General features: G+C 36.3%; 1 protein-coding gene and 3 pseudogenes across 1 annotated transcript; 2 read left to right on the forward strand and 2 right to left on the reverse strand.

The window, feature by feature from the left end:
* Positions 1-3,032: 3,032 nt before the first annotated feature.
* On the reverse strand, positions 3,033-4,337 carry LOC120181859 (annotated as a pseudogene).
* An 8,268-nt stretch (positions 4,338-12,605) lies between these two features.
* Positions 12,606-13,348, reverse strand: LOC120181860 (annotated as a pseudogene).
* A 2,461-nt stretch (positions 13,349-15,809) lies between these two features.
* Positions 15,810-36,209, forward strand: LOC120181861 (annotated as a pseudogene).
* A 2,205-nt stretch (positions 36,210-38,414) lies between these two features.
* Positions 38,415-40,602, forward strand: LOC120181862 (glutaredoxin-C3-like). Its single transcript, XM_039186906.1, has 5 exons — positions 38,415-38,423; positions 39,839-39,933; positions 40,153-40,226; positions 40,340-40,438; positions 40,547-40,602. The coding sequence occupies exons 1-5, from the start codon at positions 38,415-38,417 to the stop codon at positions 40,600-40,602; spliced, it is 333 nt and encodes a 110-aa protein (XP_039042837.1).
* Positions 40,603-72,089: the final 31,487 nt, after the last annotated feature.

The raw sequence follows: 72,089 nt of genomic DNA on the forward strand, positions 1-72,089 counted from the left end.
TGTATCCCAAGAATGTATATAGCTGGATCTGAACTCTAACTTGTGTTGCATGAACAGTCTTAAGTGTGGAAGCACCTGCACCCAAACACCCCATACACTGTATTTTGGTGTCTTCCCATATAGAATCTCAAACGGGGACTAATCTAAGAGCACCTTTGAAGGAAGTCTGTTTTATGAGATGACAGTGGTTTGAATGGCATAAGACCAGTACTTAATAGGCATAGAAGCTTGTGCAAGTAACACCAAGGCCATCTCGACGAGGTGTTTATGCTTTCGTTCCACTACTTCATTCTGCTCGGACGTGTGGGGACAGGTGAAGCGATGAATAACTCCAGCTTTGCTTAGCTCATTGGTCAAAGGGCAAAATTCTCCTCCCCAGTCAGTTTTGGAGAGCTTTGACTGATCACTGAATTGTGTTGCAATTAACTTTTGAAATAGGTGAAACGCGGTTAAGGTTTTCAGCCTTTGTCTTAGTAGATACAACCAAGTGAACCGTGTGGCATCATCAACAAAAGAAATATAGAATCTAAAGCCATTAAACGATACGTGTGGAGGTCCCCACAAATCAGAATACACGAGTTCAAACGGTTTGTTGTATACACTGTCCGAGTAAGGAATGGTAACTTGTGGCTTTTACCAAGGTGACAAGCAATGCAGTTCTATTAATATCATCTAATGCTTTTATATTGAATTGTTTACAAACTTTAGCAAGTGTGTCATGAGCTGGATGACCCAGTCTTCTGTGCCAGATTTCTAAGGCTGTGAGGAAGCTATGACAGTCTGTACTTCAACCACACTGTTTTGGCATCGAGCCCCACTTGCTTTGAAAGTATACAACCCATTGCACTCTTCTCCTCGCAACAAAATTGTCTTGGAGGCCTCATCTCATACATAACACGTTTTGGCATAAAACTCGAGGAACACATTGTTTTCCTTAGCAAGCTTAGAAACAAAGCAAGTTTTTCACTATTGAGGGTACATGTAGAATGTTGCTTAAGGCCAAAGTTCTAGAATGAGTATTCAACTCAGCCTTACAAACCAAGTGAACTGGTAGGTAGTCTCCACTTCCTACCATCACTTACCAGGATTGTTATAGCTCGAGTGAGGTGTGATCGAGGCTTCATTGGGGGTGACATGGTGTGTTACACCGGAGTCAATTATCCACTGGTCTTGGCCAGCAAATACTGCATGCGCTTGGCTTTTCGTAGTACCCCTATTGTCACCACGTGTGCTGTTGTGATTACACAAAGCACATGCACTCACATTGTTACCATTTGCAACATAGTATGCTTTAGAGGAGTCGGAGCCAAACATGTGATCGTCAATCGAAATACCAGAAAAATCCTCATCGAATCTGTGCCAACATTGGCTGACAAGATGGACAATTTTGCCACATAGTTGGCATTGAACTCTCGGCCGTGTCCTGCCTCTTCCACAAGATCTTCCACGTGAGTAGGACGAGTGTGTTGATCGAGACTGCTGCTTTTCTTGGTTCTTATAAGATTCAACCTCAGCTTTTCCTTGTGCAAGATTGGCACTAACAGGTAAGGAATCAGGTTGACAATCAAAGCCTTCAAGCTGAGTTTCAGCGTCAATAAGCATCGTGCATATTTGTCAAGTGACGGTGTGTCACGCATGGCAGATATAACTGCAATGAAGGGTTGATATTCCCTTGAGGCCCTTGAGAATACTCGCAACGTGCTCAAATGCTGACACTGGGCTTCCACACGAGTTCAAGGCATCAATGACCTCTTTACTTTTGTGAGATAGGATCTCATGCTATCTCCTCCTTTCTTGAGAGATTGGAGCTTGTAATGTAAGCTCATGACAGCAGTTGTAGAGCGATTGACAAAGAATTGTAGTACTTTGTTCCATACCTGGGCAACGTTTCGGCACCAACGAACTGTGGGAGTAAATGAGGACTAATCGTCGAAAGCAACCAAGAATCTAAAACACTGTCTTGAGCCAAGAACTCTTCATGTTCTTCATTGGCGACTACAACTCCATCTTCACCAACCACTGTTTATAAAGGTATGAGCGTTGTACCATTAAGCATTCTTTCAAGGCGATGACTCCTTGCAGTGAGCAGAACCTGTTGTTTCCGCAGCAGAAAATTAGTTTCATCAAGCACTAGTTCACTCTTTTGTTGGTAAAGACTTTGGTGTCCTTGATGAGAACTCCATTGACGTGGTTGTAGACGAGGTACTGTGATCCATAGGAAAACGAACAGCGAAAGCACACCCTAGGATGTATCAGCGAATGATACCATGTTGAGAGAGCTTAATAACCATGAGTTACAAAACATCTAGAAACAGATAAAGCTCTTCTCATTCCTTTCCATCATTCTTTACATGCTTTATATAGCTAACAAACTACAATATTCAACAAGAATGCAAGAGACTAACTGCACTACAACTACTCTAACAAGATTCTAACTACCTAACAACAATAATTGTTGTAGCTCCACGAGCAGTGATCTGTTTGCACATGAGACTAGAACGTTCCACGAGCGTTAGCAGTAGCTGCCTGCACGAGCGTACCAGCTTGCTCGTCACCATACTTCAACATCATTGAACAAATCGATTCAACTACCAATCCATTCTTTTGATATCTCAATCTGTTATCCATTTTGTCTTAAAGTTATTAAATTTATATATTAAAATGACAATTTAAGTATTAAAAAACAGCATTCAAGTAACGGAATAGCAAACAAATTTCGAATGGGGATTGATGACAATAATAGTACAGGGCGGGGCCACAATCATTCACATTAGAACCTTACCCGTACACTATTTAACGGTCATATGCCTCTTTTACCAAACACGCTTTTGACATGCATTTTCATTTCCCCGTAACCAGACCAAGTTGAGACGGACGAAGAACGGTTTCTCATTTTATTAACTATTTTTAGACCTTCAATCTCAAACTCGAGGTTGAAGAACTGAATCAAAGATGATGATGATCGACGACGAAGCTTTGTTGTGGAGTTGGGTAGAGGGTTAGTGGAAGACATATATCTACTTGAATGTCCCTCAGCGTCTTCTTCTCGGCCTAACCGATCTAACTTGGCGAACTTTTGTCTCGTTTAACCCGCTGGAAGACAGTTGCAAAGGAAACCTATACATCCACCACAACCAAAATCATCATGGGAACCTACAAGTAGTTTAACAAATAACTTCAGAAGGTATAGCAGGATCCAACCCATCCGAATCCTATATCTCTTTCTCATAGGCATAGGCATCCAAGTTACCCTAGTGACTTCTCACCAACGTAAAATGTCTGGGCACGGATATGGCATATAACACCTCGGCTAATATAAGTGTTTTCATTTTTGCATTCAACAAATGATGGTCATGCAGCAGGCCGAGAGCAAACGTTCAATAATGCTGCACTATAATAGTTGCTTTCCGATGAACAGTTTTCGTAGTTGCCCCGACCAGATGCAAATAACATAATTAGGATAAATGCCGAAGAAGGAAAGCCTCACTTTTACTTCTATGTATCTCAAGAACTGATCAATCAGAGGAAGTATATAATGAGGCAGGAGATAGTTGATATCTTACCCAATCTGGCAAGACGATTAACCCAACGCGGAATCGGCTTCGATGCTAACTGACACACACATCATTGCAAAAATGGTTGCAGTTCTTGGTGCTGAGATGGTACGAATTCCCCGCGTACTCTTTAGCGAGTTTCTCCATAAACGCTCGGACGTCTTTCGGACCTAAATCCGTCCTCCCGACCAAGATGGATTTCCTAAATGTGAAACCGGGACATTGCCTCGGTTCCACTTCAAAAATCCCGGTCGTTGTATGCTCATGCGCCCAAACCGTACTCAACTCCATGAACTACGTAGCAAAGAGTCAACCAGAGTCAAAATGCTACACCAAGGAACTTAAAATTTTAGAGAAAGCTAACTTGTAAATTCTCGTGGAGAAAACTATAAATAAAATCACTAAATTCACGACCGTCATGTAAATGCTAATATTCATCAAAAATCCATTCTTTCAAATAGATTAAATTCTGCTCGGTACCCAACAGTTAGCGAAAATCTTCTCATCAACCAAACAGTCAGAACCACGAATTAAAAGGAAAATCTAACGATAACCCTTGTTTAACTTATTTTCCATTACTTTCTACGAACACGTAAAAAAGAGGAAACTTTACCAAATTTGAAGGACAAAAATTGAAAATTTACCTTGAACCCCAGAATGATATATGCCAAGGCCAAACCAATAAGCGTATCCATTAATTGGAGTCAAGTCATATACATTCAAGTAAACCGGAAAACACCCGACTTTCTTCCCCGGCATCAACACCACCATTTTACAAAGCATTTTTACAACTTTTTTTTTGAAATACCCAGATAGCTACCAGAGCATGGCGTAAGCGATAATTAAGAGAAACTGTAGGCTAAACTGGGAAATCTGATCGTAATATTCTTCTTCTTCTATTTCCCACTTGGAAAAAAGGTTTGTATTTTAATACAAGGAAGAATCTATAGCTTGGGTTGTACCGAGAAAGAGCCGAAAGCTACCGCAGCGTCGGCTTAATTTGCTTTTAAGAATACAGATCGCGATTTCTATTTTAATTTATGGGTGGATTAGGTATTTATTTAAGTTATCATTTTAGTTTGTTTTAGTATTTAAATATTTTTTTTTAAATTATATTTAATGTTTAATTTTATTATATTTAAAAATTTAATATGTTTAGTATCTAAATTATCAATTTTATTCTATTTTAATATTTAAATTTTTAATTTTTGTCAAAATTTAAATTTAATATTTAAACGGTGTACTAAAATAAAATTAAAATTTTTAATTACGAGATATTAAAATAAAACAAAAACTAAACTTTAGCTATAATTTAAAATAAATGAAAGTTTAGAAATTAAAACATACCAAAGTTAATAGTTAGGTACTAAGTACATAATTTACCTTAATTTTTTTATTACATTAATTATTGATGAAATCAAATGGTTATTATAATTGTGATTAGCTTAAAACTGAAGGAAAGTGGTCCCTTAATTACTCCAACTGCCGTTCGACTTTATAAAAGCCGTGCCGTGTCCGTTTGTTTTAAAAATGCAAACGGAAGTCAGGGGTTAAATTTATTTTGGTCCTTTTATTGTGTTTACATATATTCTAGTTTTTTTTCTCAATTTAATCTAATTTTATTAGTTCAAAAAGCTAATTTTGTACACTATTTTAATTTAAATGATTTGGTTTTCTTAAAATATTGTTTTTAACTGATTATCACTACATGTGTATTCTATATGATTATTGTTCTTAAAATATTGATTTGGTTTTCTTAAAATGATGTTTTTAAAGAAAATTTTAAGTGACAAGTAGTTAATTAACTATTTTCGTAAATTATTTTATATGATTATTATTTTATCAAATATTATTCTTATTTTTATTTAATTATTAATATTTAATTTATTAATTAACTAATTTAAATTAATCTTGTAAATATTGTTTATGAATGTAATTTTCTTAATTTAAATTTTCTCTATTCATAATATCGGAATTTAAATTTTTGATCTTGATTAAAAGATTTAAAATCTCGTTTTGTTAGATTAATTAATAATTAAATAAAAATTTAGTGTTTAAGATTTTTAATAAAAATTTTAGAAAGCCGGATTGAAATTAGGAGTGTGAAAAGGAAAATAATATAAAAATGTGAAACTTATGATGGATAGGGATGGCACATGTTGGGATTTTGGTTAACTTGAATGAATTTGAAAATTATATATCTTTCATTCGATTTGAACTTGACCCGAAATTATATACCATCCATCCTACTTGAATTTTACCTTTTTTTTTATATAAAACTTGAACTCAACCCGATCAATTTGATTCGATCGAATCAAATATGTTTCATTCTAAACCAAAACATGATCCGACATAAACTCTAAAAAAAATCTGATCTAATTTTTTTCTATTAAAAAAATTGACCTAATAAAATCAAGATATATCAAAATCCGTCAAATTCATATTCATGCCCATTCTAGGAATGGATCATTTGAATTTTACGTGGTTAGCTTTCAACGGTCCATTTGTCTCGTGCATCTGCTACTTGCAACATGCTTGGAACTTGCTTTTCATAAAATGAAATCTGACCTCACTTTTTGAATATTTTGTACATAAATGTTGAAGTGGGATTTTTGCAGATTTCGAAGATATATCATTATTTGAATTGATTAAATTTTCAATAATTGTAATTAAATATAATTTCGTCTAACACGGCGATATAAAGGTAGGAAGTGATATCGATTCCGCAAAATGAAAAATATTTTAAAATTATAAATTAATAAATAAGAATATATATATTTTTTGTTAAATTAAGATTAAATTTCTGATCCTTCAAAATATTTGCAATCTCACTTATTAGAGTATAAATATGTCATTAAAGATAAATTCGATTGTAGTTCATTGAATGATTTTAATAGTATAAAAATATTATTTTATATTTTTAAATTAAAGTTCAAAATTAAAAAAAATTGTTAGAATAAAGGTGTATCAATGCTGATTAAATTGACACTAACGAAGGTGGTAAAAGTGAGAATGGTCCAGTGGAGTGAGAAATGATGCTAAAGTGATAACTAACAATAATCATAGAGCTGCAGCTGCGATGGAGACACAAAGAAACAAATAATTGTCGACATGAATCAATTATTTATCGCATTTTTATTATTTAATTTATTACTTATTACATGAATCAAATAACTTTACTATTAAAAAATTATTATTATTTCTCGAGATCTTAAATTTATGCACCAAAATGTTATTTGATAATGAGAAAGCACGATATAAGGAACGCGAGCCTACTGTCGAATTGGTTGCCACGCTGGAAGGCGTTTCGCAGGGGGCGCCTTCGTCAAGTTTCACGCCACTTGGAAGGCATGTTGCAGGGGTGCACCTTTCTCTTTTGGCCATTTCCCCTCCCCTATATAAACTCTATCTCACCTCATAACAAATCACACATAAATAAATCATATTTCTCCTATTTCTTATCCTTAAGGTATATAGTTTTTTATATTTTATTTTAGTCAATAAATTCTTATTATTTTATTACTTAATTATAAAAACTATTTTTTGTGCTATTATCAACAGTTAAAAAATGGAAGACGGGATGTTGTGATTGGATGGTGATAATATTTCGAGTCATTTTGCCAATATGGTAAGAATATGAAATTATGTTATTTTAAATTTTTTTTGAATAATTTATTTATTTAAATATTTTAAATTTTACTTCAAAGTTTAACTCTTAGAGTTTATTATTAGGAAACTGATCGTATATTAGAAGATTTTATTCGTAACAACAAGATGAACACACAGGGTCGTATCTAGCGATATTTGTTTGAGGCTGGATTTGGTTATGTAGTTAAAATTGTTGGACATTGTAAATTCGAACCCGCCTAATTTATGCACCATTAGATGGAACAACTATTTGTGGTGTGGCGGATGGTAATTGGAGTTCTCTGTGCAGGAGTATTTTGGAGCTACCTCGATGGATTTCAATGATGATTAAATAATGTTAACATGGCTGCAATCTGATTTTAAATAGTTGAATAAAATTATTCCGAAGATGAGACAAAAGCATTTTCCAAGACATACATATTACGAATCATTTTAGAGATATTGGTGCCCGATAAATCTCGCAACCATATATATTGTATGTGGTTCTTATCAATTTTGAAGTAGCTGACACGTTGAGTTGGGGCTCCGCAGTTTTGAGCATTTTTTTAGAGAAATGTGTCAAGCAACGAAGTATAGTAAACTGCCATTAGTTGGCACGCTGAGTTGGGTTCCACAGTTTTAGGTATTATTCTATATTAATGAAAAAAATTACAAAACTTGACTCCTTCTAGATAGGGGTGAGTGTTCCATCGAGTCGAGTCGGATTTAAAATTTTGAGTTATTCGAGTTGACGAGTCCTATTTTACAACTCAAAGTTTTTTAGTCGAATTTTGACTTTTTATTTAAATTTAATTATAAATATTTATAATATTATAATATTATTTGATTCCAATTTAAATTGTTTTCTATAACTATATATAATGTATATATATTTCTTCATATTTTTTCATATGTGATATACTATATCATACAGAATTGAGTTACTCGACGCAAACTTGAAAATCAATCTACTGATTATTAAAAATTTTGAGTTACTATTGGAGTTGTATTTTATAACTCGATTTGAACTTAAATTTTTTTCAAGTTTAGTTGAGTTTATGAAATTACAGATCAAATTTAATTCAAGTTAAATTTTCTTAAATAAAAAATTTAAATTATCAAGTCGAGTTAAATTTGTTCATATTTAATTGTAGATGAATCGTCCCTTATGAAGTTAGGCGCGAGTCGAAAGTAGTAAATTTTGTTAGGAGCGTGAAGCCCAGTTTCTTAGATGGTTTCTGCCCAAGATTTAAATAAACCAGAAAAAAGTTGGAACTTCAGCCCAATACAATAATGGTCATTCATTATTTTTTATAAAAAAATAAAATAAGAAAAACATGAAAAGGAAACGAAAGAAAAACGTGGTGAGAGATTGAGAGAGTCCTTAATCTTTATCTACCATCGCCTACAATCTATTATTAGAGGTGGAAAACATGTCATTCAGATCGGGTTTAGATTGGGTTATTTCGAGTTATATTATTTCGGGTCTAAATTATATTCGGTTTAATTTAATTCGAGTTTGATCGAATTCGAATATGGTTCAGGTGTATTATATCAGATTGCGTCGGATACCGGTTCAGGTCAATTTTCGGGTCGGTGATTATCGGATCGGTTGTTTTTTTGTTTCAAATCAATATCGGATCGGTTGATTTTTGGGTATGGTCAATATTAGATTGGTTAGATTTTGGGTCGGGTTAATATCGGGTCGATTCAATATCAGATCGATTGATTTTTGATTTACGTTAACCTTTAGATCAGGTCAATTCGGGTTGAACTGATTATGAGTCTGATCAAGTATATATATAATTATTGATATATTATTGTAAAAAAATGTATTCTTGTTTGTTAATCTTATCATGTAGACATAGTTTCAATTCTCAATCGTTCAATATTTTGAATTAAACAAACATTTAGAGATAATAAATCGATAATTTGACACAAATACTGTAACACCCCAAATATCGGGTCAATGACCAAAATGTAAGAATTTAAAAATTTAGTGGTTTAATTGAATAAATTGAAAAGTTCAAGGATTTATTTTGGAAATTTGTTTAGGATTTGACATTAAAGTTGGAATATTGGAAGGGCATTAAGGTCTTTTCAAATAAGGATTTTTATCTTCCCTTTTAAGGGATAAAACCGTGGTAGAGAAAGAAAAGTCTGGAAACCATTGTTATCTTCTTCCTCATTGCAGTGAGCTCCATTTTAAAGGTGAGTTGATTTCAAGTTGTTTGTTCATTGAATTTTTAAGTTGGTTCTGTTCTTTGGGTGATATCAAGCTTAAGGAAAGCTTATGGTTGAGTAAAACTAAGAGACGGATGAATTATAGATAAATTTGTAAAATGGGTTTTTAAAGGATATGTTGATATGGTTTAGTTTTTGGATTTCTATTGATAAAATTGACTTGTCAAAGGTTTAATTAAGAAGTTAAAAGTATTAGAAATGATTTTGAACATGATTGAAATTATGGTATGATTTTTAATCTCAAGTGTTTTAGTGGGATTTTGGATGGTTAGGAGTGTTGAAGTGATATAAGTTGGTTTTGATAAGAATAGTTGAGTTAAAGGCATGAAATGGATAAAAGTGGGAGATTTGGGTGAGTTATGGTTAATTTTCAAACTAAAATAGGTAAATTTTGGGTATGTGTATCGGTACTAGAAGAACTGTACCAATATTTCAAGGCAAAAATATTTGAATTCGTGGAACAATATCGATACTGATTGAAGAAGGTATCGATACCAAGATTAGGGTATCGATGCTATTATAAAGTATGAAATTCCAAAATGCCAAAATGATATCGGTACCGAAGTGGGTATCGATATCATAGAAGGGAAGTATCAGTACTGTAGGGGTACATTAGATGGGGTACTGATACTAGTGTGCTTGAAATGGTGAATTTGGTGTTTCTTTCAGCTTAAGTTATTAATGATTGGTTAATAGCAATATGAACTTCGATATTCATCTCGATTATATTATTGTGTAGACATTAAACGAAAGCAAATTCCGGACGATTCGACGTTATAAGTTATCGATCAAGATTGATAAGGATTTTGCTAGAATTTACGTGAGACAAAGGTGAGTGCAACTTACTTATTTAATATTCGATATGAGTGCGGCTTGCGATAAGCCAACCTCATGGTTTTCGTTCGAAAACCCTTCTATTACTTTTATGTTATATTTTTACAATGTTTTATTAAGTTATATTACTTAAGATATGTTTTGATGTTTATATGTACATGATTATGAAAATGTGATATGTGAATATGCGTATACTAAAATGTTCTATGTGAAAGTGCTAATGTGAACATGATACACTCTGAATAATGAAATGATAAATAATTATGTGGTTAAAATCCCAAGGTATATGTATGAGAATTAGAGGTATAGTTTGCATGCCAAGAGTCGAGGGTTCTATGTGGTCATTCGGGGCAATCCTATGTTGTCCTTCGGGACAAAACTATGTGGTCATTCGGGACAAAACTGTGGTACTTTGTTGCAGATTATGTGAGCTATGGTGACAACATTAGTGCACAACCTCAATGTACTCAAATACCTTGAGTTCTCAGTAATATGCATTGTGCCATTAAAAACAAAGTTATATGAACCAAACAATGTATAAAAGAATTTTTTCTTGTTATGAAAAGCAATTTGAATCCCTTATGAAATGCTTTTATGACATGAATAAGAATTTTTGTTTATAAAGTTTTATGTGACTCGTATTTGCCTCACTAAGTCAACGACTTAGCGTGTGATTGTTTCACGTGTAGGTTTAAAGAAAGCATAGAGCTAAAGCTAGGTAATGACATCATACTCCCTCTAAAGATCATATCGGACCAATTTAAATCGTATGTTCTTGTTATTTTGTAAATTATTGGCATGTATCATAAGTTTAAATTGTAATGCTCTGATCAGTTTTGAAATCAAACAATTTTTGTAATTATGTAAATTATTAAGTATTTTAATTAAATGTAAATGTGAGTGATCATTATTTACTTTAACTCAAGGGTTCCACCCTGTTAATACAAATAAAAGTTTAAATTTCCCACTACTTTTTAAGAGCAAATGCTTTGAAAAGCTAATGTGGCACCTTAGATTCGTATCCGGGTCGGGTACGGGTTGGGGTGTTACAAATACGATCCTATAATACGTGCTAAAATTTGTTATCAAATTTTTATATTGATCTTGTCTGAAAAGTTTTTAATGAGAACTATTCGATAAAGAAAAAAGTTTTTAAAATTTTTTATTTCCAATTATAAATTAGAAATTTTTAATTAAAATTTTAAAAATAATACATAACTTTATTTGTTAAGTTTTAGTCGTAACATAAGTAAACTTTATTTATTATTGTTTTTAATCTTACAATTAGATTCTTACTTTCATATTCCTCTTATGCAATAACATAAGTAAATTTTCTATTATATTGATTATAAATATAATATTTATAATAAATTATAACTTTTTATTTAAATTAATTTATTATTCAGTTTGGATTAATTCTGTTCGGGTTGCTTTTGGGTTGGGTTAAAATTCGGTTCGGGTTAATTTCGGTTTCGGTTCGGGTTAATTTTGAGTCGAGTTACTTTCGGTTTCGCTAAATTTTGGGTTAGGTATGGTTTGGATCGAGTATGGGTCGAGTATCATATCAAATTTAATTATCATATTCAAATTAATATCAGGTATTGGGTCGAATAAATCAATTCGGATAATTGGGGGCGGGTCAAGTTTACCATGTCTACTATTATCATTACTTTTGACCAATAACAAAATTAAATAACTTTTTTAGGAGATAATAAAATGTTAAATAAAGGCATATGATGCAATCAAAGAACGTGAATTAATTTATGGGATTTGAATTTAATTTAATAATATAAAATTGGATGTTGTTTAGATTAGTGAAAGTGACTCGGTGTAGGTTACTTGGATACGTTACATGTCATGTTTACGTATAGACATCCGTAATTATACTGCATAAAAATATAAATAAATAGTTTATATATTTTATAGTATAAATTATAATAAATCTAGATAAATTGAACAAAAATTAATAATTACAATATATCTGAATCTTAATTATAATAATTTTACATTAAATTTATACGATGAAATTTAAATAAAAATAAAATCCGAATAAAAAATCTACCTAATTAACCATTCGATTAAATACAACAAAATTGAACTAAATCATACTTTCTTAATAATAAAAGTGAAAGAAAAAAGGATCTTGATGTGTAAATGATGTAATATGGGAATCTTGGAGGACTTGATGGAGTAAAAGTTATCTGTAAATTTAAACAAGGCCAGAATTTAGAAAATCCCCTTCTCTATAATAATCACAAATATACATAACAATTTGTTCCCAGACAAATTAAGATGAAAACAAAAATTTTAATCAGAAAAATATGTATAATATTTAAATGTTCTTAATTAAAATACACAACACTGGTTTAGAGCTTGAGGGAAAGGGTCAACTTTGTGTATCTGATCTTCCTGCATGCTTAGAATGCAGAGCAGCGTGGCCCGACCACCAACAATTCCCCATCATTTCATCACCAGGAGAATCGCCCATCATCGTCCTCATTACATTGTTGAACCGACAGACACTCGCCCGAGACGTCAAATTCTCCGTCGACAACTTCCCTATGGCCGGTTGTTGGTCTATAGGGGGCCTTGACCAACTATGGCGTCAATAAGAGATATGAGGATTATTAGGTTTATGGATCATGGAATGGACCTGAATTCCCAGAGATCTATTGTATGCACCGTTTAGTGGAAGAGAAGCCAAGCTTGAATAGTGGTTTTGATGATGAAAACAAAGGTGCCCGAAAGCAGCAGCCGAGGCTGCCATGTGAGCTCCGATCCTTTTCTCTCTTTTCGCCAAAATCCGCTATCTTGTGTGCATTTTGGTGCCCCCCGAGAGCCTGTGAACTCTAGAATTTCCTCTGACAATAGTTGCACGAGAAAACCCGTTGCTCGCCGCCGTCGGTATTCAACGAATCGATAAGGTTGAGCTCCTCTTGATTCAAACCACGATCACAATCACTAGTGGCAACATTTATATCTATATGGAACCTGGGTTTCGCCTCTCCTTCTCGGTCATTGACACCCGGTGTCGAAACTAGGCATGAATAAGTCTCAGAGGGACTAGGTTCTTTCCTCGGATACTCCATAGTTAGACGATGAAAGGTTTGTTGAAGGGAACCAAACCAAATGCTCGTGTGGTAACAATAAGATTCCTATGTATGATAATATTAAATATGGCCCCAATGCACTAATATCCTATACTGTGACTAATAAACAAAAGGTTTGGTTTAGGTTTCTTTGTCACTCAGCTGAAAGCTAGCTTTATCAGAACTCCACCATAACAGATATAACTAAGTTACCAAAATCTACCTGCAAAAAAAATACCCCATTTCATGCAGGAGATTTTCCCTTGTTTTTTGGGCATAATATCATGGTGAGTGCCCCAATAATGGGGGGACAAGTATGACCTCTTAGTGTTACAAGACGACACAATTCCTCTTCTATCCTATGTACTGAAAACTCCATGTCCCCATTCCAGTTACTTTGAGAGTGCACCTCTCACCCTTTTTTATGGGACAAATATGCCAGTTTTTTTTGGGACTGGGCATTGTTATACACACAAACACAGATGCTTACCTATAGAAATAAAAAATCATAGTTTAGATACTAAACATGCAATTCACCCTTTTATTTTTTACCATTTGTAAATAGGAGTCTGAATGTATATAGTTAGTGTAGTCTTTTCCATGCTCTATGAAAGATAACTTATCTTTGTAATTATGTGAGAAATGATTATATATAATTATATTTTTAGGTTACAAGAGATATTTATAAGTGACAATTTTACCGAGATGGCAATTAATGAGATGAGTTTATAATTATCAGAATTAAATAAAGGGCAAACTATAATGATTGTCACTTTTATTTCAATTTTACAAACGCATGGTTACTCGATTCAAAAAAACATAATATATGGTCATTTTCATTTCGTTTTAATTAAGATGTGGTCATAGAGATGTTAGCTACCGTGAGTTGGATGACGTAGTACATCAGTAAAAGGTTTAACTTTTTATTTAAACTTTTAAACTTTAGATAAATTGTTAATCATGAGTCTTTTTGTAAACTCAAAATAATTCAGTGATAAAATATTTTTACTCTAAAGTTTAACGGTTCAAATAATAATTAAACCTTTTTACTAATGTACTACATCATCCAACTCATGGCAACTAACGTTTCAATGACCACATCTTAATTAAAACGAAACGAAAGGGATCATATGTTATGTTATTTGAATCAAATGACCATATGTTAGTAAATTTAAAACAAAAGTGACAAACTTTGTAGTTTACCCTTAAATAAAAATAAAGATTTAAGGGTTACTGTTGTCAACGTAGTAGGCTTAATATATCATTTTTTCCCAAAATAATTTTTTCGCATCAATATAGCCTACGAAATTGTTTAGGGGCATCATCCTAGCCCTCAAAATCTATTGACCATTTTAACTAATAGAAACGTGAGTCTTTCGCGTCTGTGAATTAAGGGATTATGTTAAAATATTTACTAAACACAACGATTGGAAAAAAATCTCAAAATTTATTATTTATTTAAATGAGATTAGGGGATTAAGTCAACATTTTGACCATTTTTTTCTAACTAATGTATTTAGTAAATAATTTAAATATTTATTTTTTTAAAATATCACATCATCATCATCATTAAACCGCGTCAATAAAATATTGGTTGACATGAAAATTGTTGGCTTCAACAAACGCAAAAGACTAACGATTTTATTACTCGAAACGAACTTTGAAAGCTAGTATGAAAACCCTAAAAATTCGGTGGTTAAATTGATGGAAAAAATCATAAAAACAAGAATGATAAATTAAATCTACAACGACAACCCTAAAACCAAAATTAATCATTGCGTTCCATATTTTAATTGCTTCCTTTAAGATGCCTCTAGGACACCTCCATTTTTGAATTGGTGCTAAAATGGTCATATAAATGTCTCAGAAGGAGATACCACTGCACACTCAATGAAACTATCCCTAAATAAGATTATCATTATGAGATTAAAGTATAAATACAAATTCAAGAAAGAAAGGAAAGTATAAATACAAATTCAAGAAAGAAAAGGAAAGTATAAATACAAATAATAATCAAAATAAGCATTCACGGGACACGTTAGTTTAATCATTTCCTTCCAAACCATCTAAACTGTAAATCACCAACTCAATAATCATAGTACGTTCACAGAATAAACCTCGTGTAAATCAACCAAGCCATTGTCACTAATCTATTCAACGAGTGGTTCACTTTTCGTATGTGCTGTGCTGCAGTTGGAAACTTGTGTCGGAACTAGTGGCCGCTAATGAGCTCACCAAGGTGGGCTTTCGAGGAAACCAATGCTGCTAAAAACATAACAGAACTATAACATCGGGCCAGCAAACAGTCCAATTATGTTCTGTTTTGCGTGTTATCTTCTAAACTGCGTGATTGGCCCATAAATCTTTAAGAAAACTCTGATGCCGGTTAGAATGACGATATTTCCAGAGTTAATGCTTCCATTAAATCCATTCCATTTGCACTTAGCTCATATCATATATCATGGCTAGCCTTAAGCCACTAAGATTTTTGTTTCTGGTCATGTTCTGCACATTTTCAAAAAGTTCTGAACCAGCGATTTTTTCAGTTCCCCAAGGAATCAAAGCTGCTTATTGGCCATCCTTTGAATCCTTTCCAGTTTCCTCCATTAACACCTCGTTTTTCACTCATATTTACTACGCCTTTCTCTTGCCCCAACCCTCCACTTTCAAGCTCAACATCACCACTGGACCAACAAAAATTACCCGAATTCAGGTCCGGGTTAAGCGCCAAATACCCACCCGTCAAAACCATTCTGTCTATCGGAGGAGGCGGGAACAACCCCGATGTATTAGCTCGAATGGCGAGAACCGAAGAAACACGTGGAGTCTTCATTAATTCAACCATCGAAGAGGCCCGAGGTTACCAATTCGATGGCGTTGACTTGGACTGGGAGTTCCCTGCAACAGGCGACGACATGGCGAACCTCGCTTTGTTGTTCAAGGAATGGAGAGAAGCGCTCCAAAAAGAAGCCGAAACTGGCGGGAAACCACGCTTGCTTTTAACTTCTGCGGTGTATTACTCTTCCGAGTTCACTAACTACGGTTTGCCTCGAACTTATCCGGCTCATGCATGGCCGAATAATTAGACTGGGCAAGCACGATGTGTTTCGATTACCATGGAAAATGGGATGACTTCACCGGGATGCACTCGGCTCTTTTCGATCTCAATAGCACTGATAGCAGTAGCCATGGAATCGGGTCTCGGATTATTAGAAAGGGAATAAGCAAACCATTTAGCACTGGAATCACACATTCTTCATTCATCATAGCTTGCTTATATACAATGCTGTAACAAGCTTTTAACAGCCTCTTAACAGCCTAACAACCTGCATAACTGTCTAACAGCTTAACTAACTACATCACCTTAGCTGGCCAAATACTAACACATGTAGCACGTGTAAATCAGTTATATTAGTCTAACATTCCTCCTACTTGTTCCTGTTTTCTTTTGTTTTTGAATTAAAACTAGGTGTTACACATATCTTGTTGCGAAACTCCTCGAATGCAATTCTTGCTAGGGGTTTAGTGAAGCCATCAACCACCTGATGAGCTGCTGGAACGTAATTAACTCGAATTTGTCCGGCAGCTACCTTCTCACGCACAAAGTGCACATCCAAGTCTATGTGCTTCGACTGCGCATGGTAAACATCATTGGCACTCATTGCCACTGCTCCAGTATTGTCACACCACACCACTGGTTCTTGAGTCTGTTACAAACCAAGATCAGCAAGAAGCGCATTGACCCAGGTTACCTCAGCAGCCGCATCAGCAAGAGATTTATATTCGGCTTCCATCGTTGACCTGGAGACAGACTTCTGCTTCTTGAAACTCCATGCAACCAGACTTCGACATTTGAACACTCAATAGCTAGAGATGGACCGCCTATCATCCACACTAGCTTCCCAATCCACATCAACAAAAGCTTTAACATTTAACCCTGCATCAGCCGACTGGAACAAGAGACCATAGTCCACAGTCCCAACTAAATACCTTAGTATTCTTTTAACAGCAGTCATGTGTTTCTCGTGGTGCATGCATGTATTGTGCCACTTTTCCAACACTGTAGGCCACATCTGGTTGCGTGTGACACAAATAGAGAAGAGAACCGACTATGCTTCGGTATTCACTAGGATTAACCAATAATTCACCATCATCTGCTGAAAGTTTAGGGGATGCCACCATAGGTGTCGCACATGCAGCAACACTTCTCATTCCACCCTTCTCAAGCAATTCTAACACAAACTTCCTTTGATTCAACAGAACTGAATCACTCGACCTTTGTACCTCAATTCCCAAGAAAAACTTGAGTTGGCCAAGGTCCTTTAACGAAAATCTATCACCAAGAAGACAAACAACTTCTTGAATCGCATTGGAAGACTGCCTAGTGATGACTATGTCATCAACATATACCAACACATATAGATCACCATCATCCGTTTTACTAATGAACAACGAGGGGTCAGCTCTTGATGCTGTAAATCCAAGCTGAAGCAAGTTATTTCGAAGCTTAGTATGCCAATTTCGTGGGGCTTGTCTGAGACCATAGAGGACATTCTTAAGTTTGCAAACCAGTTGAGCACCATCTTCATCTGTTTGCTCGAACCCCGGTGGTTGCTGCATGAACACCACTTCATCTAGGTCCCCGTTGAGGAATGCGTTGTTCACATCTATATGTCTCATTTCCAAATTATTTGAACACCATCCCTTGTAAGGCACTTAAATCCTTTTTGCTGAGGGCTAAAGCCAAGATAAGTGCAAGGTTATGATCTAAACGCCAGTTTATGATTCTGAAACAGTCTCAAGTGTGGGAAACATTGGCAGCCAAAGATTCTCAATGCGTTGTAGTCTGAGTTTCTTTTGAGTAATTTTTCGAATGGGGTCATGCCTCCAAGCACCGTAGTAGGTAGCCTATTAATCAAGTGCACAATAGTCATCACAACATATGACCAGAAACGTATGGGCAACGATGACTGAGCCAGCAACACGAGGCCGAGTTCCACTATGTGACGGTGTCTACGCTCGACAACACCATTCTGTTCTGATGTATGTAGGTAGCATAGTCGATGCACTATACCTGATTGTGACTTATTTTTTAGTAGATAGATCCAAGTATACCGTGTGCATGCATCAACGAATGAGATTTAATAGCGAAATCCGTTTGATGCAACATGTGGAGGTCCCCATAAATCAGAGAAAACAAGTTCAAAGGGAGTATTGTACTGCGTATTCGAAGTTGCAAACGGTAGCTTATAACTTTTTCCCATAAAGCAAGTTGCACATGTTTTATTAACATTTGGATCAATCTTTACATCAATGTCTTTGGCAATTTTATTCATTGCATAGCTAGCTGGGTTTCCTAAGTGATGGTGCCAAAGTTCTGACTGTGACAAACCAGCAGATACAAGGTGAGCTGCAGCAGCATCGTGCACTCCTACACGCTTGCAGTCAAGTGTAAAGGTATACAATCCCCCTTTCTCATCACCTTGCAAGAGTATTTCCTTTGAAAGCTTATCTCGAACATAACACTAACGCCAGACAGAATAGTGATTATCATGTAGGCTAGTTCCGACAGACGATTCACAAGAGAAAATTCTCCCAAAAACCAGAGAAAAAAGTCTCTAGGGTTTAATAAAATATTATAAAATCAAACAATGCCAAAAAGCAGTCCACAAGCCGGACTGTTATAGCAAAAAAATCGTCTTTATTCGAATTTTGCCAAAAATAGCAAAATCCCGAAAATCACTCTAAATTGAAATTCGAAATAAAATAAGCAATCTCCCAAAAAACCGGCCTAAATCGGATTTAAATTGACTTTCTAATTAACAATCGAAATATTACCATAAATAGTAAAAAATAACTAAATCTAGTGATTCGGAGGGGAAAACGGCAGAATTTGAGGTTGAAAAAAAGGCCACATGGAGCGTAGCTCATATGGAGAGCGTGCGCGTCGAAAAGAGCTTTCCGGATTGGGGTCTTATGCGCGATTCTGACACCTGTAGCCAAAGTTATGGCCAAAAGACTGAAACATACTCAAAACGACCCCAATGAGGAACATGTCACAATCAATTCCCGCCTTTGCGCTGATCTGCCAACTCATGGTATCGCAGCGCCATCAACGTGCAATCTGACAGCTCAACATCATCTTTCTTGGATCCCCCTGCATCAGTCACCCCGGGTTGGAAAGAACTCGTCCTCGAGTTCAGAGTAGTGTCATCAGGATCCACAAAACAATGACTCAGGTGCTTCACATTAAAGACATCAGAAGTCTTCAAGTGACTGGGAAGTCGCAACCTGTAAGCATTATCATTGATCTTCTGCACGACCTCACAAGGTCCAATCTTCCGATCCTTAAGCTTATTATACTCACCAACAGGAAAACGATCACGAGTTAATACAGCCCAAACAAAATCACCAACATCAAAAAGTACCTGACGACGATGATTGTCGACCCGAGTCTTGTACTTGGTATTGCTCTCATGAATGGTCTGTTTCACCTGCTCATGGATACTCCGAAGATACTTTGCCATCTCATCTGCTTTACGACTGAAACGTCCTATACGTGGAATAGGGGCTAAGTCCAACACCCCGGATGGGTTCTGACCATAGACAATCTCAAATGGGCTTAAACCTGTGGTTCTGTTTTTTGATCTGTTGTAGGCAAATTCTGCCTGAGGCAATGCCAAATCCCACTGCTTCGGCTTCGTTCCTGCCAAACACCTTAAAAGGTTTCCCAAACTTCGGTTCACCACCTCAGTCTGGCCATCCGTCTGGGGGTGGTAGGCGCTACTGAAATTCAACTGCGTTCCCAGTTTCCCCCACAGGCTCTTCCAGAAATGACTGATGAACTTAGTATCACGATCTGAAGTGATGGATCGAGGAACACCATGTAAACGCACAATCTCCTTGAAATAGAGATGGGCAATCCGGTCAGCATCCATAGTCTTTCTGCAAGCTACAAAATGAGCCATCTTGGAAAACCTGTCAACCACAACAAAGATAGAATCAGAGGCCCTTTGGGTGCGGGGTAAGCCTAGTACAAAATCCATGCTGACATCGAACCAAGGAGCTTCAGGAACAGGTAAGGGAGTGTACAATCCCGCATTGGTGAGAACTCCCTTAGACCGCTGGCACACATAACAACGGTCCACATAATGGGCCACATCACTAGTCAACTTGGGCCAATAAAATTCAGAAGAGATAAGGGCCAATGTCTTATCTAGGCCAAAGTGTCCCTCATTATGGAGTTCACTTATAATTTGCTGCCTCAATGAACAATCTGGAATGCACAATTGTAATCCACGAAACAGATACCCATTATGCAAAACAAAATCATGACGGTGACCCTCAGTTACCTCCTGAAATATCCTTCCAAATGAAGGATCAGCTGCATACATATCTGTGAACGTCTCAAATCCTGCAACTTTAGTACTCATGGTGGTGAGAAGTAAGGTACGACGGCTCAGGGCATCTGCGACGCGGTTCAAACTCCCTGCTTGGTGCCTCAGCGTAAAAGTGAATTCTTGCAAGTATGCTACCCACTTGGCATGACGTCTACTCAGCTTGTGTTGGCCATTGATGTACTTCAAGGCCTCATGATCGGTAAACAGAATAAACTCCTTCTATACTAGGTAGTGACGCCAATGCTTCAGGGACTGAACTATGGCATAGAACTCCAGATCATAAGTGGAATAATTTTTCTTTGATCCCGATAGCTTTTCACTGAAAAAAGCAACCGGACGACCTGCCTGACTCAGAACACCACCAATGCCAACGCCAGATGCATCACAATTTACCTCGAACACTTTGTCAAAATCTGGAAGTGCCAAAACTGGAGCCTCGGTCATCTTCTGCTTGACCAGTTGAAAACTGGCCTCTGTCTCCTCAGACCACTGGAAATCACGCCCCTTGAGGCACTCTGTGATAGGGGCGATCAGAGTACTGAAATTTCTAATGAATCGACGGTAAAAAGACGCCAAGCCATGGAAACTTCGGATGTCATGTAAGGTTCTTGGTCTGGGCCACTCCAAGACTGCATCTATCTTTGACTGATCTGCATGAACACCATCAGTAGACACAACAAAACCAAGAAAAGTCGCAGAAGTAGTGAAGAAAGAACACTTCTTTTGATTGACAAACAAGCACTCCGTTTTCAGCATCTCAAAAACAGCACGGAGGTGATCGAAGTGTGAAGTCCATGTCGGACTATAAACGAGGATATCATCGAAGTAAACTACAACAAATTTCCCCATAAAAGGCCGCAAGACCTGATGCATAAATCTCATGAATGTACTGGGCGCATTGGATAACCCAAAAGGCATGACCATCCACTCATACAACCCTTGTGGCGTTTTAAACGCCGTCTTCCACTCATCTCCAGGCCTTATTCTGATTTGGTGGTAACCGCTCTTAAGGTCAATTTTTGAGATGATCTTAGAACCAGATAGCTGATCCAACATATCATCTAGACGGGGAATTGGAAACCGGTACTTCACTGTAATTCTGTTGATCGCTCGGCTGTCAACACACATACGCCAAGAACCATCTTTCTTTGGCACTAACAGAGCAGGGACTGCACATGGGCTCATACTCTCTCGGATATAGCCCCTCTCCAACAACTCTTCCACCTGTCGCTGCAACTCTTCGGCCTCCTTGGGACTGAGGCGATATGCTGGTCGATTTGGCAAACTTGACCCAGGAACAAGGTCAATTTGATGCTGAATATCCCTCATAGGTGGTAGTCCAGGAGGAAGATCCTCTGGCATCAAGTTAGAGAATTCTGCTAGCAGCCGCTGCACCTCTACTGGTAAATCTGTATCCACGTCTACTGCATTGTTCTCGCAAGGTAGCAAGGCATAGACCACGCCGCCATGCTCAATCTCATCTAAAAACTTGGACATAGAAAGCAGATTAGTATTATGGGTTACTGGGGTAGGAGTAAGTCCTTCCCGCCGGGGTGCCAACACAATCTTTTTTCCCTTGATGCTAAGGGAATATGTATTCTTCCGTCCATCATGAATGACACTGCGATCATACTGCCAAGGTCGACCCAACAATATATGACACGCATCCATAGACACAACATCACACCAGGCATTATCAAAATATTTTCTACCAATTGAAAAAGACACGAGGCATCGCCTATCAACTGTTACCTCACTGTCTTTATTTAGCCATGACAACTTGTATGGCTTAGGATGACGGTCCGTCTTCAACTGCAATTTCTGGACAACCTCCTCAGACACTACATTCTCACAACTGCCGCTGTCAATTATCATTTTGCAGACTTTATCTGCAACTGTGCAAGTCGTGTGGAAAATATTGGTTCTCAACCAATCGTCCCCTGAATCGCCCTTGGGGGTAAGTAGACTCTTGCGAACAACCAGAGTCTCATGACCATCTCCATACAGCACATCATCAGTCTCATCATCGTCATACACGGGTTTGCCAATCTCCTCAGTCTCGTCTTCCACGTTTTCCTCAATCAACAAATTTTTTCCCTTTTGACTAGCAGGCTTCCTGCAATCATTCGCCCTATGCCCTTGTTCACCACAATGAAAACATCTAATAGTAGGGTTAGAATTACCCTGCGGTGGCTGCTGAGCAGACGGGACTCTTGAGGGCGAACTGGTCGACTGTTGTGATCGCTCCTGATCACTGGTCTCCTGTTTTGCTATTTTTCAACAGCAAGTGCACGCTGGTATGCTTCCGAAACACTCCACAATGAATGAAGGCTGAGGACATCTTGCAAGGGCTGGCGTAAACCCCCCAAATATCGCTCCACCATCTGCTCCTCCGTCTCAGATAAATCGTTCTGGGCGACCAATTGGTAAAACTCCTCCGTGTAATCATCGACTGATCGCGCGCCCTGCCTCAACGCATGAAGTCGCTGAAATAAGGTTTGCGTGTAGCCGAAGGGAAGGAAGTGGCCCTTCATCTTCTTTTTCATCTTCTCCCAATCAGTGATCTTGGCTTTGCCCTGTCTTTCTCGTGAACGTCGTAACTGTTCCCACCACGCAGATGCTCTGCCATTGAGTTTGATGGCGATCAGTTTAACTTTCACACGATCGGAGACTTCCTTATATTCAAAAATAAGCTCCACTTCTTTAATCCAATCCACGAATCCCTCGGCATGTAATGTACCAGAAAACTCAGGGAGATCGACCCGAAAACCGAGGTCTCCATGACGCTCCTCCCGACCACGGTGCTCCCGGAATCCTGCGCCCCGGAATCCTGCGCGATTGTGATATAGGTTTTCGAAAGTGGAATTGGTATCGTGATCAGAGGCCTCACGATCCTCGAAATCCTGCGCCGCCAGGCGCTGGGTTAATTCTGCGACTTGCCTCTGCAAATCCGCAATCATCACATCCTGAACGCTGCGATCACGGCGTTGGGCTTCCTCATTCGGAACCTGCTCACGACGACCACGACCACGACCTCCAGCCATTGAAACTGGTGAAATTTCCCAAGAAGATGTTGAAGCTCTGACACCAACTGACGCCAGACAGAATAGTGATTATCATGTAGGCTAGTTCCGACAGACGATTCACAAGAGAAAATTCGCCCAAAAACCAGAGAAAAAATTCTCTAGGGTTTAATAAAATATTATAAAATCAAACAATGCCAAAAAGTAGTCCACAAGCCGGACTGTTATAGCAAAAAAATCGTCTTTATTCGAATTTTGCCAAAAATAGCAAAATCCCGAAAATCACTCTAAATTGAAATTCGAAATAAAATAAGCAATCTCCCAAAAATCCGGCCTAAATCGGATTTAAATTGACTTCCTAATTAACAATCGAAATATTACCATAAATAGTAAAAAATAACTAAATCTAGTGATTCGGAGGGGAAAACGGCAGAATTTGAGGTTGAAAAAAAGGCCACATTGAGCGTAGCTCATGTGGAGAGCGTGCGCGTCGAAAAGAGCTTTCCGGATTGGGGTCTTATGCGCGATTCTGACACCTGTAGCCAAAGTTATGGCCAAAAGACTGAAACATACTCAAAACGACCCCAATGAGGAACATGTCACAATCAATTCCCGCCTTTGCGCTGATCTGCCAACTCATGGTATCTCAGCGCCATCAACGTGCAATCTGACAGCTCAGCATCATCTTTCTCGGATCCCCCTGCATCAGTCACCCCGGGTTGGAAAGAACTCGTCCTCGAGTTCAGAGTAGTGTCATCAGGATCCACAAAACAATGACTCAGGTGCTTCACATTAAAGACATCAGAAGTCTTCAAGTGACTGGGAAGTCGCAACCTGTAAGCATTATCATTGATCTTCTGCACGACCTCATAAGGTCCAATCTTCCGATCCTTAAGCTTATTATACTCACCAATAGGAAAACGATCACGAGTTAATACAGCCCAAACAAAATCACCAACATCAAAAAGTACCTGACGACGATGATTGTCGACCCGAGTCTTGTACTTGGTATTGCTCTCATGAATGGTCTGTTTCACCTGCTCATGGATACTCCGAAGATACTTTGCCATCTCATCTGCTTTAGGACTGAAACGTCCTATATGTGGAATAGGGGCTAAGTCCAACACCCCGGATGAGTTCTGACCATAGACAATCTCAAATGGGCTTAAACCTGTGGTTCTGTTTTTTGATCTGTTGTAGGCGAATTCTGCCTGAGGCAATGCCAAATCCCACTGCTTCGGCTTCGTTCCTGCCAAACACCTTAAAAGGTTTCCGAAACTTTGGTTCACCACCTCTGTCTGGCCATCCGTCTGGGGGTGGTAGGCGCTACTGAAATTCAACTGCGTTCCCAGTTTCCCCCACAGGCTCTTCCAGAAATGACTGATGAACTTAGTATCACGATCTGAAGTGATGGATCGAGGAACACCATGTAAACGCACAATCTCCTTGAAATAGAGATGGGCGATCCGGTCAGCATCCATAGTCTTTCTGCAAGCTACAAAATGAGCCATCTTGGAAAACCTGTCAACCACAACAAAGATAGAATCAGAGGCCCTTTGGGTGCGGGGTAAGCCTAGTACAAAATCCATGCTGACATCGAACCAAGGAGCTTCAGGAACAGGTAAGGGAGTGTACAATCCCGCATTGGTGAGAACTCCCTTAGACCGCTGGCACACATAACAACGGTCCACATAATGGGCCACATCACTAGTCAACTTGGGCCAATAAAATTCAGAAGAGATAAGGGCCAATGTCTTATCTCGGCCAAAGTGTCCCTCATTATGGAGTTCACTTATAATTTGCTGCCTCAATGAACAATCTGGAATGCACAATTGTAATCCACAAAATAGATACCCATTATGCAAAATAAAATCATGACGGTGACCCTCAGTTACCTCCTGAAATATCCTTCCAAAGGAAGGATCAGCTGCATACATATGTGAACGTCTCAAATCCTGCAACTTTAGTACTCATGGTGGTGAGAAATAAGGTACGACGGCTCAGGGCATCTGCGACGCGGTTCAAACTCCCTGCTTGGTGCCTCAGCGTAAAAGTGAATTCTTGCAAGTATGCTACCCACTTGGCATGACGTCTACTCAGCTTGTGTTGGCCATTGATGTACTTCAAGGCCTCATGATCGGTAAACAGAATAAATTCCTTTTGTACTAGGTAGTGACGCCAATGCTTCAGGGACTGAACTATGGCATAGAACTCCAGATCATAAGTGGAATAATTTTTCTTTGATCCCGATAGCTTTTCACTGAAAAAGCAACCGGACGACCTGCCTGACTCAGAACACCACCAATGCCAACGCCAGATGCATCACAATTTACCTCGAACACTTTGTTAAAATCTGGAAGTGCCAAAACTGGAGCCTCGGTCATCTTCTGCTTGACCAGTTGAAAACTGGCCTCTGTCTCCTCAGACCACTGGAAATCACGCCCCTTGAGGCACTCTGTGATAGGGGCGATCAGAGTACTGAAATTTCTAATGAATAGACGGTAAAAAGACGCCAAGCCATGGAAACTTCGGATGTCATGTAAGGTTCTTGGTCTGGGCCACTCCAAGACTGCATCTATCTTTGACTGATCTGCATGAACACCATCAGTAGACACAAAAAAACCAAGAAAAGTCACAGAAGTAGTGAAGAAAGAACACTTCTTTTGATTGACAAACAAGCACTCCGTTTTCAGCATCTCAAAAACAGCACGGAGGTGACCGAAGTGTGAAGTCCATGTCGGACTATAAACGAGGATATCATCGAAGTAAACTACAACAAATTTCCCCATAAAAGGCCGCAAGACCTGATGCATAAATCTCATGAATGTAATGGGCGCATTGGATAACCCAAAAGGCATGACCATCCACTCATACAACCCTTGTGGCGATTTAAACGCCGTCTTCCACTCATCTCCAGGCCTTATTCTGATTTGGTGGTAACCGCTCTTAAGGTCAATTTTTGAGAAGATCTTAGAACCAGATAGCTGATCCAACATATCATCTAGACGGGGAATTGGAAACCGGTACTTCACTGTAATTCTGTTGATCGCTCGGCTGTCAACACACATACGCCAAGAACCATCTTTCTTTGGCACTAACAGAGCAGGGACTGCACATGGGCTCATACTCTCTCGGATATAGCCCCTCTCCAACAACTCTTCCACCTGTCGCTGCAACTCTTCGGCCTCCTTGGGACTGAGGCGATATGCTGGTCGATTTGGCAAACTTGACCCAGGAACAAGGTCAATTTGATGCTGAATATCCCTCATAGGTGGTAGTCCAGGAGGAAGATCCTTTGGCATCAAGTTAGAGAATTCTGCTAGCAGCCGCTGCACCTCTACTGGTAAATCTGTATCCACGTCTACTGCATTGTTCTCGCAAGGTAGCAAGGCATAGACCACGCCGCCATGCTCAATCTCATCTAAAAACTTGGACATAGAAAGCAGATTAGTATTATGGGTTACTGGGGTAGGAGTAAGTCCTTCCCGCCGGGGTGCCAACACAATCTTTTTTCCCTTGATGCTAAGGGAATATGTATTCTTCCGTCCATCATGAATGACACTGCGATCATACTGCCAAGGTCGACCCAACAATATATGACACGCATCCATAGACACAACATCACACCAGGCATTATCAAAATATTTTCTACCAATTGAAAAAGACACGAGGCAACACCTATCAACTGTTACCTCACTGTCTTTATTTAGCCATGACAACTTGTATGGCTTAGGATGACGGTCCGTCTTCAACTGCAATTTCTGGACAACCTCCTCAGACACTACATTCTCACAACTGCCGCTGTCAATTATCATTTTGCAGACTTTATCTGCAACTGTGCAAGTCGTGTGGAAAATATTGGTTCTTAACCAATCGTCCCCTGAATCGCCCTTGGGGGTAAGTAGACTCTTGCGAACGACCAGAGTCTCATGACCATCTCCATACAACACATCATCAGTCTCATCATCGTCATACACGGGTTCGCCAATCTCCTCAGTCTCGTCTTCCACGTTTTCCTCAATCAACAAATTTTTGCCCTTTTGACTAGCAGGCTTCCTGCAATCAGTCGCCCTATGCCCTTGTTCACCACAACGAAAACATCTAATAGTAGGGTTAGAATTACCCTGCGGTGGCTGCTGAGCAGGACGGGACTCTTGAGGGCGAACTGGTCGACTATTTTGATCGCTCCTGATCACTGGTCTCCTGTTTTGCTGTTTTTCAACAGCAAGTGCACGCTGGTATGCTTCCGAAACACTCCACAATGAATGAAGGCTGAGGACATCTTGCAAGGGCTGGCGTAAACCCCCCAAATATCGCGCCACCATCTGCTCCTCCGTCTCAGATAAATCGTTCCGGGCGACCAATTGGTAAAACTCCTCCGTGTAATCATCGACTGATCGCGCGCCCTGCCTCAACGCATGAAGTCGCTGAAATAAGGTTTGCGTGTAGCCGAAGGGAAGGAAGTGGCCCTTCATCTTCTTTTTCATCTTCTCCCAATCAGTGATCTTGGCTTTGCCCTGTCTTTCTCGTGAACGTCGTAACTGTTCCCACCACGCAGATGCTCTGCCATTGAGTTTGATGTCGATCAGTTTCACTTTCACACGATCGGGGACTTCCTTATATTCAAAAATACGCTCCACTTCATTAATCCAATCCACGAATCCCTCGGCCTGTAATGTACTAGAAAACTCAGGGAGATCGACCCAAAAACCGAGGTCTCCATGACGCTCCTCCCGACCACGGTGCTCCCGGAATCCTGCGCCCCGGAATCCTGCGCGATTATGATATGGGTTTTCGAAAGTGGAATTGGTATCGTGATCAGAGGCCTCACTATCCTCGAAATCCTGCGCCGCCAGGCGCTGGGTTAATTCTGCGACTTGCCTCTGCAAATCCGCAATCATCACATCCTGAACACTGCGATCACGGCGTTGGGCTTCCTCATTCGGAACCTGCTCACGACGACCACGACCTCCAGCCATTGAAACTGGTGAAATTTCCCAAGAAGATGTTGAAGCTCTGACACCAACTGACGCCAGACAGAATAGTGATTATCATGTAGGCTAGTTCCGACAGACGATTCACAAGAGAAAATTCGCCCAAAAACCAGAGAAAAAAGTCTCTAGGGTTTAATAAAATATTATAAAATCAAACAATGCCAAAAAGCAGTCCACAAGTCGGACTGTTATAGCAAAAAAATCATCTTTATTCGAATTTTGCCAAAAATAGCAAAATCCCGAAAATCACTCTAAATTGAAATTCGAAATAAAATAAGCAATCTCCCAAAAATCCGGCCTAAATCGGATTTAAATTGACTTCCTAATTAACAATCGAAATATTACCATAAATAGTAAAAAATAACTAAATCTAGTGATTCGGAGGGGAAAACGGTAGAATTTGAGGTTGAAAAAAAGGCCACATGGAGCATAGCTCATGTGGAGAGCGTGCGCGTCGAAAAGAGCTTTCCGGATTGGGGTCTTATGCGCGATTCTGACACCTGTAGCCAAAGTTATGGCCAAAAGACTGAAACATACTCAAAACGACCCCAATGAGGAACATGTCACAATCAATTCCCGCCTTTACGCTGATCTGCCAACTCATGGTATCTCAGCGCCATCAACGTGCAATCTGACAGCTCAACATCATCTGTCTCGGATCCCCCTGCATCAGTCACCCCGGGTTGGAAAGAACTCGTCCTCGAGTTCAGAGTAGTGTCATCAGGATCCACAAAACAATGACTCAGGTGCTTCACATTAAAGACATCAGAAGTCTTCAAGTGACTGAGAAGTCGCAACCTGTAAGCATTATCATTGATCTTCTGCACGACCTCACAAGTTCCAATCTTCCGATCCTTAAGCTTATTATACTCACCAACAGGAAAACGATCACGAGTTAATACAGCCCAAACAAAATCACCAACATCAAAAAGTACCTGACGACGATGATTGTCGACCTGAGTCTTGTACTTGGTATTGCTCTCATGAATGGTCTGTTTCACCTGCTCATGGATACTCCGAAGATACTTTGCCATCTCATCTTCTTTAGGACTGAAACGTCCTATACGTGGAATAGGGGCTAAGTCCAACACCCCGGATGGGTTCTGACCATAGACAATCTCAAATGGGCTTAAACCTGTGGTTCTGTTTTTTGATCTGTTGTAGGCAAATTCTGCCTGAGGCAATGCCAAATCCCAATGCTTCGGCTTCGTTCCTGCCAAACACCTTAAAAGGTTTCCCAAACTTCGGTTCACCACCTCAGTCTGGCCATCCGTCTGGGGGTGGTAGGCGCTACTGAAATTCAACTGCGTTCCCAGTTTCCCCCACAGGCTCTTCCAGAAATGACTGATGAACTTAGTATCACGATATGAAGTGATGGATCGAGGAACACCATGTAAACGCACAATCTCCTTGAAATAGAGATGGGCAATCCGGTCAGCATCCATAGTCTTTCTGCAAGCTACAAAATGAGCCATCTTGGAAAACCTGTCAACCACAACAAAGATAGAATCAGAGGCCCTTTGGGTGCGGGGTAAGCCTAGTACAAAATCCATGCTGACATCGAACCAAGGAGCTTCAGGAACAGGTAAGGGAGTGTACAATCCCGCATTGGTGAGAACTCCCTTAGACCGCTGGCACACATAACAACGGTCCACATAATGGGCCACATCACTAGTCAACTTGGGCCAATAAAATTCAGAAGAGATAAGGGCCAATGTCTTATCTCGGCCAAAGTGTCCCTCATTATGGAGTTCACTTATAATTTGCTGCCTCAATGAACAATCTGGAATGCACAATTGTAATCCACGAAATAGATACCCATTATGCAAAACAAAATCATGACGGTGACCCTCAGTTACCTCCTGAAATATCCTTCCAAAGGAAGGATCAACTGCATACATATTTGTGAACGTCTCAAATCCTGCAACTTTAGTACTCATGGTGGTGAGAAGTAAGGTACGACGGCTCAGGGCATCTGCGACGCGGTTCAAACTCCCTGCTTGGTGCCTCAGCGTAAAAGTGAATTCTTGCAAGTATGCTACCCACTTGGCATGACGTCTACTCAGCTTGTGTTGGCCATTGATGTACTTCAAGGCCTTATGATCGGTAAACAGAATAAACTCCTTCTGTACTAGGTAGTGACGCCAATGCTTCAGGGACTGAACTATGGCATAGAACTCCAGATCATAAGTGGAATAATTTTTCTTTGATCCCAATAGCTTTTCACTGAAAAAAGCAACCGGACGACCTGCCTGACTCAGAACACCACCAATGCCAACGCCAGATGCATCATAATTTACCTCGAACACTTTGTCAAAATCTGGAAGTGCCAAAACTGGAGCCTCGGTCATCTTCTGCTTGACCAGTTGAAAACTGGCCTCTGTCTCCTCAGACCACTGGAAATCACGCCCCTTGAGGCACTCTGTGATAGGGGCGATCAGAGTACTGAAATTTCTAATGAATCGACGGTAAAAAGACCCCAAGCCATGGAAACTTCGGATGTCATGTAAGGTTCTTGGTCTGGGCCACTCCAAGACTGCATCTATCTTTGACTGATCTGCATGAACACCATCAGTAGACACAACAAAACCAAGAAAAGTCACAGAAGTAGTGAAGAAAGAACACTTCTTTTGATTGACAAACAAGCACTCCGTTTTCAGCATCTCAAAAACAGCACGGAGGTGATCGAAGTGTGAAGTCCATGTCGGACTATAAACGAGGATATCATCGAAGTAAACTACAACAAATTTCCCCATAAAAGGCCGCAAGACCTGATGCATAAATCTCATGAATGTACTGGGCGCATTGGATAACCCAAAAGGCATGACCATCCACTCATACAACCCTTGTGGCGATTTAAACGCCGTCTTCCACTCATCTCCAGGCCTTATTCTGATTTGGTGGTAACCGCTCTTAAGGTCAATTTTTGAGAAGATCTTAGAACCAGATAGCTGATCCAACATATCATCTAGACGGGGAATTGGAAACTGGTACTTCACTGTAATTCTGTTGATCGCTCGGCTGTCAACACACATACGCCAAGAACCATCTTTCTTTGGCACTAACAGAGCAGGGACTGCACATGGGCTCATACTCTCTCGGATATAGCCCCTCTCCAACAACTCTTCCACCTGTCGCTGCAACTCTTCGGCCTCCTTGGGACTGAGGCGATATGCTGGTCGATTTGGCAAACTTGACCCAGGAACAAGGTCAATTTGATGCTGAATATCCCTCATAGGTGGTAGTCCAGGAGGAAGATCCTCTGGCATCAAGTTAGAGAATTCTGCTAGCAGCCGCTGCACCTCTACTGGTAAATCTGTATCCACGTCTACTGCATTGTTCTTGCAAGGTAGCAAGGCATAGACCACGCCGCCATGCTCAATCTCATCTAAAAACTTGGACATAGAAAGCAGATTAGTATTATGGGTTACTGGGGTAGGAGTAAGTCCTTCCCGCCGGGGTGCCAACACAATCTTTTTTCCCTTGATGCTAAGGGAATATGTATTCTTCCGTCCATCATGAATGACACTGCGATCATACTGCCAAGGTTGACCCAACAATATATGACACGCATCCATAGACACAACATCACACCAGGCATTATCAAAATATTTTCTACCAATTGAAAAAGACACGAGGCATCGCCTATCAACTGTTACCTCACTGTCTTTATTTAGCCATGACAACTTGTATGGCTTAGGATGACGGTCCGTCTTCAACTGCAATTTCTGGACAACCTCCTCAGACACTACATTCTCACAACTGCCGCTGTCAATGATCATTTTGCAGACTTTATCTGCAACTGTGCAAGTCGTGTGGAAAATATTGGTTCTCAACCAATCGTCCCCTGAATCGCCCTTGGGGGTAAGTAAACTCTTGCAAACGACCAGAGTCTCATGACCATCTCCATACAGCACATCATCAGTCTCATCATCGTCATACACGGGTTCGCCAATCTCCTCAGTCTCGTCTTCCACGTTTTCCTCAATCAACAAATTTTTGCCCTTTTGACTAGCAGGCTTCCTGCAATCAGTCGCTCTATGCCCTTGTTCACCACAACGAAAACATCTAATAGTAGGGTTAGAATTACCCTGCGGTGGCTGCTGAGCAGGACGGGACTCTTGAGGGCGAACTGGTCGACTGTTGTGATCACTCCTGATCACTGGTCTCCTGTTTTACTGTTTTTCAACAGCAAGTGCACGCTGGTATGCTTCCGAAACACTCCACAATGAATGAAGGCTGAGGACATCTTGCAAGGGCTGGCGTAAACCCCCCAAATATCGCGCCACCATCTGCTCCTCCGTCTCAGATAAATCGTTCCGGGCGACCAATTGGTAAAACTCCTCCGTGTAATCATCGACTGATCGCGCGCCCTGCCTCAACGCATGAAGTCGCTGAAATAAGGTTTGCGTGTAGCCGAAGGGAAGGAAGTGGCCCTTCATCTTCTTTTTCATCTTCTCCCAATCAGTGATCTTGGCTTTGCCCTGTCTTTCTCGTGAACGTCGTAACTGTTCCCACCACGCAGATGCTCTGCCATTGAGTTTGATGGCGATCAGTTTCACTTTCACACGATCGGGGACTTCCTTATATTCAAAAATACGCTCCACTTCATTAATCCAATCCACGAATCCCTCGGCCTGTAATGTACCAGAAAACTCAGGGAGATCGACCCGAAAACCGAGGTCTCCATGACGCTCCTCCCGACCACGGTGCTCCCGGAATCCTGCGCCCCGGAATCCTGCGCGATTGTGATATGGGTTTTCGAAAGTGGAATTGGTATCGTGATCAGAGGCCTCACGATCCTCGAAATCCTGCGCCACCAGGCGCTGGGTTAATTCTACGACTTGCCTCTGCAAATCCGCAATCATCACATCCTGAACGCTGCGATCACGGCGTTGGGCTTCCTCATTCGGAACCTGCTCACGACGACCATGACCACGACCTCCAGCCATTGAAACTGGTGAAATTTCCCAAGAAGATGTTGAAGCTCTGACACCAACTGACGCCAGACAGAATAGTGATTATCATGTAGGCTAGTTCCGACAGACGATTCACAAGAAAAAATTCGCCCAAAAACCAGAGAAAAAAGTCTCTATGGTTTAATAAAATATTATAAAATCAAACAATGCCAAAAAGCAGTCCACAAGCCGGACTGTTATAGCAAAAAAATCGTCTTTATTCGAATTTTTCCAAAAATAGCAAAATCCCGAAAATCACTCTAAATTGAAATTCGAAATAAAATAAGCAATCTCCCAAAAATCCGGCCTAAATCGGATTTAAATTGACTTCCTAATTAACAATCGAAATATTACCATAAATAGTAAAAAATAACTAAATCTAGTGATTCGGAGGGGAAAACGGCAGAATTTGAGGTTGAAAAAAAGGCCACATGGAGCGTAGCTCATGTGGAGAGCGTGCGCGTCGAAAAGAGCTTTCTGGATTGGGGTCTTATGCGTGATTCTGACACCTGTAGCCAAAGTTATGGCAAAAAGACTGAAACATACTCAAAACGACCCCAATGAGGAACATGTCACAATCAATTCCCGCCTTTGCGCTGATCTGCCAACTCATGGTATCTCAGCGCCATCAACGTGCAATCTGACAGCTCAGCATCATCTGTCTCGGATCCCCCTGCATCAAACACTTCCCAGTATGAAACTCCAAATACACAACATTGTCCCTAGCAAGCTTAGAGACCGAAAGCAAGTTTTTGGTTATCCGAGGCACATGCAATAACTCATTAATCAACAAAGCTCTTGAAGTAGAGTTAACAACCGAACTACCAATATTTCTTATATTAAGAGGAACTCCATTTCCCACAGTGCTTACCTGAGCCTCGAAACTCAACAGGATTGGAGACATCTGCTACACTGGGTGTTACGTGGTGCGTTGCTCCTGAGTCAACCACCCAGTGATCAGTAGATTTGGATGTAATATTAGCTTGTGATTGGTTTGCTCCTTGATAACGTGCTTGACAATAATCACATCTCATATTTGGAGTTTCAGCAGCTGCATAACGAGCATTAGCAGCATGTCCTTTGTGAGGTCGTGAGTCAGAAGTGATACACATAAAGTCCTTATCAAAGCGATGCCAACAACGATTAACTAGGTGACCAAGTTTCCCACATAAATGGCACTGGATCTTGGCTCTTCCTCGACCACTACTGCCCGAGCTGGTACCAGAATTGGATCGTGAATTCTTGGATTCATGGTAATCACTTTCAACAGAATTGCGATCATCACGTCGAAGAGCTATATTAGCACTCATGGGAAGCGAATGTCCACACTGCAGCAGCTGACTCAGCCCCAACAAACTGAGGAAGGAGATGAGAGCTGATGGTGGACAGCAGCCAGGATGCAAGCGCACTGTCTTGCGCCACAAAATCTTCAAACGCCTCATTCATGCTCACCTCACCATTGGCACCAATGATCGTTTCTGATGGAGGCTTCAAGGCACCGGTCAGGAGCCGTTCAAGACAATGGCTCCGAATAGTCAAGAGGATTTGTTGCTTCCATAGTAGAAAATTTGTTTCGTCGAGAACTACATTGACCTTCTTATGCGAGAAGCTCTTGGTTGATTCCATAACCAATGGAGGTTACGCAACAGCAGAGATAAAACTAGAGAACCCAAGAACGTTGGCGAAAAATACCATATTAGAAAGGGAATAAGCAAACCATTTAGCACTGGAATCACACATTCTTCATTCATCATAGCTTGTTTATATACACTGCTGTAACAAGCTTTTAACAGCCTCTTAACAGCCTAACAACCTGCATAACTGCTATAGCAGCTTGGCTTAATAGCCTAACAGCTAAACTAACTACATCACCTTAGCTGGCCAAATACTAACACATGTAGCATGTGTAAATCAGTTATATTAGTCTAACACGGATTTGGGCCGGTGTGCCTCCTGAGAAACTGGTTATGGGACTGGCAGCGTATGGACATACGTGGAAGCTCAAGGATCCGAATGTTAACGGTATTGGGGCGCCGGCAGCCGACATAGGCCATGGGGATGAAGATGGGTTCTTTAATTACTATGCGATTGTGGATTTTAACCAAGTGAACAATGCGACGGTTAAGTATGATCGGACAACCGTGTCGTATTACTCGTACGCCGGAGGCTCGTGGATTGGGTACGATGATGTTAAGTCCATTAAGTGGAAGGTCTGGTTTGCAAGGGTTAAAGGCTTGGGCGACAATTTCGTTTGGGCTGTCAGTTATGATTAGGATGGGCTCTATCAAGACAAGGTGAGCATTACTCAACTCAGTGAACTCACTAATTAGCAACAGAAAATTTGATGATTTATATAACTATATACGTAGACACTATAATCATATTAAATCATTATATTTAAATATAATAATTGATGTTTTCAGTTTAATCTTTTGGTTTGACAATTATCAGCAACGGAGGCATGGGAGCAGCAGGATGGAACTTGAGGAGGAGCACGGATTTGTAGATTCCTGCTATCATTCATTAGTCACTGCACATGCGAACCGAAAGATGAAGATCGCGACAATTCTCTTCTAAGTTTTCAAATAAAATATATTTTATTACGATCTTCATCTTCATCTTCAATTCACATGAGCACTGCCTTAAGAAGAAAATAGAGTTAGAAAATAAAAAAAGAAAAGTAGCTTTGATGATTAAGTTGAGAGGTAGAATTGCGTTTTATGTGAATGTCAATGAAGATTAAGTTGAGTATTTATATATGCAATACATTCTTAATGCAAGCAAACTTCGTATGGTACGTAAAATAAGGGGTAAACTAACCCACAATACAAGATCCATGAGCAACCTGTATATGAAAATTGTATAGGTTAAACTGAAGAGGCCAAGAATTGGGGAAGCACTAACGTGAGGGACATTGAAATAAATAAAAAATATAAGCTCTTAAAAACATATGAACTGGTAACAAAATTTGACCTAATAAGTTGAAGGCATAAAGAAATTTTTGATCATTTTTGTTTATAAGTTTTAACATTTTATCACCAGCTTTTTTTAAGTTAAAATTATAGTCCACAATTCTAATTGCTTTTGTATCTTTAAATATATCTTATTAAAATTATAGTCCACAATTAAGCATATGATAGGTTATGTACCATATCATTTCAAATGAATCTCTATGCGTATGTTTTGCTATCATAGCCAAATTTTTAATGGTCAAGTCAGAATGTAACTTATAAGAGCAATTCAAAAAAAAAAAACTATAACTCAAATGGTAAATTTAGCTCCAAAATGGATAAAGGCTAAAATACAAAACTCGCAAATGTTAAGGGTCAAAATTTATTTTTTTTTTCCTAAAAAAACTTATTTAGACTTTTAAAAAATTCTTATCCTCTTAATTTTTTTTAAAAGATTATTTAAGGGGAAATTTCTCAAATCACATACTCATATTTAATTTAAAATCATTCCTTTTAGGGAATAATAACGTTTTACCAACAGTGTTTTTTGGCTTAGATTCCTGGGAATCCTATTCCCTTCTTATTTTAAGTATTTAACAATTCCTTGGATTTTATAAAATTACCTCTAAAATAAATAGATAATTTCAAAATTATCATTTCTTTTACACTTTTAAACTTTATAATAAATTATTTACTTTATTTTAATTCTCTCATCATTAATATTTTTGACTTAATAAATTATATTGTACTAATGGTAATATAGTATGGTCGCAGCAGTTTGAAGTTTGGATCTACAGTCGACCATCGAAAGACTTGGAAACACTAATGTAAGAGGATGTTTGGTATAATAAACATCCAACACTGCCTAAAAGAATTTCAATCCCCTTATTCATTATGTATTCAAAAAATGAATATATACGGTAGAAACTCGTTTTTGATTGGGTTTTTAGTCTTTTTCATATTTTTTATTTTTTATATATTAAATATTAATATTCAATTTTCGTTTTTGCAAGTCCAAATTACAATCCAATCAGTCCAAATACAAACATAACCTGCAACCTAAACTAATAATAGCTAACCCTAATTCTAAGCCTCCATCATGTTCCTACTGCCGCCGTTAGAGCACGCCGCCATCTTCGCTGGAGCTCCGCGTCATTGGTCACCAATGTCATACGACCCCTGTTCCACCGTCATCACTAAAACCACCATAAAAGAAATCAGTCAAACAAAAATTTAATAAAATAAAAAAAATCAAATCAAATCAAACCCACTCTACGAAAAATCCGAGGAACCATACCCCTATGCCTTAGCTTCACCAAGCCGACACCAACCATACAGTAAGCCACCATAAATCATCAGCACAACAACCACAAAGAAAAAATGAAAAAGAAAAAATGAAACAAAAAAGAAATCATAGAGAGGAAAAAGAAAGAAAAAGAAAAGAAAAAAGAAGATAAAAGAGAGAAATCGAACAAAATAAAAAAAGAGAAGGGAGGATTTTGTAATAGTCTTTTTAGGCATGTAATATTTCCATTTTGAAAGAAATCAAAAAGAAAAGAAAGGTATTATCTTTTTTCTTCTCATTCGAATTTTCTTTAAGGTATTATCTTTTTTCTTCTCATTTGAATTTTCTTTGTTATATCTACACTTGTTGCCAAAGTGTTTGCTTGTTTAGTTGATGTTTTTGAATAGAGGAAAAAAAAAGATAAAAGTATAATTTTTTGCTTCGAACTACCGCCGATGATAGTGGTTGGTACATATCAGTGGCGGCCAATGTAGTGGTTGACTTCCAGATTTTGAAAAAAAAATCTAGAATTCTTATTGAGCTTGAAGACCATAAAGAATAGTTGAGAGAAGTTTTAAAGTTTGATTTTGATTCAAAATTTTCCAAAGTAAAAATGGTTTTTTGTTATTAATATTTTAAGTTTTAAATTAAAACTCACGTGATTCAACTCATTTTATTTTTACCCTCATCATCGTGTTTCTTAAAAATGGATTATTTATATATTAGGTGGTGCTTATTTGTGATACTCTCATTTTAATCATTAAATGAAGCTTTTAACTGATTCTTTTTTTTTGAGCTCTTTATTCTATATTTGTTTCGATTTAGTCCATATCCATGCTCATTTTATTTGCAATTTAGTCAAACTATTGTCATTTATTTATGTTTGGGTGGTTACACTATTTTATTTTTGAACATTATAAGTTGAGCATATTACTTTGCTTCCTTTCTAGTTTAATTTTTGCTAAGCAGTTACGTTTTTTTATATTTAATTATATACATATATTATCGTACCATATATATTAGCTAAATGTTTGCTTTTGTTATGTATTATATTTATCTTTTATAGTATCGTGTTATATATATTGTTAAGTTTGTCTATTTTTTGTATGTTTGCTTTATAAATATGTATATGCACATATATTTGGACACTTATGTATCATTATCGTTTGATTTTAAGCAAAGTTAATACCTTTTTTAAAGATTAATTTGTCGGATGCCTCCAACATGATTAGAGTATCTTTTCGAGAATTACTGGAACACAAAAGATATTTTTTTTATTTTATTTTATTATTCTCGTATTTGTTTTGAAACAAATTATTTTAATAAAAATTAAATTATGCTTATTTTATTGGAAATGTCTCGAACGAAAGGTGGTCTACTGGAAAACATCCAAAAATTTGGATTACAATTCCTTAAGACGCACGAGTGAAAGACATACTGTCAATTTCTAAATTAATAAATATAAATATTTTGTGTCATTTTTATCATTTATTATTAATTTGTCATTTTATGTTTTATATTGCATCCACTGCACATATAATCTATTATTATTGCACTCATCACCCATTCATTTGTTTTCTCATTTTTAAAATAAGAGGCAATGTGGTTTTATATCACAACAATAAAATATACCTTTAATGACACACGCTAATTTATGACTTGCAAAAACTGTGTGTCATAAAAAAATGTCATGTTTCTTAAAATATGAACGATTTATGACTTACAATAATGTGTGTCATATTTAATAGTCATAATCCAAAAAATTTACAAAACACAGAATACACTTTTTATATGTGTGTCATCTCTAAAAGTCGTCTTTTAATTTCCCCCCTCCATTATTTTCATCATTTCCCGCTTCTTCCCCCTTAATAATTATCAGTTCACTCCGCATGCTTCCCCTTTTTCTCTTTTTCCCTTTGTCCAAAACGCCATCTTCTCCAACAAGATCGTTATGTTCTCTAAATCCTATTGCCCCTATGCCATTTTTCTCCATTTCTTTTACATTTACAGTTTCGTTTCAACATTTCAATGTTCATGATTTAGAATCAGGATAGCGTAATCAATCTTGTTTCGACTTTTTGACTTCATGGGTATTTCTTCAAAAGTATAATTGAAACTTCAATTCTTGGGGGTTTTGTGATTAGATAATATGATGGGATGCTCCTAATTCTTTCTCTTTTGTCTTGTTTGTAGGTATTGCCTTCGTGCCAAGCGGATTTTCAGTGAGCTAAATGAGAAACCTTTTGTTGTAGAGCTTGATCTCCGAGGTATCTGTGGATATTATTCATCTGCTTCTGATTCGTTTATTGTATGTATGTGTGTGTGAGTAGAAAAAGAGTAATTTTAGATGAAGTGTTGACTTGTTGAGTTTTTGTTTTAGACGATGGAGGTAAAATCCAGTATGTTCTTCTGGATTTGATAAGTCGAAGCACTGTTCCACAAGTGTTTGTGAATGGAAAGCATATTGGAGGCTCTGATGGTTAGCTACTTTGTCTCCATAGTATTTGTTTTTCTATATATCAGACATATATATATATATATATATATATATTGATTTCATTTTTCTTATTTCTTTCTGACTATTTAGATCTCAGAGCTGTGGTCGATGATGGTACACTGCAAAGGCTTCTAGCTACAAGTTGATGAACTGTTAGAAAGAAGGAAATACAATCATTCGATCTGATTCGTTAACTATAAAACTGCTCGAGGATTAGAGAATCATATCTGGGTTGTGAGTTTTGTTAGTTCACATGTAACCCCCCAGACCCGGTCTGTAAGTTAGACCCAAACCTAAGTGGTCACATATCCCATTCAGAGTTTTTTTTATTACAACTTATAGAATATTAAATAAAATATATTAATATTACATATATGTCCAAAACGATAGCAAATACATGTCACAAAATATAACTGAAAAACATATAGAAATATATGTTCGTACAAAATAAGTAGTTGATCTCCCCTGATGTCAAATCTGCTAGCTTATGGTCTGCTATTATCTGAAAAAGGGTAAAAACTATAGAATGAGCTAAAAAGCTCAGTGTGCTCCAAACAGTGTATAAAACGTACGAATAAAATATTCCAGTAAAATCAGTTATCAAACATGTTATATATATATATATATATATATATATATATATATATATATATACTACCCCCATCCATCAAGTCCAAATTGTGTAGGTTCCCCAGAACCATACACCCACCAACAAGTCCGGTAAGGTCCTGAGCACACAGCAGAGGAGCCGGTAAATAAGGTCCTGAGCACACAGCAGAGGAACCTCCAGGTATACTTCCTCCAACATTATTCCCCCCAAAATAATCATATTCCGCTTATAACGGATATATGTATATCAAAAATTAAAACATAATTCAAGTCAAGTACAAAACAGAGTCCATGTCAAGTATCATATAAAAATTCAGGTCAAATATCATATCAGAATCCAGGTCAAAAATCAGATAAACTATTTATATGATAGTTTAAAACAGTAAAATAACACTGTTAGGAAACACACCTATAACAGTCTGGGAAATCAGATAGGGAAGCCTATTATTGGGTCTGTCGATCACGTTCTGCTGTAGCGCTAGACCCTACGAATTGGAAAAATCCATATTGGAATCCTAATATAAATAATCTAAATATTATTTAAATAATATATGGAAACCTACGGGTAATTCTCGTAGTACGCGGTTCAGGCTAATCTAACGAACGGATAACACCAGACCTAATTGATCCTTGCACAGGTGAAACACGAGTACCTTCATAAAATATTTTTATTGAATAAATCCTTGACCAAATCTCATTTAAATAATCAAAATATTAAAATATTAAGCCTTTTGGGTTTACAAGCTTGATTCGGGAATTTCGGGTCAGAATTTTGCAAAACGGACTTCGGAATCAAATTCAGGACGTCGAAAAACATAAAGTATGACCTTCCGAAATTTCGAATTCTTGGTCAAAAATAAAGTCAACGGGTTTGACTGACGATTTGGAGACTTTCGGGTTTGAATTTAGTGAAACGGACCCCAAAAACGGATTCGGGACGTCGAAAACTATTAGGATAGGTATTTGTGGTCGAAAACAAAGGTTGTTTAATAGCCGGTCAAAGCCGGTCAAAGTTCTGGTCAAAGGAGGTCAACAAACTGTCAAACATTTTACACAAATAGCACCCTTTTTTAAATAATTACCAATATAGCACCCTTTTCGAATTAATTCCCAAAATAGAACCAAAACCAAATTAATTCCCAGAATAGCACCGGTCAACAGGTCGGGTCAACGGTCGGGTCGGGTCAACGGGTCGGGTTGGGTTAACGGTCGGGTCGGGTCGTGACCGGTCAAACCGGTCAAAACCGGTTCAAAACCGGTTTCCAGCGTTCACTCGCCTACGGCGGCGCATGTGGCGCGTGCGACGTCCTCCGGGGCTCTAAAAATCACGGAAAAATTTCTAAAAATTATTTTGAGCGATTTCGAGATACTTACTAAGATCGGTTCAAATTTTTGAACGGCGGAGAGCTCGATTTCAACTCGGCCGAATCTTTGACTGATCCACCTTCCCATGCGCCGCCGTCAACGGAGATCGAGGATGACACCGACGGACTCGGAACGGCACAAGGAACACTATGGTGCGGGAGGTGTCGTAAACAGAGTAGCGATCGACGATGAATTTAGGATTTTCTAGGCGATTGAGCTTAAAACAAAACGTCGATGCTTTGACTTGAAATTCACGGTGTTTGGCAGCGTTTCGCTTCAATTAAATTGGAGGGTTTGTTCCTCGCTCGATGATGAACACGATGGTGGTTTTAAAATGACGATCGGAATTCAGACGGCGTCGGGATTGTCGTCGGAAGTTGAGGTTGGGAGAGGGAATTTGGGAGGAATTGGTTTCTGATTTTCAGAAACCAATTCACGTATATAACAACCCATACCTAACATTTTAGGGTAAATTCAAGGCTTGGTCCCTGAATTTTCTTTAACTCTAAAACAAGCTTCAAGTTTTAAAAACTTCCAATTTAGTCCCCAAAAATCCACTAATTTTCACAATTAAAACCTCAATTCCCAATTAAATATTATTTTAAAATTTTCGGTTTGTTACATCACATCAAGATTTCGATGAGTGCTATGTGATAATGGCATGCCCTTTGTAAGGTTATCTTATATTGCTTCATCGTTATGGAGGACTCTAGTTTAGATCTTAAGTACATTTTAAATGTAGATGAGGGAGGGGCAAGAACCTCATTTATCTTTCACATTAATCTATACTTCACATTAATCTATACATCTGTTGGTGGCTCCTTTTTCGCTAATAAGCGTATTTTAGGAAGTCCATGTTCATAAGATGTGTTTCTTCTGAAATATGTCAACATGGGTTTCCTATATAATTTTCAAATAAAATGTCTTCAACTATGCTTCTGAATGATATATTTTGTGGTTCTTTCTTGTTGTTAGCATTGATGTGTATGACAAATCAGAAAAATGAAGATATTTGGTTAATATTATTTGAATTGACTGCTGCTAGTGATATGGAAAAAATACAGGAGACGAAATCCAGTTGTCTGAAGATGGAGCATGCAAGTGATTGGATGGGTGCTCAGCTGACCAGACAGATTTTGGTTCAGGACAACATTCCTGCAATAGATGATTCTCCCTTTACAATATCATGCAACAAAGGTCCATAACTGATCAAGCTTTATTAATTCATTACTTGTGATAGTTAGGTTTAGGTTACAACTAAAGCAATGATGTTTTTTTCGGTTTCAATTTGATTAGGAATGAACTTTTCGTTTATGCAATTCATTCTTTCCATTTTTACGTTATTTATTTCTTATTGCAGTGGGTGTTGTCTCCCAAGTACTTCAATTTATCGTTTCCTATGACGTTGACAATGATTCATATGCAACTAACTTCAATTTCTTTTCCATCTAGCATTGCTAACTATTGTAAGGAATGTCTTCATACTAAACTGTTGAATGCTAAACCACATACTCCCGTCTCAACAATATATGCAAATGTAACTAGCTGTAGGAATGCCAATTAAGTTTGTCACAATAAAATGTGTTTTTTTTGTTACATTGTCCCCATTTCCAGAACTTAGTGGTCTCTTTATAACCTACAACTAGTTGTAGGAATGCCAATTAAGTTTGTCTTCATTCTCTTTATGTCTTCTCAAGTGGTTTTATAGAGTGCTAAATGCTACCTTTTTTTTGTATATCAGCTGGTGTTTCCACATATAATAAAAATTGACCACCAATTTTCCCAATTATACATCATGATATAACTAATGAGATACCAGTTCATGCTCAGAGGCTTCAATATCTTGCATTCGCAAGTTGGCTTGGTGTGTAAGTTTATTTTTTGGCTTCTTATTGGATTTTTCTGTACTACTCTTCATTCCTGACTTTTTAATGTAAATTGTTACGCAAAAGATAAACTTTATTGAATTTTAGTTTTTGCACTGAATTTTATTGTTATATTAGGTGCAGTTTGATAAAGTGAAAAATTAAGTGCTAAAAAGCTAAGCATTGAACTGTATTGCATCTGTGGTGTTTTCTTTTATGTTAAATGCTTTAAATAAAGACTGTGAACGCTAAGTTGAGTTTCCTCCCATTAATTTAGTTCATTTGTTTTTATTGGAGCCTGACTTTTAGTACTTAGTTGACGTTAAGGATAGAAGAAAGAAAGAATGATAACAACTATATGGACAGAAGTGAAAAAACATTGAAGGGGTATTACACTTTGATGTGAAATCTACTGAATTATAATTCAAAGATTGAATAGTTTTTTGCACAATTATGTTGCTGTTAGCATTAAAATATCTATCCCATATATTAGCTTTAGCTTTAATTTACTAAGAATAATCATATGTTTTATAATGTGTTATATGATTATCTCTGTTATTATGAGATCCTGATATTTGGTATTTATAATTGTCAGTGTTATATGGCATTATAGTAAGAAATCCAAGAAGTTGGATGAGGGGAAAACAATTCGTGCTACACATACTAGTTTTTGGTCAATACTTAGTTGAGAGAACATGAACTGAGCATTACTAGTTTACAACTGTATTTGTATACCAGTTTATACATGAAAGTAGTGACGAAGAGTTCTGATTTTTCAATTATTAATCGAATCTATCATTTATTTTATTCTCTAGTCCTTAAAGTTTTCATGATTTAGCAAGCATTTAGGAAGAGGTTTTTTCCCATTTGTTTGCTTAGTTTTCTTGCGATGTTAGTCATGTTGTTGATGAGCCGAAATTTTTTGAAATGTCCTCTTTTTAAGTTCTATATAAAGATTAAGTGACTTTTTTGGGCTGGTGGTATTTCAAGGACTCGAAAATTATAGAACAGATTGACTGAGATGTGAAACGCACTAATCCAGACATGAACTTCTTTTCCAGAAACTCGCATCTTGCAAAGTCTATACAGGTATGCATTTTCTTTCTTGTGATTTTGTTGTTTAACCCTTTGGACTCAAGTTTTTATATGAGAAACAAAACCATTTCTGACTTATACCTTGCTCATTCAGGATGAATTGAATGACATATTAATTGTATTTGCCAAGTTAAATCCAGGTATAAGATATGTTCAAGGGATGAATGAAATCTTGGCACCTCTATTTTATGTATTCGGAAATGATCCAATGAAGAAATGGCAGTAAATATCTCATTGTCCTTCATCATCATCTTCTGCTTCTTCATTAGCATTCGGTTCGTTTTCTTCTGATCTTCCTGCCTTTCGTCCCCATGGCGGTGCTTCTCCCTCATTTTCTCTTAAGGTTCAATCTTTTTATCCATTATCTATTAAACTCACATCTCAATTTTTTTTGGATATAGACATTTTGATTTATTCTCGGGGTCGTTGTTTAGATTTCTGCTTTTAAATTAGGATTTTTTTTAAAAAAAAAAATCATTAGTGCAGTAGCTATTAGGTATTGATCTTTTGAAGATTGAATCCTTGTTATGCAGTTTTGATTGTTATTATTGATTATATTATCTCTGAAATAAACTTTGCATTTGTTTTTCCACCTAAAAGGCTCTATATTTATGTCTTTGTGCTCGTAAATAGAAACCTGGTATTTGATCAGTTATTTTTCATATGGTCAAATCAAAGCACAGAGTAAGGTATTGTATTAGAACTTCAAAAAAGGAAGAGTGATTTAGTTTTAATAGCAACCCTGTATTAGCTGTATAAATAATATATTGTTAGATATTACATTATATCTTTAAAGAGGAAAAATGTAATCAGCTTTGTCCTAATTCTTTGGTACACTTGGTACATTTACTTGATTTAAATATGGACAAATAAAAATATTAAAGATCTACAATAAAGAAGTAAGGATCTTACATAGTATATACAAGTGAGGTGTTTCATTGATAAAAAATATTTAAGGATCTTAACCGGTTCTACTATACAATGGTTATTGTTCCCCTATTTTTTATTGTTGTGACTCGCGAGCTAAAAACTCTTTTGGTTTAATTGATTTCCACGTGTCCTTTTAAGTCTAAGTAAAAAAGTTAACAGTACATTATTAAGTAAACACTCTTATGGAGTTTCTAAACTCTATTTCTTGTGTGTAAGATAATAACTTACAGTTACATATTTGTCACTCAATTGCTTTTTGATCTTCCTAGTTGATGAAGAATAATTTTTTAAAGTGTATAGGATTTTAACCAAGTCTTGTTGAGGATTTTGAAGTGAAAAAGGTTGGGTCTTGTGGTAGCATATTTATGATACAAAACCATCATATTTCAAATGTGGTTCCCTATTCTTTGTTTGTTACTTAAGATATGTTTAGCTTATGTTTTTTTATTGTTAGATAAGTTTAGTTTTTTATTAATATGTTAGGCATATACCTTGTAGTTTGCATTTTCTGTTGCCTGATTTATTCTTTAGATCATTAATTAAATGTCAACATGTTGCATATTGAAATACATACGGGTTGTAGAATCTGAAGTTTTCGATTTCCATACTGTTGTAGGCTGGAGCCTAAAGATTTAAGTGTCAAATGTGTTGCATATTGAAATACATACGGGTTGCAAAATCAAAACAGCAAACTCTGTTTTTTATTAGATGTTGTAGGGATAGAAAATTATAGACTTTTCACTCGGTAAGAAATTTATTAAGGATGTTTGATGCTTTTCTTTATCAGGAATCTTGAAGCAAACCAATTTTCGGGCCTTGTACCACCTGAACTTGGGGATTTAGTGAACTTGGAAACTTTGTAAGGAATAACTCAGTACCTTCTTCTTCTTCTTTGTTTAATATTTTATGATTCTCTTAATTTCTTGTTAAATTGGCCTTGATCAAATGATTTGTTTTCATGCTCATTGTAATTTCAGGATGCTCTCCTCCAATCAATTAACTCAGAATTTGCCAGTGACGTTTAGTTTACTAAGAAATATAACTGACTTGTAAGTTTCTTCAAATTTTCCTCTATTTTAAACCACGTATCTGGACACGTTCATAGGATCAACACTGATGTGTTTGCAAATATTGCATTTATCTTTTGTGCAGGAGGATTAGTGATATAAATGGGCCAAGTCAGGATTTTCCTGTGCTCAAAAACATGAAATGCCTACTGACATTGTATGTTTTGTGCTCAAGTTATCAAATATTTTGAAGGTTCCATCTATATATGATTCATTTTGATAGAACATAATCTGTTATATTTGTATAGGGTTTTGAGGAATCTTATGTGACAAACTTTATTATGTCGTGATATTTTATATCGACATATGATTACAATATTTTTGATAACTTAATGTGAATATATTGTATGCAAATGGATTGCTTATATATAATATGATATATATATATATATATATATATATTTAGTATTATGAGGCATTAAATGTGATTTAGTTTGATTATTTGTCAATCTACAATATATATATTTAATTTACGACATACAATCACGACACACGAATGTGTGTCATCTTTTCTAATGATCTGTGCTTCAATAGCACGCAATGTAAGTCATAAATGTGTGTCATACATTTATGACACACAAATGTGTGTCGTCTTTATTTATGACAGGGGCTTCAATAATGCGCAATGAGCGTCATAAATGTGCGTAATAAATGCGTGTCATAAATGTGCGTCATATATTTATGACGCACAATTACGTGTCATAAATTTATGATGCACAATTGCGTGTCATCTGAGATTCATGTCGGTGGCTTCAACGACAGGCATTTGTGTGTCATCCGCACCCATAGATGACGCGTAATGCGCGTAATTAAAGGGGTTTTTTCTAATAGTGTATCAAGAGTTAATAGCTATTTTTCCTTGAAGTGAAGGAGAATATTTTGGTTAATCCTTGAAGTGAAGGAACATATTTTTCAAATAAAATCGAGTGAGCCAAGCTCGTTTTAAAGTCAAATGTTTTATAAACAGGTTCATTCTTCTTTCAAATTCATTCATCGAAATAAATGAATCATAATTTGAATTTTGGATTCAAATATATAAAGTTTTACTACTTAGACAACGTATAATCAAGAGGCACCGATTTTGGGCGTTGTGGAAGTGTTTATCTTTCCCCACGCATAATCAACTCCCGAATCCTTAAAAATGAATTTCTTGTAATGCACAGATCAATATTCTTCTTTAAATGATTTTTCTAAAATTCATTAAAAAAACATTTTTTAGGTATTCGACCTACCTCACCTATAGATCGATGGCGAATCCAAATCAATCCCAAATTTCAAGTTAATTCAAAATTTCCAAAATAAAGTCATAATTATATTTAAAATTTTATTCTTTAAAAAATAGTTATGACAACTTGACGAATCTGTTGGGGACTGGTTAAAGAGTCAGGCCTTATTCGATTGTACGTTGTCCAAGTGGTTATAATGCTATAAATTTGAACATTTACTTGAATTATGATCCTTTTAATTTTCATAATCATGCATCATTTTCACTCTTGTAAATAGTTGTACTAATGTTTGATTTCATTGTTTTCAGACTTGTTAAGATTTTCGAAAATGAGTTTTATTTTTTTTTTGTCAAAAGGTTTGTGAGCTCTTCCTCACACAAAACATGTGCATTTTCATGTCATAAGCTCTATACCTAAGCTATGTCTCGCTAAGTGGGGGTGAATCGCTAGTTCCTTTGTGAGTATCCCTTCGCATAGGCTAGAAAATCACTTCTGGAGTAAATACTCTTATGATCTTCATGAACAACCCTCTGTGTTAGACATAAGGAATGTACTCCCTTGAATTAAACTCAATCCGCTTAAGTCTATAATGGATGAGGGTTAAGGGTTTAGATAGCCCAATGGAGTACCAACAACAAGGACAATTTGAGTACCCTTTTTCCTATGACTGAAATCATGCATATAGTGAACCCTTGCCCGTTAGAAGTAATGCCAAAATTTCTTCTGATAATAGTCACTCTAATAAGTGTACACAAATGAGGAACGACTCTGAACCTTCACTTTTTACTTTAAATTCATAAGATAATTTTATTTACTGATGAAGACATGTGAACTAAATACAATGCGATTAAGACTAATTTCCTAAAATAAATTATGTCGGGTAGAAAGTATGTCCGAGTAGGATTGTTATTTTAATAAAGCATGTTTGGGTATATACCGTGATGGGGTATGTGTTATATTCATCTTTGAATAACACTTTTATCTTTATCGATTATTTTACCTATAATAATTCATTTTTTCTCATTTTTTGTCATTTTTACTATTTTGCATTGCAACATCATCATAGCATAACCTGAAGGTGTTGATCTGCAGATGACTCTCTAACTGGAAATTTTCAATAAATAGAGAAAAAGTTTATCAATCAAGTAGTCGTATACATATGCATGCATTGTTGGCTAATTGAATCTTAGAGAAAATGATGAAGAAGATCACTTGAAGATCAGACATGATAGTTGATTGATAGAACAACATCTAAGATTTGAGAGGTGATCACTTAATCTGAGCAACAATGCAATAACAAAATCTTGCCTATAATTGTTCCACCTTTAATAATCAATACGTAATGCACGACGCCAACATCGTAAGGGCATAATCTGAGATAAGCCATATTTTTAATGGAGCTTATACATAAGTCTAAGAGGTTATAAAGAACTTAAGGGGCATAGATTTCAAGGATAAAGATCTGAACTGAAACATCGACCCACTTTAAGATTTGGCGATCAAGAAAAAAAATTATCTATAAAAACAGACTATCTTGTAAAAATAAAAACTTTTGTCTCTAATGAAACTTGTTCTATGATTTTCCTCTTTGAGATTAGTACCTTTTCGCACTGCATCTCTGCATTTTGCATCTGTATTGCATTTATTTAAGCATTTTTGCATGCATCATTCATGAAAGCATGGGTTTAATTCATGTAGGATTCCATGGTAGTGGTCCTGATCACGTGATAAGGTACTAAGAATGGATGTGAGATTTTAGTAACTGAAGAAAGAATTGCGAGAGAATTTACTGAGAATGCAAACAAACTGGGAAACCAAATTGTAATGATCACAAAAGACTACTATGGATCGCATCTTGCAAAACCAGGCCAGCATGGCCGACCAGATTGTTGAGAAATTGGATGGGCTCAACAAGGTAATAGGTAAGGAGAATATTTTACCTATTGTAGAAACCACTAAGTATGTGACAACACATGTTACTCCTCATCTAATCACTTCACCTTAAAGTCTTCAAAGCCAGCAAGCAAGTTCCTTCGTCCCCAAGACTAAGGCAACCATGACAAACCCTTAGTGTAACTTCACCAATCATATCATGTTTGATTTTGATCAAATGAAGAAAGGTGAGAATGAGATCCTTGAGAATTTGAAGAACTGGTGCAAACACTACTTTAAAAGAACGGAGGGATAAAGCTCTCAAGATGAGATAAATGCAAAGGAGTTAGTTTTGGTTCCTAACCTAGTTCTCCTAACCAAATTTAAAATGCATGAATTTGAAAAGTATTGTGGAACCAGTTGCCCTACTTCTCATCTCACGATGTTTATTCGGAGGATGACTGGATACACCAATAATAATCAAATATTAATCCACTACTTTCAAGAAAACCTGGTCGGACCTACTTCTAAGTTGTATAATCAATTGAGCCAAACTCAAATCCGCTCTTAAAATGACATAGCTCATGCTTTTTTGGGTCATTATAAACACATGATAGATATGGCCCCTGATAGAATAACATTATAAAAATATAAAGATAAAGCATAACGAGGGCTTCTAACATTATGCATAGTGATTGAGGGATATTGATTCCTAAGTGCATCCATCGATGAGTGAAAGAGAGTTCATCACCATGTTCATCGATACACTAAAGCCTTCATATATCAATCACATGCTATGAGTCACTATAAAGAAATTCTCTGACATTGTCATGCTTGAAGAGATGATTGAAATAACCATTAAGAATGAAAAGCTAAGGAGCATAAGCAGAAAAAAATACTGAGAAAGAAGCTCAAATCAGTATGGTTGAATCATATTCAACTAGTCAAGAGACCAGGCCTCAAAAGGCGATCTAGAAAAAGACTATCATTGATCCAATTCCAATTACCTATGAGGAATTACTTCCGACAATTATTAAGAAGAACCTTCTGACTCTAGTCTAATAATGGGTAAAAAAGCCACCATATCTTAAGGACTACGACGTTGATGCCATATGCAGCTACCACTTAGGAAGCTTAGGGTACACCACTAAGAGCTGTGGGGCTTTAAAGTGTAAGGTCCAAAATTTGATCAATTTAGGGCCATGGACATTCAATAAATAATGGGGCATCCTGATCAAATTGAGAATAAGTCATTGCATCTACCATGAAGCATTGTTACACTTGTATAAAAAAATATTTCATCTTGTTTGAACTTGTTTTTCTTTCTTTTTGCCTTGTTTTGTATGTCGCTTGACATTCAAACATAGTAACTAAAAATGTTATCTTCTGAGGTTATGAAAAAAAACAAATTTTAATCTTGTAGTTCTTTGAATACTAACTGAATTAAAATCTCCTTAAAGAAATAGGGTTATAAATTTTGATAAGTGTCAAGATTAAACCCTTGTAAAATAAGACCTTTGATCCTAATCCAGAAAAAACACACGAACATCATACCCTTCTCTTGCAGGTATAAAGATAGCCTTCTCATTTCACGAAAAGATGACCAAAAGGCTTGACATTCAGGTATGTATATGAGCAGACAAAATGGGGCATCTGTTGTGCATGTTGTTGCAAAGCTGATTAGATTATATTTCTATTAAGAACATTTGATGATGATTATAATCTTCATAGATGGAATAATAGAGTATGTGAATTTAGTTTAGGTTAGTTACTTGAGAATTAAACTCTAAATATGAGATTTTCTAACCTTTAATGACACCTAGACTATAACAGGTTCTCAACGAGCTTAAGAAATTGAATCTATATGCCCAATAAATTAATAATGTATTATTATAATGTATATGTAATAAAGCTAAGCTATTCTGCTAAAGAAATTGGTTATAGAGGTAACTCAAAAGCCCTAGTTTTATGAATATATTATATTTAAACTATGACATTGATCAGATACTTGACAATTCGATGTTTGCTATACAAAATAAGATCAAATGAGACCAAAATTAATTAAATACAAACTAAAAAATCTGAGGTTTAAATGAATAAAGAGTTTCGGTGAACGTGGACTAATGAACTTGAGAAACACCTATTATAGTCAACTTCACACAAACACTCAGGAATTATATCTTTATACCGATATTATGCACTACATCTACTAAAGGAGTCTATGAAGCTTGAACAAATTGAATATTTCAGAGAACATAAATAGAAATGTTCTAAAAGGTATAGCAGTTGAGTATGCTAGTTGTATCATTTTATTCGCATCTGACTAAAATACCAAGTCGCAAAAGAAAAGCATGTTACAATGTTCATATGGACAGAGAAGAGAATGATAACTCGATGACAAAAACCATAGAAAATTTAGGAAGCCAACCTGAAATCAACTCGCTTAATCTTAACACTTTTTGAAAAACTATAATTTTGAAGGATCAAAAGAGAAGTTGATTCTTTGATAACCAATGAAAATTTATCTAAATTGTGAACCCAAAGTATGGGGCATCATTTTTCAAAACTTTTTCATCAAAATTTTTCACCTTTTGAAAATTAAAGAGGAGGAAAAACATATTCAAAAATAATAATTTCTTGGAGCAGATGTTGAAAATTGGCAAATATCTCTCAAACATAGTAGCTTATAACTTGACCTGGGGCAAGAAAATATGAAATTTTGGGGGTAAGATTTACTGGGGCAAGAAGAACAAGTTGGAACAAGTCAAGAATTGCAAACGTACACTCTAGTGTAAAAAGGAATGGAGAAAACCAAACCAGGATGAGAATGAAGATTGCTCATGCGACCATTCCTAACTATCAATTAAGAAAGCATACATCAACATGGATATACATATCACATGAAAATTGCATCTTTGCAGCAGACATTCATCATCACATGTTTCGCAGCTGACCCTTTAGGGGAAAAACCTACTACTTGCAACGATGGGATTTTTGAAAAGATTTTGAAATGAAATGTTGGGAGTCACCACCAATCAATTTTAAGGTGCGATTGAAACACCTAAGAATCGAGTAGTTTTAATAAAACATTTTATTTTATCAAAATTATCAAATTTAGACTGCGAAAATCAGAAAATATGTTTGGGAGTTGAGTACACGTGGGGAAAGATAGTACCCCGCAACATCAAAAAATTGGTACCTATTCGATTATCCTATATTTAAAATTAGAAATTTTAAGTTTGAGGTTTTATTTAATTTAAAAATCATTATAGATGCCAAGTTTGGAAAATGATGTTGGTTTACTAAGATCAATAACCACTACGCTCAATAAAGTAATGTGAAAACTTCTTTATTGATCTATATAAACAAACATTACCTTAAAGTTTAAGAAATCATGATATGAGGTTTTGAAAAGAATGTTGATTTACTTTAAGAATTACCAGTGGTCACCCCTTGAGCATAGTGCGGAGGATATGCTATTAATTCCTTGATAAATGAACATTGCCTTATTTTTTTAAAAATCAAGATGTAATCAAACAACCATTTAAAAATCTAATTTTACTAGGTGAGTTAATTAAAGCAAACCCTAACTTAAAGTGTCAATTATGAAATTTATGGAAACTAATGGACTAAACCTAAAAGATGGAGGCTCTAATATTAACCCTAATTTATTTTAACCAAATATTGAGTTGAATAATCAAAATGGTCCCTTGGGCATGTTAATGCGAGAGTCAATTCAAATTACTCCCTAAATTAAAGGACTAAAGTGATATTAAACCTAAAGTGAAGGATCTAATATTAATCCTAATTTATTTTAATCAATTATTGAGTCAAATAATCAAAATAGTCCCTCAGGTATGTTAATGCGAGAGCCAATTCAAATTATTCCCTAAATTAAAGGAGTAAAGTGATATTAAAACTAAATCTAGAGGTTAAATTTAAAAACCTAAGGCTCTAACTATGGACTAAATTGAATAAAACTAATTAAAGAAAAGATTAAATCTAAATTCAAATGAAATAAAAGCAATTAAAATTTAAAAAAAAAATAAAGAATGAACAATCATGCAAGAATAAATCAACAATACAAATAAAAAATTAATAATTTACAAATAACAAAAAATGAATTTATTAGACTAAATTTATTTTAGAGCTAAATAATAAAATAATTAATCTAAGGACTAAATAAAAAAATAGTACCTAATCAAGGATTTAACTTAAACTAGTTATACAAGTTTCATGATAGTGACTAAATTGAAGTAAAGAAAAATTAAACGTTTGAATTAAAATAAATCAGAAATGATATAGTGACTATAATGCAAAGATTCTATAAAGTTAGGGGGAGTAAAGCATAATTTTTCATGTTTTATGAACTTAAAAATCACTAATAAATCAAGTTTGTAAAATTACAGAATTAGGACATTCAAATTAAATCAAAGACTGAAAGAATACCATAGGTGATGAAAATGTAAATACACCATAACAATAGAGGGAACTAAAAGCAAATAACTCTTAAATTTTAACTATAAAACCTATCTTTTTTTGTTCCATTTCATTTCATAACCCCAATTCTTCAAAAAAACTTTTTTTTTATTTTCTCTCAACTTGCCCTTTCCTGCTCATGGCTGAAAACAAAAAAACACCTAACTGTCGTTCTTCGGCGCTGGTCACTCCTCTGATCGTCCTCTAAATCAACTGATAAGGCCAAGACCGGAGCCACACAAACCCTACTGTGTCACTCTTTCTCTATAACTCATTCCTCATTCAGTAAGATTTCTAAAATACCCTTTGACCTGATGAACTCCGACCACCGCCTTGATGGCTCTCCTCTTTTCTCTATCGAAGCCAAATCAACTGGAGAAACCCAACAAACAAACAAAACAAAACCAACAAACCTATCACTTTCTATACTCTCTCCCCTCTTCACGGAAGAACCCCTTGAAGACCACCATTGTCAAATATAGAATGAGACCCTCGACCTCCTATCTTCTAACCACTGACGACGACAAAATCTCGATCATCTCCAATCGACAACGAGACCCCCTAACCGAACAGGAAACGTAACTCCTTCCTCTATTCCTATTTTATTTTGTTTGGTTCGAACATGCTTTAAATAATAATGGGAAAGTCATTGCTGAAATATGAAAATGGTTGAATACCTAAAGAAAATATTGTTCTATTGCTCGTTTTGGTTCAAATGAAGGGAGAAATCCCTCTGTTACACGATTTTCTCCTGGTGATTTGACCTAACTAACACCCTATAAACCTAATATTCCCTAAATAACACCCTTTGACCAATATTTCCCAAACTAATACCCTTTCGTCTGAGGTGGCACATACGTGGCTAAGGCGCGTTTCTGGAAACGCACTTTAACAGGGTCTCTGCTGACGGGGATGCCATACGGGTAAGGCGTACCCTAGAGATACGCTTTCACGGGGTTCGGTGACACGTGGGTAAGGTGCGTTTTCGGGGGGGCGCTTTTCATAAAAATACATTAAATTCCCACCCGTTTTCCCCACCTAACACGCTTCTCCTCCCCTATATAAACCTCTTCAACCCCCCCTCATTCTTCATACCAAAACATCTCTTCCTCTCTAATATAACTCAAATTCTCCTTTCATTTGAGTTATAAATTTCTTATTAGTGATAAGAAATTTATTTTTAAATTAGTATTTTTTTTAAATAGTTGTTATATTTTTTATAAATAATTTTTAAAAATAATATTTTATTTTTTATTAAAATAATATTTATATAATTATTATTTATTTAATTTAATTAATTATTATTTGTGCTGATTATATTTGTTTGTCTACAGTTATAATGGAAAGCGAAATGCTGCTGCGATTAGATACAAATCATATCTCCAAACATTTTAGTAATATGATAATATTTTTTAAATTTATGTTAATGTTTATTATTATTTTTAATTTAAATTTATCATGAATTTATATTAATTTTAAATTTTTGGAATGCTTATTAATTAGGAAAATGATCGTATTTTAGAGACATTTATTAAAAACCCACGAATACCGACACCAAGACGTATTTAGTCGTATATGTCTTCTGCCAGGTTCGGGTATATTGCACAAGTTATTGGAGGTTGCAAACTCGAACCTATCCTAATTTCCACATTAATTGAGAGGTGGAGGCCGGAGACACATACATTTCATCTTCCATGTGGAGAGTGTACATTTACATTTGAGGATGTCTCAATACATTTGGGGCTTCCCGTTGACAGAAATATTATGTGTGGTGTAGCCGATTGTGATTGGCAGTCAATATGCATAGAGTTTGGAGCTGCTTCGCCAGAATTCAATGGAGGTAGACTAGCTTTATCATGGCTAAAAGCCAATTTTGAAGTTTTGAATGAAAATGCTTCTGAGGATTAAGCAAAGGCATGTGCTCGAGCTTATATTCTACGAATCATTGGAGGAATATTGATGCCCGAAAAATCCCGCAACCAGGTGCATTGTATGTGGTTGCGTCATCTTATTGATTTTGATGAAGCTGGAAGATATAGCTGGGGCGATGTAGTTTTGGCATTTCTCTTTAGAGAAATGTGACGTGCAACGAATTATAAAAAAAATGCTATCGGTGGATGTCTCCTGCTTCTCCAATCATGGGCGTGGTTCCGCATGCCTTTCTTATGCCTGATCATTAATGAGCCATAAGTATTCCCCTTATTATTGAGGTAATTTCTGAACTAAATTTTGATTTAAATATTTTTAATTAAATATGGTGATATTTAGATTATATTATATTTCATAGGTGGTCGATGAAAAGAAAGAATCATAGAGATATCCTACTGAACTAGAGGAAATTCATTTACTTATTAATAAAAAAGTTGGGTCTGAGGTATGTTTTTAAATCTGTTTAAATATGAATAATTTAATTTAAAATGCTTGATATAATTAGAATATTATATTTATTAGAATTATATATTTATGTTTCAGTTTTAGTGGATACCTTAAACCACCTTATGTGTGCGATGAAGTAAAGGCTTGCATGTCACCCCACCTGAGTGGGTCATTAGATGTTTGGATGTCAGTTGTACCTCTTATATGTTATGTTACTGTTGAGTGGCATCCGGATGATTGTGTGCTCCGTCATTTTTGTTGTACGCAATATATTCCTAAAGCACCTATGAATTTAGAAGACATGTTTAACATAGACAGAAGAGGAAAAAAGAGGTCAACTATGTGGTGAAACACTGAGATTGGATTGCGATTTGGGATAACCGATATGAACACTTACCCCTCAACAATTTTACGTTAAAACTGGTCATATGGTTACGTATAACTATATGGAGTGGTTTAATGAAAACAGAAAGTCGTTTCTACTTTCGGCGGAAGCAAGAGGGGTTAGCATTCATAGGCGCCGAGATAGACGTCCACCGTCACAATATCATCGTCCTCCGACTAGTGGACGGAGAGAAGCCGCTACCGATTCGGCATCAGTCGCATCATCAGAACCATCACAACATCCATATCCACCGATGATGATGTCACAGGGGTACATGTCCAGCCCACCAGTTCAGATGCCATCTCTGCAAGGGTATATGCCAAGCCCACCAGTTTATATGCCATCTCCTCAGGGTTACATTCCTAGCCCACAAGGGTACATACCCATCCCGCAAGGTTACATGCCCAGTTCGCAGGGTTTTATGACACCCTATGGAGGTGCATATACGGCTATGTTTAATGATCTAACATATGGTTCATATACATCTTATTTGGCTGGTGGTGCTTCTCCACAAACACCTCAAACTCCATCTGGATCACAGACCTCGATGCCAATATTTTTACAGTTTTCTCAATTCTCCGTGAGCGGTGGGATTGTTAGTAACACTCCTCCAGGTCGTTATTTCATACGGGCCTTTCATCATCATCTATGCCAAATGAACAAAATGTCGATGATGATGATGATATTGAATATGAGGAGACTGAAGAGCAAGTTATACGAAGAAATCCTCAGCGAAATAGACAACCACTGCCATGTGGAACTTATTCGAGAAGACGAAATCGGTGATCCAGTTGTATTTAAATGTTATTTAAATAGTTTTATTTCACAAATTTATGTAATTTTGCAATGTTATTTAAATGTTTAATGGTTATTACAACAATATTTTTAAAATTTAAATTCAAATTCAACATTAAATGTTTGTTAAATGTTTTTAAAATGCAAATCTAAATTCAACTTAATATTCCAATTAAAATTTAAAATTGTATTCGAAATTCAAAGTTATATTCCAATTATAGTTCACCAAGAAAGTGACATTACAATTGAAACTTAAATTACACTGTCTTGTAAAAATCATTTAAAAATATTTCCACAGTAATTAATGAGCATTATTATAAAACATATACATTAAGAACCACGTGTTATAATCCCATTAACAAAGGCTCACAATGGAAAATAATTCGTAAAAACATTTCGATGCTCATTCCATACAATTTCAATATCACAACATAAATGTTGACTTTATCACTTCAACCTAACCATTTTAACTCCTTTTTATCCAATTTATCCAAACTTCACATAACACTTAAATTTATCCATATGTATGATTTTATCCTTAACTTGCTCAACTTCCAAAAAGAACTTAAATGTGGAAACCTCCACATGTTCAACGTCGTTATTGTGTCTGTCATATTGCTGCAAACTATTATGGAAAATACAAGAAGAATGATGAACGTCAGCTAGTCATGCGCATGGGTATGTTACTTTTTTCCAATTTTTCAATCATTTTCGTATTACTTATTTATACTTCATATTAACTATTACATATTCCTAATGGCTTAGGTTACGAACTCTTACCTCAAAGGTTTGAGTCTATGCTACAAGAAATGTTTGGAAAAAAGAAGGGGTGTGAGTACATTATGGACATCAGCAAAGAAATGTGGACAAATGTGTATGACGAGGGGTATCACTATGGTCATATGACAACCAACTTGGCTGAAGCAATCAATTCAACCTTAAAGGGGGCGCGTCATTTACCAGTCACGGTGTTGAAAAATGACTTATTTTCGTTTGGGTCAACTATTTGCAAAGCTCGGTGGATAAGATCTTACTTGGATGCATAACGGCCATATTTATCACCCAAGACTAGTAGCTGATTTACAAAAAAAAGTGGTTGCATCAAATGGGATGTTGGTTACAAATGTTTCTCGCACCCGTGAATTATTTCGTATAACCGAAATGCCACGTCCTCTTCAAGTGATTGAAGCTAACTCTTTCAGAGTTAATCTGCAAGAGAGGTGGTGTTATTGTGGTTTCTTTCAAGCACTCAAATATACATGCTCTCGTGTCATAGCAGCTTGCTCACATTCGTATTTGGACTACAAAAATTATGTTGATCCCGTATACCAACTTTCACAAGTATTCAAGGTATAAGAATTTGAGTTTCCGCCTATAAGTAACGAAATAGACCCAGATGAGATTCAAACTTGGCTTACAATTGGACCAGATCTGTTGCTATTGAGGGACTCATGTTGTCCAAAATCCACTATAATACATTCTGATATGGATATTCGGGAGAGGTCAACATAACAAAAAAGATGTGGGCATTGCAGAAACATCGGACACAATAGAAAAAAATGTTCAACTCTATTATCATCACATAACCGTTAACCCTTATGTAATTGCATTTTCTATTTCAATGTGTGTTTTTGTTTCTAATATTTAAATGTAATTGCATTTTCTATAATTTCTCATGTTTGTGTAATTAACATTTTTAATTTAATCGAACCTTACCCTAAAGCACTTTTTAACCTTAATGAACCTTTGACCTACAAAATCATTCACACCCTTTCGCCTTAACCTTACCCTAATGTTAATGAAACATATAACATTTTAACCTAAATTCACTCCACCTTTAATACACATTTAAAAAATATCTTTCACAATTCTTAAATCATAACCGAAACACTTTACATAATAAATTACTAATTTATAATAACCCTAAATCATAAATATTAAATCTTTATTTAAAAAAAACAAAGGCACGTTTCAGCGTGGCTCCACATCAGCTGGAAAGCGCATCTCTAGAAACGTGCCTTACGTCCACATAAGCAAACCCCGGTAAAGTGCATTACCGGGAACGAGCCTTTGTACCACCTCAGCCAAAAAGATGTTAGTTCGAGAAATATTGGTCAAAAGATGTTATTTAAAGCACATTAGGTTTATAGGGGGTTAGTCAGGTCAAATCGCCATTTTCTGCCAAAAGAAAAAATAGGGAAGAAGCCTCCCCTTTTGCTACAATCTGATTGGGTTTTATAACCCAATTTTTACAGTTTAATCAAATAAAAAAATGGGAATTACATTCCCCCTCTTTCTGTTATGTTTTGCATGAATCGTTGATGGAGCCTCTCTAGAGAATCTTGCTAGCAGCTAGAGTTGGTTACTGGTGGGGCAGGAGAGCTGACGTAGACACGTGAGCTGGATAGGAAACTTCTGTGAACATCTGGAATTTGGGAAGGTCAGAGGTGGCGGCAACTTACCATGGAAACCCTAGGGTTTCATTTTGTTTAACTTAAAAATTGGGCCATTATGGCTTCATGACTTGGTGTAAATTGGCTAAGTGGGTTTGCAAATGGGTCGATGATTAGTAAATGGGTTTTCGGTTATTTATATTTTTGAAGTGTTGGACTTTTAAGGTATTGGTACAACATAACAAATTATAACGAACTGAAATATGTTGCATTCTTGAACTTCATCCCCAGTAACTAAAGCTCATATCTTGACTCAATTGAATTCTTCCAACGTCTATGTTCGATTTGAACCATATCAATTTTTCATTGCTAGTTCAAATTCATCCAAACCATTTGAATGGTCCTGAAGGGCTATTCATCTACAATCATCTTGAATTCGGTCTGAAATACTCGAAAAAAATTAGGGTACAACAACATGCAACATAAGAAACTTGATTTTCATCCCTTGATGATGCCTTTAAAATTTCTCCTCTCATAAAGATAACTCCATAACCTCAATTTTTCTTAAAAGCAGCTAAAACTTGAAGAAATTAGATAAATTCATCTTCACATTCATTCAAGATAGTTACATTCCAAAATACACAATTTTTACAGATTTTTCAGAAAAATATCAATGAAAACTAGACTTCCTCAGTACGAAGGAGCAATGCCGTCTTTGATAGCAATTTCTTCGGTGACTATTAGATCTCCTCAACCCAAAGGAGCAGCGTCGTCTTCAAAATCAAAGTATCTTCAAGCAACGACTTCTTCAACGTGAATGAATAGTGTTGTTTTTAGATACACAATCATTCAAATATAACTAGACATCCTCAACATGAAGGAACAATGACGTCCACTCACTATGTCTCCTCAACACGAAGGAGCAATGTCATCATCAGATTTGATATCGAGTAAATCAGTCAAAAGCGACCATATCTCCTCATCACGTAGAAGTAGTGTCGTTTCTAAAATCAAATTATCTCTAGACAATCATACGTCCTCAACGCAAGGAGACAGTGTTGTCTTCATATGCATAGTCTTTCAAATACGACTAATCATCTTCATCATGAAGGAGCAACGTCGTTGATAAACACGATGTCCTCAAACAAAAGGTCGAATCATCAAACAACGATTAAACTTCCTCCACGTGAAGGAATAGATCGCGTGTCTCCCTTGAAATTGTTTCTCTTGAAACACAAACAAATTTTGTCTCACTCGAGGCAATTCTCTCAAAAGCAAAACTTTTATCACACATAGGATAATTTTCTTTTCAAACTAATTTTGTCTCGCTCGAGACAATTTCCTTTAGAACCCAAAGTGTTAACATCGTTTTTCTGGAAACAAATTTTTTCTTACTTAAAATTACTTTCTCTTGAAAGTACAACTTATGACATTATTCAACTCTTTTGAAAATATTTCCTGAAATAAAGACTTCAATCTCCCTTGAGATAAGGATCGTTCTCAGTTTCGCATGAGATAACATCAAATTTCAAAGCAAAAGATGGAACCAGACAAAAAACTCATTGTCTTTTTATCTTTGCTCTATTCTTATTAACACAAAAATGGACAAAGAGGAAAAGTTGTAGACACCCATTTTTATCCAGGATTTTAGCTTTTTTTTATATTAAATATTAATATTCAATTTCTTTCTTTGCAAGCCCAAATTACAACTCAATCGACCAAAATACAAACCTAGCCCACAACCTAAACTAACCCTAGCTAACCTTAACCCTAAGCCTCTATCATGTTCCTATCGTTGTCGCCAGGACACACCACCACCGTCACCGGAGCTCTGCGTCACCAGTCACCAATGTCGTACGGCCCTTGTTCCACCGTCATCACTACAACCACTATAAAAATTCAGTCAAAAATCTAATAAAATTAAAAAAATTAAATCAAATCAAACATACTCCCCGAAAAATATGGGGAGCCATACCCCTATGCCCTAGCTTCACCAAACAGAAACCAACAATACAGGAAGCCACCATAAATCATCAACACGACAACCATGGAGGAAAAAAACAAAAAAAAATGAAAATGAAACAAAAAAAAAATCTGAGAAAAGAAAAGAAAAAAAGAAGGGAAAAGAGAGATATCGAACAAAAAAAAAAGAGAAGGCATGACTTTGTAATATTTTTTAGGCACATAATATTTCCATTTGAAAGAAATCAAAAAAGAAAATAAAGGTATCATCTTTTTTCTTCTCATTCGAATTTTCTGCGTTAGATTTACACTTGTTGCCAAAGTGTTTGCATGTTTGGTTGATGTTTTTCGAATAGAAGAGAAATATGGATATATATATGGCTTCAAACCACCGCCAATGACAGCGGCTGACACCAATCAATAGTGGTTGGTTGTCGAATTCCGAAAGAATTTACAAAAATCGGGTTGAGCTTGAAGAACATGAAGAATAATTGAGAGAATTTTTAGAGTTAGATTTTTTATTCAAAATTTTCCAAATTAAAAATGGTATTTTTTGTTATTAATATTTTAAGTTTTAAATTATAACTCACGTGATTCAACTTATTTTACCCTTATCACCGTGTTTCTTAAAAAATTGGTTATTCACATGTTAAGTCCTCGTTTTTTTGTAATAATATCATTGTAATCATTAAATGAAGCTTTGAACTAATTCTTTTTTTTCATTTTATTTTGAGCTCCTTATTCTATTTTTGTTTTGATTTAGTACATAGCCATGCTCATTTTATTTTCAATTTAGTCAAACTGTTTTCATTTATTTATGTTTGGGTTGTTTAACTTTATTTTAATTTATTTTAGTCCCTTGTGTGGTTACACTATTTTATTTTGAACATTAAAAGTTGAGCATATCACTTTGCTTTCTTTCTAATTTAATTCTTGCTAAGCAGTTTACGTTTTTTATATTTAATTATATACGTATATTATCGTACCATATGTATTAGCTAAATGTTTGCTTTTGCTATGTATTATATTTATCTTTTATTATAATATCTTTAATAATAATAAATGGTTTCTTTCTTGTTAAGTATGTATATTTTTTACGTTTGCTTTATAAATATGTATATGTACATATATTTGGACACTTATGTATCATTATCATTTGATTTTAAACTAAGTAAATGCTCTTGTTAAAGATTAATTAGTCGAATGCCTCCAACATGACTAGAGTATCTTTCCAAAAATTACTCGAATAAAAAAGATATTTTTTATTTTATTTTTATTATTCTCGAATTTGTTTTGAAACAAATATTTTAATAAAAATTCAATTACACTTATTTTATTAGAAATGTCTCGAACGAAGGGTGGTCTATTGAAAAACATTCAAAAATAAGTAATGCGATTCCTTAAGACGCATGGATGAAAGACATACTATCAACATCTAAATTAATAAATATAAATATTTTGTGTGTCATTTTTATCATTTATTATTAATTTGTCATTTTATGTTTTATATTTCATCCACTGCACATATCATCTATTATTGTTGCACTCGTCATTCGTTCATTTATTTTCTCATTTTTAAAATAAGAGGCAATGTGGTTTTATATCAAGAGTTAATAGAATCGTATCTAACATGACTGGATAACAATTTCCGCTAATTCTTGAAGTGAATAGACATCATTTTCAAATAAAATCGAGTGAGCCAAGCCCGTTTTAAAATCAAGTGTTTTATAAAAAGGTGCATTCTTCTTTTAAATTCATTCATCGAAACAAATGTATCGTAATTTAAATTTTGGATTCAAATATAAAAAGTTACACTACTTAGACAACGTATAATCGAGAGATACTAATTTTGGACGCTATAAGGGTGCTTACCCTTCCCCACAAGTAATCGACTTTCAAATCCTTAAAAATAAATTTTTGATAATACGCAAATCAATATTCGTCTTTAAATGATTTTTCTAAAATTTATTAAAAAATCGTTTTTAGGTATTTGACTTACTTGACCCAGATATCGATGGCGACTCCAAATCAACTTAATTCAAAAATTCAATTTTCCTCCCAAATAAGTTGTAAAAGTAAATTTGGGTTCTTTTGAAGGGAACTTGTTTAAAAAACGTTATGACGTATATGATATATTTATCTTTTTTTCTACTCGTTAATTTTTTTTTAAATTTTATAAAGAAAATATATAAATTCTATGAATTAAAATTTTATAAGTAAAAATATATAAATTAAAAATAATAAAATAATATATTTTCTAAATTTTTTATATAAATATTTTTATTTTAATATTAAAAAATATATCATACGAATAATTTGATAAATATATATTTTAATAATCATATATTCCATTAATTAAGATATTATAATCTTATATTTTTATCAAACAAATCAAATAAAGTAATATGATAATCTCATCTTGAAAGAGAATTTTATGTTTCATGAATCAAATCACCTCTATAAGATGGTTGGTTAGTCATGCTGTAATATGATGAATTATTAGATGATTTGGAAGTTAATTTAAAGAGATATTATATGATAATGTTAATGGGAAAAGCACATGCATCACATCCACCAAAGCAGATGGCATTCAATTCTAGTGTGGAACGGGAAGGTCTATAATGTGGTACTTTTAATATACAGTTAAAAAAATATAGTAATGATTTTATTATTATTTAAATAATAAAATTAATAAAAAAATTATCTAAAATATTATTATTTCTACATAAAATATTAGTATTTTTTAACATTACCGGTAAATTATTAAACAATAATAAAATCGATAAAAAATAATAAAATTAATAGAAATAATAATATTTCTAATAATTTTTTACTAATTTTATTATTTAAATAATAATAAAATTGATAACATATTTTTTTAAAAGTATATTAAAACTGTTGCGTCATTTTCCGTGTGGAACCCACATTTTGTGTTGTGTGTGTATATATAGATAGAGAGTCATACCCATACCCACCAAGATGAGTTAGTGGGCATTCATGGGGTAACTGATTTGCTGCCTTCTTTTTACTCATTATTTCACTTTCCCCCACCAATCTTTCCCTAAAGTTGTCGCCCTCTCTCTCTCTCTCTCTCTCTCTCTCTCTTTAGTGTATATGTGGGCATGATGCTTTCTTAATAAATATTTTTTAAATTCATTACTACTAAATAATTATAACAATATTATAATTACTTAAACTAAAATTCATTATAAATTAGTACTGATGGTATAGATATTTGTTAAAGAATGGTTCAATCAGGGACAAATTTATGTGGGAGGTGGGAGCGGTAATTACCCTCAATTTTAATGATTTAATTGATTTTAACTCTTAATATTTTTAAAATCATTATCATTGTCTCTCTCAAAATTTGTTTCTTTAATTATATTTTAAAACTTTTTAAAATAAAAATTTGACTTATAATTTTTCTGGTTTAATTACTCTTTAAGATCCTTTAATTTTAAAATGGTGAAATTAAATTATAATTTCTTCAAATTTTATGATTTATTCAATTTTAAAGATCATATTTATTTTAAAGTTAAATAATTTATCCCTAGTAGTCCAATCCTAGCTCAATTTTTTTATCAATCTAAGGTAAGTACAACATTGTCTGTTTAAAGATAACTCTCGAGCATTTGACATTAAACGCTTACACCCTTAACATTCTTGGTATTTGAACTCGAAGACTTAAAATAATAATAACAATTTCTTTATTATCTAGATCACTTGGTTCGTGTCAATCCTAACCCAATCTTGGGTGCACTATATTGTGTCCAATTTCTCACTATTAGCATGATAAATAATAATTTAACCAAAGAAAAAACAATTAGGTTTGATTGGTGAAGTGTTGTTATTGTCATTTTAGTCAATGCTTCGACTTCATGTTCGCGAGTCTCCCTTCAACTGATTTTACTTTGGGTATTCGTAATGTCTTTAAAAATAAAAATTTTAAAACATACCCTTCATGTTTAGGCTTTTCAGACCCTAAAATGGAATGGCTTCTAAGGTCTTAAAAGACGAACACTTTATAAAATGCAAGAGCAAAAGCAGGAAAAAAAAGGTTTATTAGATTAATACACTCATCCGATTCTCACATCTCCTCGCATCTCTCCTCTCTTATAAATTAATACAACAATTCCTTCAACGAGTAATAATTCTGGCAATCTTCTCATATTTGATTTAGAAGTTCGTGCGATTTTTCGTTATAAGGTAATTTTGTTATAATTTTTTAATTATACTTATTGTTTATTATCATTATTTGAAAAAATATTATACTAATTATTTTCAATTAATTTTTATGTTTGTAAAATTGAAAAGCGGGAGCATACGTCGAAATAGTTTTGCGGTGCAGATAATAATATAAAATTATATTATTTAAATTATTTACGTTGATGTGTAAAAACAAATTTTGAGTTATATTTTCGTTCATATATAATTTATTTAATTAGATTTGTTTCAGTTATTTTTTTTTGCAGATAAAATATTGTCGTACTTTTAAACTCAAAGAATGGCGCGACTTTCATCTATTGTTTATTATGATGGTGAAATTTGAGAAGATGAAACCGGCGTTGTTTTCGTATCAAATGAGTGTGTTAAAATATCATTCAAGAGAAACATAACTCTTGAGGAGCTAATAACGAAGATTTCGAGGAAGATTCATGTTGGAAGTAGTAGAAGAATGTCATCGTTGCAGTATAGATTTCCAATATCATTGTTGCCATTAACTTATACAGCGTTTGAACTTTCGAACAATGATGATGTTCAAATGATGGTTGAAGCTCAAAGTAATTATTCAGACGCCACTATTGAGATGTATGCACATTTTGTTCAAGTGTGTGCTGTTCGGGGTCAATCTTTAAGCTCACACTATGGGCTGGCTGAACAAGTTGATCAAGTTGACAGCCCGACTACAGTAATATGTAATGATTTTAATGCCATAATGGGGAGACATTCATCCGCAACTCCTTACGATATGTACCGAGGTGGGTCCACGAACAATTCGTATGGCAACACCGCGTCCAGTTCAAAGGGAAGGCATTCATCTGCAAATATCTTTGACTATATGGAGATGCCATCGACGCAACCATTTGTGCAGTTTCCATTTGACACGATGGCTTCAAGCTACAGGGGGAGGCATTCGACTGTGAACTTTTTCGATCTGAATGTCGATATACCTTCCAGTTCAAGGGGAAGGTGTGCAAGTAGTAGGTTTTTCGACCTAAATGTGGAGAGCATGGAGGAACCATCATCTCCACCAGAAGAACCGCTTCGTGAGCCTGGTGCGGATGGTGCTGAGACTGGACTATTCATTCACCCAGAATCACCGCAATTTAACTCCGATGATGATGAAGTTCCAGGAAATGTGGCACAAACTGACCCTCCTGCACACATGTATGAAGCTGATTATGGTGCAATGTACCGGCCAGAATTTGCGGATATGCTTCATCTCGGTAACTATGGATATTACTCATCAATAAATAATGGTGAGTTATCTTTAGGCATAGAGTTTTCAAGCAAATAAGAAGCGATGATGGCTATCAAAAATTACAATATCTGTAATTCTGTTCAGTCCAGAGTTAACCGATCGATGACCAAAAAATATGTATGCTACTGTGCCCGACGCGAAAACGGATGCAATTGGATGGTTCGCGTATCGAAAATGAAGAGAAAAAAAACATATGGGAACTAACAGTATACAACGGTCCTCACACATGTTGTGCTGGAGGGGTCAACCAAGATCATCCCAACTTGGACTCTGAAGTGATATGTCAAGCCATCATGCCCATGGTAAAAGCAAGCTCTCGTATAGCTGTTGCAGTGTTGATTTTAGCTATACAATCGCAGTATGGGTACACTGTCTCCTATAAAAAAGCTTGGTTGGTAAAACAAAATGCCATTGTCAAACTTCATGACGAATAGGATACATCTTACAATGGACTTCCAGGTTGGTTTAGGCTGGTGCGGACGTTGAATCCTAGGACAATTGTGGACTTCGAAACCTCTTATGCATACCATAATGATCAAGTTCTTCACGATCGATGTCAATTCTACCGAGTTTTTTGGAGTTACCCACAGTGCGTTAATGTTGCCAAATACTGCAAGCTTGTGATCCAGATCGACGAGACTTTCTTGTATGGAAAATACAAACAAGTTTTATTATTGGCAGTTGTCCAAGATGGCAATCGCAACATTCTTCCAGTTGCTTTTTCTCTTATCGAATGAGAAGATACAGATTCTTGGGCTTTTTTCCTCCAAAATTTACGTGCACATGTTATCACGAGGGAAAAAATCTGTGTCATTTCAGATCGCGGAGCTGAGATCAAAGCAACAATGGAGTCTTTGGGTCCAATGCGGCAACCACCCTTTGTCCAACATAGGTATTATCTCCGACACATTGCTGCGAACTATCATGGAAGGTACAAGAAGAATGATGAGCGTCAATTAATTGTGTGCATGGGTAAGTGAAAGCAAATTAGTAAGTTATACATTTTTTGATCATTTTAATTTTGCAAAGAAAACAAGTTTGTAAGTTATACATTTTTTGATCAGGTTACGAACTACTTATTCGAACGTTTGAATCAATGCTTCAAGATTTGTGGGCGAAGAACGAGGAAGGATACGATTACATCAGCCTCATTGATAAAGAAATGTGGACGAACGCATATGATGGTGGATATCGATATAGACACATGACGACCAACTTGGCTGAGGCAATCAATTCAACCTTAAAGGGTGCACGTCACTTACCTGTAGCGGCTTTGGTAAAAACTATATATTTTCGTTAGGGGGCGCTTTTTGCGAAGCTCGGGGGACAAACTCAAACCTGGATACAAGGCGGTCATGTCTATCACCCTAGATTAGTTGCAGATCTACAGAAAAAAATTGCTGCATCAAATGGAATGTCTGTAACAAGCTTCTCTAAAAGGCATGAAATGTTTCGTGTCACAGAGTTGCCGCGACCTCTTCAAGGGATTGAAGTTGTGTCGTTAAGAGTAAATCTAAGGGACAGAATGTGCAGCTGCGGGTTTTCTCAAGCTCTGAAGTATCCATGCTCTCATGTGATAGCAGCTTGCTCGCATACACGTCAAGACTATAACCATTTTGTGGATCCCGTATACCTACTATCTAAAGTTTTTAAGGTATACGAATTTGAGTTTCCCCCATAGGTAATGACAAAGACCCTGATGAGGTTCAAGATTGACTTCCGATTGTACCAAATCTGAGTTTATTGAGGGAGCGTGGTCGTCCAAAATCCAATCGAATTCATTGCGATATGGATATTCGAGAAATATCTAGACAAGATAGAAGATGTGGCCATTGTAGAAACCCATGACACACTAGAAAAACATGTCCACTTCTATTGTCATCAAGTAAAAATTGATGAGGAAATGATGTATTTGTTTATCAAATAATAATTCTTGTATTTTAATTTGCATTTACTTCAAGTTAATGTCATTCGATAATCGCTGATGAAGATTAAAAAAATGAACACAATCAATAAATTTTATCAAACTAATAACAATTTAACAAAATTAAATGGTAATAAACAAAATTAACTAAAATATATTAAAAAAAAGTCCAACAAATTTAACAAAATAAAGTAAGTATTAAATGAGAAATAATAAAAAATTACAATTAAACAAAATAAAGTAAATACAAATATAATAAAAAAAATCTATCGATGCCTGCGTCGCGAATGTGTTTCACAGGGCGGTGGCTGTCGGTCTCGAGGAGGATTTCTTCGTATCACTGGTTCTGACTCCTCGCTGTCATCATCGTCGTCGTCGTCATCGTTATCATCGTCGTCGTCGTCGTCCTGAGCAGGTACATTAGGTTGATGAGGAGCTGATGACGATGAACCACCTCCATAGAAAAAGGACCCTGGAGGTGTATGACTGACTATCCCACCGGCCTGCGAGAACTGGGAAAACCCAGACATCGCTGAGTGTGAAAACTGTACATGAGGTGTCTGTGCTGCGGCCATGGGTGATGAGGCTGAACTAGCTAAATATTCAGCATATGAACCCCAAGTCAGATATGTAAACATAAACCCATAATAACCTCCAGGAGGGGTCATCTGTGACGGTAGCGGTGGCGGAGTCATAAAACCATGTGAAGGCGGCGGTAGCGACATCTGGTAATGGGAAGGCGATGGCGGCATCATATATGGCTGCGACATCATATATGGTTGCGGCATCATATATGGCTGCGGTGGCTGCTGGGAAGGTCCTGGTGGTGCAGATGAGGATGAACCGGAAGCACCTGCTCTCCGTCCACGAGTCAGGGGACGATGGTGCTATGTCGGTGAACATCTCTTTCGACGTCGTGGAAAGGTCTGCCCTCGTGCATCCTCGGGAAGTAGAAATAGTTTCCCGTTACTGTTGAACCACTCATAATAATCCTTAGCATACATCAAGAGGTCATCAAAAATAGGCTCTCTACGGGGAAGGCGCCGATGTCGATCCTTGTTGAGTTAATCGATTGACGAATTTGGCCAAGAGGGGGGTGAATTGGCAATTAAAAATTTGGTGGAAGCTTTTGCAGAAAATTGAAAGTAATTGCACATCGATTTAGAGTGGTTCGACTTTCTCAATCAAAGTCTACGTCCACTACCTTAGCTATCCACACTAAGGATTTTCCAACAAATTCACTAATTTGTTCTTTCTTTTGAGGCCAAAGAGATAACCTTACAACACCCTCAAGAATATACCCCAATTCTTGAGAACACTCTTTCCCAAAGAGAAGATTACAAATTTGAAAACTTACAAGGAAAACCTCACAAGGTAAGATGTTTGCACAATTCTAGAACAAGAAAAGAACACTCAAAGATAATTACAAATGAGCACAAATGGTGTTCTTGAAAGCAAAATGAATATTGAAAGGAAAATTGGCTTGATTTGCACAAACTTGGTGTTTGATGCTTTCTCTCTTGTTTCTCTATAATTTCTTGTTGATCAAGGGCTTCAGAACTTGTTTAAATACACCTTGAATCACTTCTGAACGTTGGGGATGATTAGTGAAGATCATATAGCCGTTTTAGTGTGAAAACAATTAATAAAACAGCTTGGAGCGTGGGGGGAATCGGTTCCCTCTCATAGGGAATCGGTTCCCTAAGTGTAAAATTCAAATATTTCGACCGTTGAACAGGGGGGAATCGGTACCCCCTATGGGGGAATCGGTTCCCTCCGAGCATTCTGAAAATCTTGGAGCCAAACCA

The sequence above is a fragment of the Hibiscus syriacus genome, unplaced genomic scaffold (genome assembly GCF_006381635.1).
Source record: "Hibiscus syriacus cultivar Baekdansim isolate YM2019G1 unplaced genomic scaffold, ASM638163v2 tig00112540_pilon, whole genome shotgun sequence".
Classification (NCBI taxonomy): Eukaryota; Viridiplantae; Streptophyta; class Magnoliopsida; order Malvales; family Malvaceae; genus Hibiscus; species Hibiscus syriacus.

What these genes read in the sequence shown, in the direction of transcription:
- LOC120181862 (XM_039186906.1), top strand. An exon ending in TTCTCTAAATCCTATTGCCC is followed by an intron (nt 39,934 to 40,152) that starts CTATGCCATTTT and finishes TCTTGTTTGTAG; the next exon opens with GTATTGCCTTCGTGCCAAGC. An exon ending in TGTAGAGCTTGATCTCCGAG is followed by an intron (nt 40,227 to 40,339) that starts GTATCTGTGGAT and finishes TTTTTGTTTTAG; the next exon opens with ACGATGGAGGTAAAATCCAG.